The sequence below is a fragment of the Neoarius graeffei genome, chromosome 21 (assembly GCF_027579695.1).
Source record: "Neoarius graeffei isolate fNeoGra1 chromosome 21, fNeoGra1.pri, whole genome shotgun sequence".
NCBI lineage: Eukaryota > Metazoa > Chordata > Actinopteri > Siluriformes > Ariidae > Neoarius > Neoarius graeffei.
Genome location: NC_083589.1, coordinates 27,978,323 through 28,050,411, shown reverse-complemented (window position 1 = coordinate 28,050,411; position 72,089 = coordinate 27,978,323). Strand labels below are relative to the sequence as shown.

Here is a 72,089-nt window from a genome sequence, read left to right as displayed (position 1 = left end):
CAAACAACCATTCACACTCACACCTACGGTCAATTTAGAGCCACCAATTAGCCTAACCTGCATGTCTTTGGACTGTAGGGGAAAACAGAGCACCCAGAGGAAACCCATGCAGAGAACATGCAAACTCCACACAGAAAGGTCCCTGTCAGCCACTGGGCTCGAACCCAGAACCTCCTTGCTATGAGGTAAGAGTCCTAACCACTACACCACTGTGTCACCCCTAGTGTAATATGATACACATATTTATTACTTGCACATTTACTGCACTGATTTTTTTTTTTTTACTTCCAATTTTAAAGCAGCATTCCTGCATGAAACTTGGATTTAATATTTTATTTGTCATTGGATGTGTTATGCTGTTCCATGGTATTGTATCGCTTAAAGTCAGGGCTCTAATAGAATTCATGATTTTCAATGATTCCCTGTTTTCACACATTGATGTAGTGAAACTATGATACCCAGCATGCCTTGTACAAACAGGGAATTCGTCCATCAGTAATCCTTTCTTGATCAATCAATCCAGACCTCTGAGTGAGGCATGTCATTCTGACATGTTTAGAAAACAGGAAGAACCTGCCTCACTTGCAAAAACAAGGACACCTTTCCAAGCCAGGAAAAGTTGAACACATCCCTGTTAACGTCAGGTTGCTAAGCTAATCATGTTTTTTTCCCTTTGTTTACAAACACTAAAGCAGTCTATACACAACCAAAAATGATGGATAATTATGAGTATATAGCCATCAGCACTTCAAACTACGGTAGAGGACTCTAAAAGACACTTTAAAGAGAAACCCAGAGTTGCTGGGTTTTCCAGTGAAAAAGATACTAAAAGGTGATTCTGAGTGTACTGAGTAAAAACAAGAGGATCAGAGAAGTTCAATGCCTGAAACACAAGCAGGCGAAATGAGGTATGAGAACTACTTACTACAACCCCAATTCCAAAAAAAGTTGGGACACTGTGTAAAACTTAAATAAAAACAAAATGCAATGATTTGCAAATCCTTTTAGACCTTTATTTAATTGAATACAATAAAAAGACAACATATTTAATGTTCAAACTGATAACCTTTATTGTTTGTTAGTAAATATACACTCATTCTGAATTTGATGCCTACAACACGTTCCAAAAAAAGTTGGGACAGAGGCATGTTTACCACTGTTTTACATCACCTTTTCTTTTAACAATATTCAGTAAGAATTTGGGAACTGAGGACACTAAGTATTGAAGTTTTGAACGTGAAAATTTTTCCCATGCTTGTTTGATAAATGACTTCAGTTATTCAAATGTCTGGGATCTCCACTGTAATATTTTGTGCTTCATAATGCGCCACACATTTTCAATTGGAGGCAGGCAGGCCAGTTTAACACCTGCACTCTTTTATAACAAAACCACCGTGTTGTAACATGCAGAATGTGGCTTGTCATTGTCTTGCTGGAATAAGCAGGGACGTCCCTGAAAAAGACATTGTGTGGATGGCAACATGTTGCTCCAAAACCTGTATGTACCTTTCAGCATTAATGATGCCTTCACAAGAGTGTAAGTTCCCCATGCCATGAGCACTAATACACCTCCATACCATCACAGATGCTGGCTTTTGAACTTTGTGCTGGTAACAATCTGGATGGTCATTTTCCTTTGTAGCCTTGAGGACACAGGGTCCATGATTTCCAGAAATAATTAGAAATGTGGACTTGTCAGGGCACAGTACACTTTTTCACTTTGCATCAGTCCATCTCAGGGACCCAGAGAATTCAGCGGCATTTCTGGATGTTGTTGATATATGGCTTTTACTTTGCATGATATCAGTTTGAACTTTAAATATGTTGTCTTTTTATTGTATTCAATTAAATAAAGGTCTAAAAGGATTTGCAAATCATTGCATTTTGTTTTTATTTAAGTTTTACACAGTGTCCCAACTTTTTTTAAATCAATGAACTGTGTTTCCCAAAAACGGATTTCCGAAGTGTTCCTGAGCCTATATAGAGTAGCAATGTCCTTTATCCAATCTTGTTGGTTTATAATACATTTAATGCATTGGGATCAAAGATAATGGGGCTTTCAATGTTGGTTGACTGGCGTTGCCCCTGACATGCAAAGATTTCACTGGAGTCTCAGAATTTTTTTATATTATTGATTGTCAATGGTGAAATCCTGAAATTCCTTGCAATTGTATGTTGAGCAACATTGTTCATAAACTTTTGGACCATTTGCCCATGCAGTTTTTCATAAAGTAGTGAACCTTGCCCCATCCTTGCTTGTGAATGACTGAGCCTTTCCAATTACCAGCTAACCTGTTTACCTGTAGAACCTTCCAAACAGGTGTTTTTTACGCATTCCACAACTTTCCCAGACTTTTGTTCAGGCATTATATTCAGAATGAGGGTACAGTGGTGCTTGAAAGTTTGTGAACCCTTTAGAAATTTCTATATTTCGGCATAAATATGACCTAAAACAACATCAGATTTTCATGCAAGTCGTACAAGGAGATAAAGAGAACCCAGTTAAACAAATGAGATAAAAATATTATACTTGGTCGTGCATTTATTGAGGAAAATGATCCAATATTACATATCTGTGAGTGGCAAAAGTATGTGAACCTTTGCTTTCATCTGTATCTGGTGTGACTCCCTTGTGCAGCAATAACTGCAACTAAACGTTTGCGGTAACTGTTGATCAGTCCTGCACACCGGCTTGGAGGAATTTTAGCCCATTCCTCCGTACAGAACAGCTTCAACTCTGGGATGTTGGTTGGTTTCCTCACATGAACTGCTCACTTCAGGTCCTTCCACAACATTTCAATTGGATTAAGGTCAAGACTTTGACTTGGCCATTCCAAAACATTAACTTTATTCTTCTTTAACCATTCTTTGGTAGAACGACTTGTGTGCTTAGGGTCGTTGTCTTGCTGCATGACCCACCTTCTCTTGAGATTCAGTTCATGGACAGACATCCTGGCATTTTCCTTTAGAATTTGCTGGTATAATTCAGAATTCATTGTTCCATCAATGATGGCAAGCCATCCTGGCCCAGATGCAACAAAACAGGCCCAAACCATGATACTACCACCACCATGTTTCACAGATGGGATAAGGTTCTTATGCTGGAATGCAGTGTTTTCCTTTCTCCAAACATAACGCTTCTCATTTAAACCAAAAAGTTTCTCATCCATCCACAAAACATTTTTCCAATAGCTGTCTGGTTTGTCCATGTGATCTTTAGCAAACTGCAGACGAGCAGCAATGTTCTTTTTGGAGAGCAGTGGCTTTCTCCTTGCAACACTGCCATGCACACCATTGTTGTTCAGTGTTCTCCTGATGGTGGACTCATGAACATTAACATTAGCCAATGTGAGAGAGGCCTTCAGTTGCTTAGAAGTTACTCTGTGGTCCTTTGTGACCTCACCGACTATTACACACCGTGCTCTTGGAGTGATCTTTGTTGGTTGACCACTCCTGGGGAGGGTAACAATGGTCTTGAATTTCCTCCATGTCTGACTGTGGATTGGTGGAGTCCAAACTCTTTAGAGATGGTTTTGTAACCTTTTCCAGCCTGATGAGCATCAGCAACACTTTTTCTGAGGTCCTCAGAAATCTCCTTTGTTCGTGTCATGATACACTTCCACAAACATGTGTTGTGAAGATCAGACTTTGATAGATCCCTGCTCTAAATAAAACAGGGTGCCCACTCACACCTGATTGTCATCCCATTGATTGAAAACACCTGACTCTAATTTCACCTTCAAATTAACTGCTAATCCTAGAGGTTCACATACTTTTGCCACTCACAGATATGTAATATTGGATCATTTTCCTCAATAAATAAATTACCAAGTATAATATTTTTGTCTCATGTGTTTAACTGGGTTCTCTTTTTCTCTACTGTTAGGACTTGTGTGAAAATCTGATGATGTTATTTATGCAGAAATATAGAAAATTCTAAAGGTTTCACAAACTTTCAAGCACCACTGTATATTTACAAAAAAACAAAAAAGTTTATCACTTTGAACATTAAATATCTTGTCTTTACACAGTGTTCCAACATGCTCTCACATGTGGACCACCAAGATACCATGTGTAATTTTATCTCACTTCTTGCTGTGCTCTCACTTGTATCCCAAATGGAGTGCTAGTTCAAATCCCTATGGTGTTTGTAAAAAAAATAAATAAATAAATTATGCAACTTGGTTGCAGAAAGATCTGAGTTGCTACAATCTAGTTCCCTTAGCCATGGTTGGAGTAAAGGGCCAAGAACCAAGGTGCCTAGTGGAAAACCTTCCCAGAAGAATGGAGGTCATTTTAACAGCAAAGAGGAACTAAATCTTGAAATGCATTGTTCAACAAGCACATATGGGTGTGATGGTTAAACTTTTAGCCATGTACATGATTTTACATCATTTTAGCCAGAATACGTACATGATCCTCTGATGAAACATTTCTTCTCATGCTAATGGGAGTGGTCTCTTCCACGATGACTCCGCCCTATCCACAGGTCATGAGAATTCATGGAATGAGTATTAACTATGATGTAAGTCATTAGACCTTCACAGTGACCAGATTTCAGCCCAACTGAATAAATATGGATGATTTTGGACTGATATGCTAGACAGTGTTCGCCACCATCATCATAACACCAGTTGAGGGAATATCTCATCAGGATGGTGTTCATCCATTCAGTACAGTTCCAGAGATTTGTAGAATTGATGCCAATGTGCATTGAAACTGTGCTGGTGGGTTGGAGAGGCTCACAGCTTTATTAAGTCAATTTAATGATATATACACATTTCAGAGCATATGCTGCCATCCAGATAAAATCTTTTTCAGGGAAGGTCTTCTTTCTTTCAGCAAGACCACTTTCTGCACATATTAAAACTGCATGGCTCCATAGTAAAAGAGTCCGGGTGCTAAACTGGCCTGCCTGCAGTCCAGACCTGTCTCCTATATTGTGCATTATGAAGCACAAAATAAGGAGACCCCAAACTGTTGAGCAACTGAAATTGTAGATCAGGCAAGAATGGGACAACATTTCTGTTTCAAAGCTACAGCAATTGGTCTCCTCAGTTCCCAAATGTTTACAGAGTGTTGTTAAACGTAGAAGTGATGCAACACAGTGGTAAACATGCCCCTGTCCCAACTTTTTTGAAACATGTTGCTGACATCAAATTCAAAATGAACAGATACTTTTCAAAAAACAATAAAAATGTCTCAGTTTCAACATTTGATATGTTGTCTTTGTACTATTTTCAATTAAATATAGGGTTTTCATGATTTGCAAATTATCACATTCTGTTTTTTTTTTACAGTTTACACAGGCATTCCAACTTTTTTGTCATTGGGGTTGTATCTATGAGTTGAAATAAATAATAAATGACTACACATCTACCCGGTTGTACCAACACTTTTATTTGCTTAAGTGATTCAAATGACTTTATTAAAATACTCACTAATTCGCAATCATATAATAATCGCAAGATTCATCTGATCATGGAGAACCTATACGAAAAGGAACGTGCACACCTGTAACGACTGCATGTAACTCTATTCCCCGTGGAGAAAAGAAATGAAGTGAAAAAAGACTATAAGACAATAAGGATGTATCACTGAACTCACGGAACTCCTTGCCAAATCAAGAACTTTGCCAAAAAATCTCTTTCGCTTATTTATTTATTTTTTTTAATGCCTGCACACACTAGACTAATGGATCTGAGAACTCCGCTGTGTTTTTTTTTTATTCCTATCTTTACCCAATGAAAACATAATCACAACAGGAATGTTAACTTTTTTTTTTTCCAGAGGAAGAGACAGACCGCTGACAGAAGAATGAGAGGAAGTGGAGAAGAAATATTTGGAGTGGGTAGGGCAGTGGGGAGAGGAGGGCAACTCTTATACTACTTATCCGGTCTCCCCATCATCTGTCTCAGCTAATAAAGGAGTGTTATTAACCTCAAACAGAAGACCTGACTAATGCTATGTAACATGCAGATCAGTACTGATCATATATTATGTCTCCAGGTGTTTTCATGCATTGAGGTAATCTTACATAATCAGTTAATCTTTTCTATTGTAGCTATAATTTGGCTGACTGAATATGCAAACAGGGTAATGTTGAGTGAGGCACAGATGGCCTGAAGATATATATATATATATATATATATATATATATATATATATATATATATATATATATATAATATAGTGCCCTCCACAATTACTGACACCCACCCCGTAAAGATGAGTAAAAAGGGTTAGAAAATAAAAAATCCACCTTTCGGTGAAGTTGCTTCATCTCACACTGAAAAAATTAGAAAAATTCAACCTTTAATTGAAATAAATTTATTCAGAGAAAAACAAATCCCTCATCAATCGACAATGATTTTTTAATAAAAACACATGTGGCACAGTTAATGGCACCCCTGGAAATTATAGTGAACACAATGTAACTGAAGCATGTTCCCCATTTAAATTGTACATGTTTGAGTTGATTGGAGTGTGTAGGAACTTTCAAGCAGTAATCCATGACTTCCTGATTAACCAGGGTACAAATATGAGGTGACACAGAGGTCAAACTCCCTTAGTCATCCATCAACATTGGAAAGATAAGAGACACACAAACCAAATGAGGGAGAAATGTGTTGACCTTCATCTCATCTCATCTCATCTCCTCTAGCCGCTTTATCCTTCTACAGGGTTGCAGGCAAGCTGGAGCCTATCCCAGCTGACTACGGGCGAAAGGCGGGGTACACCCTGGACAAGTCGCCAGGTCATCACAGGGCTGACACATAGACACAGACAACCATTCACACTCACACCTACGGTCAATTTAGAGTCACCAGTTAACCTAACCTGCATGTCTTTGGACTGTGGGGGAAACCGGAGCACCCGGAGGAAACCCACGCGGACACGGGGAGAACATGCAAACTCCACACAGAAAGGCCCTCGCCGGCCATGGGGCTCGAACCCAAGACCTTCTTGCTGTGAGGTGACAGCGCTAACCACTACACCACCACGCCGCCCGTGTTGACCTTCATAAGTCAGGGAATGGTTATTTTAAAAAAAAGGCTAACCATTTACCTAACATTCTAGCTAGTAAGGCTTTCTGGCATTTGTTAACAGCTTACCTCTGACAAAGTTAGATCCTTTATGGGAATTTAATTCCACTCATCACTTCACTTCATGCATGGGAGTGTGAAAGATGGCTGTGATTGTCGTCTCTGAAAGTGTCTGCTTTTCCATGGGAATTCTGGATGCTTCATTTACCTCAAGGTTAATTAGACAAAAAAAAACAGTTGACAAAATGTAATATTTAGGGTTCTGATACGACGGTGTTTTAAGGCCAATTGTAGTTTATAAAAATACAGAGCTGAAGGGGGGTATTATTCCATGAAAAAAACTTGGAAATTTACGAGAAAACGCTGAGATATTCTCCAAGATTAAAATGTCATAAATTTGTGAGAAAAAAAAACTCAGAATTTCTGAGATTAAAAAGGCACAATTTTATGAAAAAACTCGGAAATTCCAAGATTAAGATGTTATAAATGTACGAGAGAGAAAAAAAACTCAGAAATTCTGAGATTAAAATGTCACAAATTTCTGAGCAAAAAAAAAAAAAACCTCAGAAATTCCAAGATTTAAAAAGTTGCAAATTTATCAGAAAACAACTTGGAAAAATAGTGTTTTTTATCAAGAAACACTTTGCAAGGTGGGATCAATAACATCACACCACAGATTACACGGATGAGCCTTACAGAAAATGCAGTCTTTCCTACTCGATTGTGCAATATAAAAGAATTAAGAGATTTTCTCCTACATTTTCCAGAATGCACTGCAGCCAGGAAGCGTGAGAATTTTTTTTTCCACACATTTATGACTTTATAATCTCAGAGAATTTCTGAGTTTTTTCTTGGAATATTATCCCCTCCTCCAGCTTCATTTCTTTTTACCTACAATGGCTCTAATATTTCATCATATCCTGACACTTCCGATTCAACTAATTTCAGATATGTTTTTAAAACAAATAAAAACGTGGCAAAATGTAAATTTATTATATACACCACTGATCAAAATTAATGTATTTACTGTGATGTGTATCTAATCCAAATATACAAAATTCATACTCAAATACTGAAGCTCTATACTCCAGGTGGGAAACAGTGATGGGTTTGTATTTTATTTGCCTACAGTTGTTCAGTTTGGGTGGATCACAGAGCAGCTCATGCCACAAGCACTTCTGTACAAAAGAGAGAAAAACAGCAAGAGACTGAATAAATCCTTCTCACCGTCTCAATCCATGTGAGGTTAGTGAGGTCACTGGGGAAAAATAGGCTGTGACATCAGTCGACTGACTGGAAGTCATGTCACTTCTTTTGTCTAGACTCCTTTTCTGTTTGTCTTTTCTCTCTGTGGCTTTGTAGTGATTGTTGCTCGGGGGCCACACATTCCTGCAGGGCTTTCACGCTTCATTCCGGAGATGTTCAGCAGTGCACAGCCAATAACATTCACATTGATTGGTGTGTGTGTGTGTGTGTGTGTGTGTGTGTGTGTACCTGTAGACTAAGAACAGGACAGCAATGACTCCTAACTTTACTTGCTTTCTCTCTCTCTCTCTCTCTCTCTCTCTCTGTCACACACACACACACACACACACACACACACACACACACACACACACACACACACACACATTTGCCCACATGCCCACACACTGCACTTTTTTCTGGTTAGGTTGTCCTGTTTGTTTTTCTGGTCTCATAAAGAATCAGCTCTGTCATCACTCCTTCACCCAACCAGTCCTATAAACTGAAAGTGTGTTACTTGCATCTCTCCTCATTAAAACCCATAAAATCCCAGATGTCTGCATGTGCACTTTCAGCTCCTCTATATTATATATTCAGCTAATTAAAGTACCTGTGTCTCTCTCTCTCTCTCTCTCTCTCTCTCTCTCTCTCTCTTCTCTCTCATTTCACCTTGTTCATGATTCTTTTTGTCACTCCTTAGTCTGGTTCAAATCGTGTGGGTTTGGCGGCCTGGAAAACCCCTTCACGTGGTGACATAGTAGTTCTGAAAACGACAACCTTTCCATGAACTGAAATAAGTTTCCCTTTTGCACATATTTTTCAACCAGAATAATGTCATTTTAATCATTATGTTTGTCTAAAGGCAACTATTTACAGTGGATATAAAAAGTCTACACATCCTTGCTAAAATGGTAGGTTTTTTGTGATAAAAAAGTGAGACCAAGATAAATCCAATCAGAACGTAATCCATTGTAGAATTATATTGGGTGGGTGGAGCACAGAAGCACGGCAGGCCAGAACTGAGTTCTCAATAACTCTTTTTATTTTAGCTTTTCAGCTTTTATATTCACTCATATAGATACACACACACGTGTTCTGGTCGGGAGAGCTCCCTTCCTCTGCGCTCCCTCTCCTCTTATAGGGCGCGGTCACTGGGGAAGACACACAAACACAGGTTAATTCCCATTAGGTGCAGTGATTCTGCCACTTACAGTACCTTCCCTGACTCCGCCCTCCCTTCACAGACCGACACTTGACCACGCCCCTGCTGCCACATCCATGTTTATTACAAAATTACAATCTATACAAAGAAGGTGAAAACAAATCAAACTGTTTAGCGAAAAAAGTAAATCATACAAAAAAAAACTGGTTGCATTAGTGTGCATACCTCTAAACTACTACTTCATTGGGAAGTCATGGCCTAATGGTTAGAGAAGCAGCTTTAGGACCAAAAAGTTACTGGTTCAGTTCCCTAGACCAGCAGGAATGGCTGAAGTGCCCTTGAGCAAGGCACCTAACCCACAACTGCTCCCCAGGCTGCTCTGGGTATGTTGAATGTTGCTCTGGATAAGAACATCTATGTAATGTTTAGTTGAAGCACCTTTTGACTTGATTACAGCACTTAGTCTTATTGGGTATGAGTCTATCAGTTTGGCACATCTGGACTTGGCATTTTTTTCCCACTCCTGCTTGCAAAGATTTACCAGATATGTCAAATTGTGAGGACATCTCCTGTTCACAGCTTTCTTCAGGTCACCCCACACATTTTAAATTGGATAAAGCTCTGGGCTCTGGCTGTGCCATTCCAGAACACTGATCCTCTTTTGGTGAAGCCACCACTTTGTTGATTTGGATGTATGCTTTGGGTTTGTGTCACGCTGAAAGGTGGAATTCCTCATTATCTTCAGCTTCCTAGCAGATGCTTGAAGGTCATGTGCTAAAATAGACTGATATTTGGAGCTATTCATGATTCCATCCACCTTGACAAAATCTCCAGTTACAGCTGAAGAAAATCAGCTCCATAGCATGATGCTGCCTCCACCACGCTTCACTGTGGGTTGTTGGCATCCAACTCTCCAGGGCGCTACAAGCCTGGGTGGGGACTATGGAGAATTTGAGCTGCCTAAACATCAAGATCCCCCTCTCGGAGTTGCTGGTAGGATCCAAAGGAAAGGGTGAACCAATACAGTTTGGTACCAGCGCAGCTGCAGGAGTTGATGGAAGGTTACACGATATGCCACCCAGCCATCTTCAGGACTCCACTCTGGATTTCTGTAGGGTTTACTCCCTTAGTCTTCATTTCTCCTGAAGATAACCACAAGGCAGTCATGCTATTTAATCCATATCTGGGCCATAGTTGATCAGTCCCCAGGGTGTATCCACACAACAGTTGGCCTGCAGGATTAGGTCTTCAGGGAGCTACAGTCTTCCCCCACCAGAGCCTTGTTAGCACCAGTTAAGCAACTGGTGGTTCCAGGGTGTGCCACGAGGAGGTGAGGATGGCTTGGTGCAGAGCAGGTCAGGGTACTTCTATTTCCCTTTTCGGCTCTATGGGTGTAGAACCTAGACCAGGTACAGCAATCTGCATTGTGAATGAGGGGTGAGAACCGAAACCACAGCTACCACTACAGTCACAACAAGCTGTATAGAAAGCAACTACAGATACAGGCCACACATGACACAACACAAACATGTACAGGTATTCCGCCATACAATACCTACACCCCATCACTGTGGGTATGGTGTTCTTTTCATGATGTATTGTTATTTTTGCACCAAACATATGTTTTGGAATTATGGCCAAATAGTTCAACCTTGGTTTCATCAGACCATAACACATTTTTCCAAATGGTTGTGGGACACTGGATATACTTTCTTGCAAAGTTTAGCCAGGCTTGGATGTTTTTCTTTGTGAATAAAGGCTTTCGTCTTGCTACCCTACCCAACAACAAATATTGTCACATGTAGGAAATAACCAGTACTTTCCAGGAAATCATTTAGCTCCTTTAATGTTGCTGAAGGCCGCTTGGTGGCCTCCCTGAGCAGTTTTCTCCTTGTCTTCTCATCGATCTTGGAGGAACATCCTGATCTTGGAAGAGTCACTGTTGAACCATATTTTCTCCACTTGTTGATGACTGTCTTCACTGTGCTCCATTGGATGCTTAATGCTTTGGATACTTTTTTGTACCCCTACCCTGATTGATACCTTTCAATGGTGAGATCCCATTCATGGTTTGAAAGCTCTTTGCAGACCATAGCTTTTGGAGTATGATGCAACCAAGAGGATATCAGAATAGTTCCACAGGAAGAGCCAAACTTGATCTAAGGTCAATCAGAGCCACTTGAATTGATGTCAGGTGTATACTAACTACTATTTAAGATGAGACCGAATGTGATCGGTTGATTCTGAACACAGCCACATCCTTGATAATTGAAGGGTGTGCACAATTATGCAGCCAGGTTTTTATATGGTTTTATTTTCATTTTTTACCCTAAACAGTTTCTGATTTGTTTTCATGTTCTTTGTATAGACTGCAGTTTTGCAATGAAGGTGGATTAAGCTCTGACAGGATTTATCTTGGTTTCATTTTTTTATCACAAAAAAAACTGCCATGTTAGCAGGGGTGTGTACACTTTTTATATCCACTGCACTGATTTAATTTAAGACAGAACAAATATGATAATGTACATACATTTTAATGAAAAATAAGTCCATGAAAAGTATATTGAGCTTCATAGCACTTTTTTTTTAGAACATTGCCTGGCACATCTTTTCAGCAATCACATAGAGTTGTGGTCAGAAGTTTACATAGAGTGACATGAATGGCATCTTGGATATGAATGTCATGGTAATATTTGGGCTTTCAGTAATTTCTTTGAACTGTTCTTTTTCTGTGGTAGAATGTACACCATACATCTTTAATTTAAAAAAAAACACTAGAATTTGGTGCACAAGTTTTAATTTTCTTTGGGGTTTTTTAAATTAACACAGGGTCAAAATTATACATACCTGGTCAAAAATATACATACAGCACACCTAATATTTGGGTAAAATGTCTCTTCACAAGATTCACCTTGACCAAACATTTTTGTTTATTATGAACAAGCTTCTGGCAGAATTCTGGTTGGATATTTCATGACTCTTCATGGTAGAATTGGTAGAGTTCAATTAAATTTGTTTTTGTTTTTTTGGCATGGACTGGACTTATAAGCATGGTCCATATATTTTCAATAGGGTTGAAGTCAGGACTTGTTTTAAGCTTAATGTTAGCCTGCTTTATCCTCCACAACCAGTTCTGATGCATGTTTGGGTTCATTGTCCTGTTGTAACTCTCAAGTCGCAAGTCGTGTTCAAGTTTCTGCGGGTTTATGCTGAAGAATTCTGAAATAGTCCTCCTTTTTCATTATTCCATCCACTTTGTGCAGTGAACCAGTTCCACTGCCAGCAAAACAGCCCCAGAGCATGATGATCCTACCACCACCACCAGCTGGTACAGTGTCCCTCTGTACATGGTGGTCATTGTGGCCAAACAACTCAATCTTTGTCTCATTTGACCATACTGCTATCCTCCAGGAGGCTTTTTCTTTGTCCATGTGGTCAGCTTCAAACTTTAGTTAAGCTTGAAGGGCTCAATTTTGGAGCAGGGGGTTATTTCTTGGATAGCAGCCTCTTAGTCCATGGTGATCTGAATTGTAGACAGTGATCCATCAGCTTCCAGTTCATGGCAGGGCTGTGCCATGGTGGTTCCCAGGTTGTTCCTGACCATCCAAACCAATTTCCTTTCAGCTGAGGGTGACAGTTTGGGTTTTCTTGAAGCAAAGTGACTACACCTCACAATAACTTGGATACAATTATTTGAACTGATCTTGGAATTTGCAGTTGTTTAGAAATGGCTCCAAGAGACATTCTGGAGTTGTGTATATCTGTGATCCTCTTTCTCAGATCTGCACTGAGCTCCTTGGACTTTCCCATTTTACTGTGTGTTGGTCAATCCAATGAGTGCTGTAAACAAACCCTTCTTATGAAGGCACAGAGAAGCTACCAGCTGTAGTCAATCATGATCACGAGCAGGAAGTTAATAGACCTCGGCCTTGGCAAGATAAGAGACATTTTGGAAGTTTCAGCACCTCTGAATTAATAATCTAAGTGAGCATATGTAAATTTTTGACCAGGTATGTATAATTTTGACCCTGTGTTGACTTCAGAAAACCCAAAGAAAATTAAAACTTGGGCACCAAATTCTAGTGTTTTTTTCATTTTAAATTAAAGATGTATTCTGTACAATCTGCCACAGAAAAAGAACAGTTCAAAGAAATTACTGAAAGCCCAAATATTGCCATGACATTCATGTCCAAGATGACATTCATGTCACTGTATGTAAACTTCTGACTAAATATAAAAAAAACTATGTAAAAAGTGTATAGATTGAATAGATTAAACATTCATAGATTGTTAGAAATTATGTTTCCACAATTAGTCCTTTATAGATTTGTCATTGTTTCTGAATAATCTTGAATGAACACATCTTTGTTTTATCACTTGATGGGAAAAAAACACAGCATTTGAACTGATCACTGTTCACTCTGAGAGACTGGAGGGGAAATAACCACTGATTAATTCAGTCAGTTCTGTTCTGTTCACAAAACGTGATGTCATTTTAATAGGGCAATTAAACATTTTTAAAACATTGTCCATTGTCATCTTAAGTGTGTAAGTGCTCTTCTCTGTTTTGATGATGATTAGACTAGCAAAATATTAGACATCTCTATTCAACTTGTTCAACTACTGTAGCTTTTACCTGATAATACCTTTGCAGGCAGGGGTTAAAATGTAAGGCTACGGTCACACTACAGCTTGCGATGCTTTGCGATGGGTTATTGATGAAAATGAGGCATTTGATAGCGATGCTTCCCCAAGCTTCAGGAAGTATTCCCAAACCCATCTGTGAGTATTTGCCGCTTAATTTGCCAATGAAAACATCACCACTAAATTTCAACGCATGCATGGAAAATTTTTTGTGACATTGTTGGCCACTCATGAGGTGGAGACACACCAAAAAAACAACTTGCGACACTTGGAGAACATTCATGGCACGATTGGTGGTGATGCTACCCATATTTAATCACCAAGTATTCGCAAACCCATTGCAAGCTGTAGTGTGACCAGGGCCTAACCTAAATAAAATAAATTTTTTGTAAAATATGCTCATGTTTTCTTAAAATAGAGGTGTCAGATTACATTACTGATATAAAAACCCAATTTTGGTCAAAACATGATTTCTCATCTGGCTGTTTTCCAAACTTCAGCCCCAGCCACACCCGATGGGTTTTCCCCACATATCTCTATTACATATATGCATCTCAAGGAAAACTGAAGAATATCACATCCAAGAGCTGAGAGAACATCACTGCATGGGGAAAGCCATGACCTAATGGTTAGAGAAGCAGCTTTGGGACCAAAAGGTTGATGGTTCAATTTCCTAGACCAGCAGGAATTGCTGAAATGCCCTTGAGCAAGGCACCTAACCCCCAACTGCTCTCTAGGCTGCTCTGGGTATGTTGTATGTTGCTCTGGATAAGAGCATCTGCTAAATGCCTGTAACGTAATGCTGGGTGACAGATCTATTTACATCGGATCATGTTTTATGCAGGCTGTAGTATTACTGAAAACAAACAACCACAGAGACAATTGCAGCAATGTCTGACATGTACACTGCATACACACACACACACACACATCACAAAACCCATTCTACTCCATAGAACTTTATTAGAAGTAGCCAAAGTGTCATGGATCAAGCATAGACCTTATTGTTTTAATACACCATTTATTTCCACAGAGAGTGTTTGTCACAGATGCCTAACCAAACTACTTCTGTTTAATACTGTAAATTGAAGCATATTCAAAATGGGGATAATTATTATAATGACGATCTTCTGGCCAATGAAGGCACACAACAAGACATTTCTTAGGTCAAAATTAACAAATACATTTTGAGAAAAAAAAAAACAATAGCCATGGGAATAATGTACAATTATATAATACATGAAAGATTAAATAACGGTACATTTAAATACATATAAATACACAATATCCAGTTAATTACTGCAAAATGACCCTAAGTGATAAATAGGTGCGAACATTTTTTTTCCAGTTTGGCAATTATAGAAGCATAGCATCATTGTTTTTGTTGAGGTTTTTTTCCCCATTTCTTGGTTTATATATAGCCAGATCATGCACTTCTTTCTGCAGCCTGTTACATATAAAGCACATTTGTCTTAAAGTGTGGCTAGTCATTAAAATTCCACTCCCTTGAAATTAAGCCAACATACACACACTCACTCATTTGCATAATCAAACCTGAAAGCAAAATGTATCAATGTAAAAACAAAGCAAAAAAAAAATAAAATACTAACATAGTATAACGTTTAGCACTGTAGATCCAGTTAAAGGTAGTATTCCACTGTCTGATAAACAGAAAAACACTGCACTTTCACAATACTCAATACTCAACAATTGCATCTATTGTTTAGTTACGTAGATCTAACTGTACAGTCTTGAACCTGACTTTTTTTAAAAGTCATTTGTTGTATATTTTGTAACAGTTTGTTTTCATGACCTGTCACGTTTGGAACGAACAGCATTTATATGAACGGCTGATATTAAACAGGAATAGTCAAGCCTATTCCTCTTTTTTTCAATAGCGGCTCTTGTTGAAATACAGGGTGTTCCTGCACTGGATTTACTCCGCAGGTTACACCCAGTACCACCACCGTGTCACGCCACTCGCTTAAATGGTTCAGACTCCAAATGGCAGTGTGTATGTGAGAGTCACTGACATATTCATCTAGTGCTGATTTGACCTCTGAGCCCAAGTGCTTTCTGTTATGTCACTAATACAGCATTGGCAATCTACTGTTCGACTTTGCAGTTCAGTATATAAACATAATGACTTTTTGTAGCCATGCAGATTCATATGCCCAAAATGTTTCTTAATAAATAATTCTAATATTCTCAACTGTGTACTTTTTTTCAGTAGTAAGCAGTCAGGTTTGAAATGTTTCGTGGAGGGCAATGTATCAGTAAGGTGCTTGCCTCATTCTTCCTGGGTCACTGAATTGAAAAGGGAGAACCATCGACATGATGACATGTCCAGCTCCATAAGCTTCAGATTTCCCTTCTTGTAACATGTAAACATAATGTAGTTCAAGGTCAATGATCGAATGCATGATTGATTATTCCTGACTGATCCAGCCACTTTGCCATAGTCATTCAATGCTCCCTTTCTAACTGAGACGGTTGCTGATGTTCAGGGCCTGCTGATACACTTGAGTCACATCATCCAGATCCCCTAGTAGGGAGAAGCTACCATTGTCCCCAGGAGATCCTGGTGGACTGCGAGTGTTTTTTGAGCCATGGATTGCGGATGCTGTTTGCAGTCCCCTGAATCCTGCCATCTGCAGTAGATCCTCGGCTGACAGGCTGCCCCTGATGTTGGGTTTAGGAGAAGCAGGTGGCCAATCCACTGCCATACTCGAGATGCCGATCTCTTCCCTCACGACTGAGGTTCGAATCTGACTCTGTGGTAAGTTTGAGTCCAGTGTGGCTGCCACACTGTGAGATGAATATTTCCCGTTCCTCTTCAATATGCCCTTCCTTCCAGGCACCCTTTTAGGTGGTGAGCCATTGGGAGGCGGAGCCACAGTGTTGCATCCTAGCAACTCGGAGGACTCGCTACGCTCCGGAGAGGAATAATAGCCAGACTCACGCTGATGGTTGTTTTTCAGGATGCCTTTCACGGGAAGAGAAGGCATCGTTTTGGCTGGTGAGCCACGTGCTGCTTCCTCTCTCTCAGGACTCGAGGTGGGTTCAACATCCCTGTAGCAGATGGAGCGCCGCAACTCAGCCTCGCACAAGCTTTGGGACCTCTGATCTCCGGTGCTTGCTCGCGTTTTTAGGATACTTTTGGGTCTTTTCACAGCTGGCTTCTCCTCTAGAATGGTCCGAATGCCACCCTCGTTTTCCTTTGAGGACCTCCTGAGTCGACGGGTTGAAATGGTCCCACTGGTGTTGGCGCCTGAATCAGGGCAAGCCAGTTTGCTTGGCTGAGTCTCCGTGCGACTCTGCCAGTCAATAAAGCGAGCAAGCATGGGTGAGCTGTTCTCTCGTTGAGTCTGGCAGTCACACACACTAGTCTTCCAGCCCCAGTTCACCCACCAGTGGTTGGCGATGTCCTCTACAGTAGCCCGGCGATCTGGGTTTACCATCAGCATCCAGCGAATCAGGCCACGAGCATCTAGACAGAAGTCAAGGTCATTGATAAAAGGACTTTGATATGTACCACAAGTAAATGCTTATAATCAAGAGATCACACACACACACACACACACACACACACACACACACACACACACACACACACACACACACATACCTGATGACTGGGGAGGTTCCCTGTACTCCCCTTTGCTGATTTGGCGTATGAGTCTTTTGTGATCTCCTCCGTCGAAAGGCATAGTGCCATACACCAGAGTGTACAGCAACACACCAAGAGCCCAGCTGTCAACCTGCCAACATAGAGGAAAATCAGTGAAAACCCAAACATTGTATCATCACAAGTGGTTTAAGAGTGTGTTTAAACTAACAAGCTAGTTCTCACTAGCAAGCAAAGCAATGAAGCAACCATTCGTTTTCTACGTACAGGAACAACACAGCTGTGATTCAGAGATGTGGAAATATGACAAGTGACAATTTGACCTGAGATTTTCTCAAGTCTATGCAAAGTAGGTATGATGCAGTAAAGTGACAAATCCAAACAATTGTCTTGAGTTATTCCTCAGACCCACCCAGTGGCATGCATAGTCCAACATTTCTTCAGTTCCCCAGTCACAACTTTAACTCTGCAATGAGTTCACATTTACTGTTTGACTTCCAAAAGTGGAAGAAAACCTCATAACCATGGTTTCATGGTTTCACCTTATCTATGACCTCCAACCTCTACAACCACTTATCTACGATCTCTCATTTGGCAGATGTCTTTATCCAGACTGCCTTACATTTATCTCACATATACAACTGAGCAGTTGAGGGTTAAGGACCTTGCTCAAGGACCCAGCAGTGGCACCTTGGCTGTGTGAGTCCAATGTCCAGTATCAGAGATGCCAACATTGACAAATGAAAAAGAGTAGCATCTCCGAGTGCAGTGAGGTGATGCAGTGAGGCTTCCTATTAGGCTGGGGGTCTGGGGGCTGATAAGGCCCCCAGAAACCAAATTTCAGGGAAGCTCAGAGATACAATCTGGGCCTTTTTGAGGAAAATAAATGCAGGGTTTACTATACAGTATAAGCTCAATTATCCAAACTCTCTGGGGAAAAAGTTTGGCTAACTAAGAGGATGTTCAGATAAAAGGGGTTCAGATAACGGAGCTTGTACTGTAATACAGTGTTTCAGGAGTTTCATCATGATCAACAACAAAAGCCAGTGTAAAAGACAAAAGATTTATGTCTAGGTCTTTCAATAACAACAAAATTAATACTGTAGTTACTTCCTGAACTGTGCACCAGTCTAATACTGGACTTAATAAAGCCAATATTGAAAGATGCCCATCCATACAACATTTAATGAAACTGACTATGCTGAAGTTACTTAGATATTGAAAGTTTCAGTTCTGGAACACGACCAATGAAAGTTTACTTCCAGGAAGACAACTACGCATCACTACTGCACATTTCTTAGCACTGCATTTAACACACACTGTGGTTGGCCGAGAGCATGAATCAGGTCACCACTCGGCCAATCGCAGCGCAGCTAACATAAGGATACGGAAATTCCTGGAATTATCCGAATCAGTGTAAACAATGACATGTGAACAGTCTGAACGCTGAAAATATGTTTGATGATTTGACTGATACACAGGCAAAACCAGCTGAAAAACGTACTATTTTCAGGTCTATGCGTCGCACCATAATTGTGCTTCAAATCCATAGCTGCTACGCACAAATCGTCTATGTTGGCATCTCTGCAGTACCATTGATGCCTCTTTTGAGTGTGCATAGCTAGTACAGTTAGTGTGTTTTGCTAATCTGCTAATGAAGCTAGCATGAAGATTAGCACCTAACATGTAAATCAAACTTGTTCTGTTGTGTACAGGTTGTATACTGTGCTCTAGGCTATACATTTTCTCATCAGAATGAATAAAATGCTGGACATCCACAAGTCACAACATCAACCAGAATCTGTGGTTTGGTGTGCAAGTCTGGAACCTAGAACCGAACCAGTACATACTACATACAGGTCACTTTTTCAATGGAATAAAAACATGTATTCTATTCATTTCTAGCAGGTTTCATTCATTTGGTTTCATAGCATGCAATATTGCTAGCATATCGCTTATCCTACATGTATTACGTCACTCTACCCAATGGAGAATGAGTGCTGAATAAAGGCCAATTTATGCTGACAACCCAGTCCTCGCAGACGGTGTCGCAGACAGTGTCTGCGTAGCCCCCCCACCTTCGCAGACGCTCTGCGCGCACCTCCCAAAAATTGTGACCACCGCAGAAGCCTCGCAGACAGCGCCGCAGACAAGAGGGCTCTGATTGGTCCACTCTACATCCGCTGTACACGCACTTCCACTTTCCCGGTTTTTGTTTTCACGACCGGCATTTTTAAAAACACGAGCGAAGATGGAGCAGCATGAAGAGCGGTTGATTGAGGAAGTGAGGAAGTACGTACATCTATACGACTCCAGTTCTAGTCATTATAAAAAAAAAAAGTTCTAGTCATTATAAGTAACCAGAGGATAAACACTCCACTAACCACACCCACCAACTACTCCTAGCGACTTCGCCCCCCCCCCGCGTTGTGCCGGTGAATAACATCGCGCACGCCTATTCCCCCGCTCAACAATAAATTACAACTGTCTGCGAAAAGCTATCTGCGAAAGCCTTGTCGCAAGAGCATGCAGAGGCCTTAAGGTTTACAATATTGCATGGTTGTCAAGACGACGTGACATCAGAGGTTGTAGACGTAAACGTCCATGCTAACGAATGACTGTGACAATTTGTAAACAAACATGGCCTCCAGGTTTGCTTCGTTAAATACGGAAGATTTTGAGAGAATTGTGAAAGAGAAAGATGCGTTGAACACTTGAAAGGAATGTGTATGTATAATAATAATTACATTGGCTGGCTTTGTTTCATGGTATATCAGATATATTCCATTCAGCTAGCATGACACATGTTAGCTGAATGGAATATATCGGATATACCACTCAACGCCAGCCAATATTATTTAATTATCTATGTACTTTTCCCTTATATCTCACCTCATTAACACCACTTCTCTTTATAAACCTTAAATAAAAACATTGTGCTTTGAAGCTGCACAGAAACAATCAGCACATAAATCAGGCTGATTATATACGCTGGCTCTGATTGGACGGAAGAACAATCAGTCCGTGTTAATGTGTACAATAGCTGATTAGAGCACAGGAAAGTCCACTCCCATGATTGCTGACCTGTCTAACCCACAGGAGATGAGAGGACTTCTGTGATTGCTGGCACAGAAGAGAAGTGCGGAGCCTTTCCCATAGAGCAGGAAGACTGTTATGAAAGAATCACTACGGGCCCAGTGGAGGAATGTGGTGTGTGTGTGTGTGAGAGAGAGAGAGAGAGAGAGAGAAATAAGAAAGAGCAGTGCTTTGCATGTAATGCATGTTTTCTGTATCTATATCTACTGTATGCATATATCTGAGTGTCAATAAGTGTGTTTATGCATCAGAAATAAATGGATACGTTCTTGTTCCTTTTAGAGAGCAGACTTTTCTTTTTAGTTGCTTGCTGACAGAACAGAGAGATAGTGTTTGGGTGCCACATTACTGCTGAATTCTGTAAATAGTTAGGAGATTAGTCCTCATTCCAGCTGGCAAACACTCTGATTGTCTAAAGTATGATAAACCAAATGGCTGACTGGGGCCTGAGATGAACCTTCATCCTCAGCATGCAGCAAATTCTGTGTGTGTGTGTGTGTGTGTGCGCGTGCGCGTGCGTACATGTGTACACACCTGGTTCCTCTGGAATCCATCAAGAAAAAAAACATTGTTGTCGTCGTTGTTGTTTGGGGTTTTTTCAGCGTCTTATCTTTAGTGTTAATGAAAAGTAAAGTATGTCTAATTAGGCGTTGATGTGCCTACAAGGCTTTATTGTCCCTTTTTTGCTTGTTTCCATTACATGTTCTTGCTGGAAATGTACAGCTTATGGTTTGGTTAAGTTAAAATATATGTGGCTACTAGAGCACGTATATTATTGTGACTTCAATTCATGACTTCAAATTCAAGTCCTGTGGCGATGGGCAAGCAGCGAAGTAGCAGGCGCGGAAACACTGGAAGCTGTAGTCACGAACCTACGCACAGGCGGCCCGGGGCATTGACTACTTTCACGTTACCTGTAATGCTTTGCGCCTGGAGGGGTAACCACAATATAAACAAACTACAACACGGCATTGCATACTAACAGTAATCTTTCAAATTTAAATCTCCCTAAACCTTTCAAAGAAGTGTCAAAGCTAACTAAACCAAAGCTTAAAGAAATCTGCAAAGCCTTTTCTGTGGATTTCGAGAAATCAATCGGTAAAAAAGTGCTTGTAAATATGGTATCGGACACTTTGAACACCTCTACTTCAGGTGACAGTCAGCAGCCTTCTCAGTCTGTCAGCACAGGTGTTCCAACAGTTACTGACCTACGGAAGTTAAAAGACTGGCAGAAGAGCTGAGAAAGTTTAATACTGATCATAGAAGAATCCACAGTGAAATGGTTCTTGCTGGCTGCTGGTTGCGATGAGGAAGCCATAAGAAAATATAAACTGCTTCGTGCACGGGAACACAAGCAAGGAATTCACTTGGTCAAGTACTGTAAACACAGCAGAACTGTCAAATTTATTTTTGAAGTTGATTTTGATTTCCTTCACTCTGATTTTCCTCGAGCTCATATGCTACCAGAGTACAACAATCTTTGGGCTGTTAGAGGAAGCTGTTAGGACTACAGGGTCAAATGCTACATTCGAGTCCCCTACAGAAACACTAAAAGAGGAAGCACATGTAAGCTTACTGACGCTGCGTCGTCTGCGCTTTGTTTTGGGAGATGATCCTTCGATAAAGTCGTCCTTTTCAGTTCTCTGACTTTTCCTTGTTTTTCAGTTTTCGCACTTTTTATGACTAAACACAAAGACAGAGGGGTTGTAGTCTTCGTGACTTGGATCATCAGCCTTTACTCCACCACTGAAGTGTGTAGAACACAATTTTCAAGTTATACCACAGATTCTCAACTGGATTGAGGTCTGAGCTTTGATTAGGCCATTCCAAGACATTTAAATGTTTCCCTTTAAACCACTTCAGTGTAGCTTTAGCAGTATGTTTAGGGTCATTGTCCTGCTGGAACGTGAACCTTCATCCCAGTCTCAAACCTCTGGCCGACTCAAACAGGTTTTCCTCCAGAATTGCCCTGGATTTAGTGCCATCCATCTTTCCTTCAGTCCTGACCAGCTTTCCTGTCCCTGCAGATGAAAAATTTCCCCACAGCATGATGCTGCCACCACCATGCTTCACTGTAGGAATGATGTTCTCAGAGTGATGGGTTTGCGCCACACATGGCATGTCCTATGATGGCCAAAAAGATAAATTGTAGTCTCATTTGACCAGAGAACCTTTTTCCATGTGTTTGGAGAATCTGACACATGCTGTTGGGCAAACTCCAAACGTGTTTTCTCAAGCAATGACTTTTTTCTGCCCCCTCTTCCATAAAGCCCCACTCTGTGGAGTGTACAGCTTAAAGTGGTCCTATGGACAGATACTCCCATCTCCACTGTGGCTCTTTGCAGTTCCTTCAGTGTTATCTTTGGTGTCTTTGTTGCATCTCTGATTAATGCCCTCCTTGCCCAGTCTGTGAGTTTTGGTGGGCGGCCTTCTCTTGTCAGGTTTGTAGTGGTGCCATATTCTTTCCATTGTGCTATAATGGATTTAATGGAGCTCCCTGGGATATTCAAAGTTTGGGATATTTTTTATAACCCAACCCTGATCTATACTTCTTCCAAACTTTGTCTCTGACCTGTTTGGAAGCTCCTTGGTTTTCATGTTGCTTGCTTAGTAGTGTTGCAGAATCAGGGTCCTTCCAGAACAGGTTGATTTATACAGACATCATGTGACACATCATGTGACACTTTGATTGCACACAGGTGGATCTTAATCAACTAATTATGTGACTTAGGAAGTGAATTGGTTGAACCAGCTCTTATTTAGGGGTTTCATATGAAAGGGGGTGAATACCTATGCACACTCCAGATTTCTTTTTTTTCCCATCTTAGTTATTGTTTGCATCACAAAAAAACAAGTTGCACCTTTAAAATGGTAGACATATTGTGTAAATCAAATGGTGTTAACCCCCCAAAAGTGCATTTTAATTCCATCTTGTAATGCGACAAAACAGGACAAACACCAAAGGGGATGAATACTTTTGCAAGACACTGTAAATAAGATAGTGAAGGTACTCAATCTTGGCACGTGGAACAAGCGCACTCTACTGGGGGCTGGACTTCCCAGCATTAACACTCTTGAGCAGAAACCACGTGCAGCAGAGATGAAATGCATCACCGAGGACCAGAAGAAACAAGCTGCATGAAGGGCTCGAACTATTGCCACCCCCACAACCAGAGCATTTTTTTAAGGATTTTCCACTAGGAGACCAACTGGTCTGGGCAATACAATCACAGGCCCCAGAGTCCATGCGGCTGCACCGCTGCGGCATATTCTGTGATGCAAAATGGTTCACCAATCACCATACAGACAAACACACTACAGTGACTACACAGCTATCAAGAGCAATTACCAAGCACAAATGTTATGTCAAAGACACTCAAAGTTACACAGTAATGACATCAGATTCTGACATCAGCCATCTCAGTAACCAAATTTTAGTTTTGTTTTTCTTAACCAACATGATCTTGTGTGTATATCTTATAAAATAGATCTTCGTTTTCCTTGTTAAATGTATACTTACATGGTACTTGGTTAATTAATTGCAACTGATTGAACCAAATGATAAGACATGACTTGGTTTAAAATTTGGTCTCCCAGTGAAGCTGGTTTGGCATTGACTAGGAGACCAAGGCCAAGTTTACATTAGACCGTATCTGTCTCGTTTTCTTCACGGATACACTGTCCGTTTACATTAAACCGCCTGGAAACGCCGGGAAACGGGAATCCGCCAGGGTCCACGTATTCAATCCAGATCGTGTCAGCTCCGGTGCTGTGTAAACATTGAGAATACGCGGATACGCTGTGCTGAGCTCTAGCTGGCGTTGTCATTGGACAACGTCACTGTGACATCCACCTTCCTGATTCGCTGGCGTTGGTCATGTGACGCGACTGCTGAAAAACAGTGCGGACTTCCCCCTTGTATCACCTTTCATTAAAGAGTATAAAAGTATGAAAATACTGCAAATACTGATGCAAATACTGCCCATTGTGTAGTTATGATTGTCTTTAGGCTTGCCATCCTTCCACTTGCAAGTGGTAAGTGATATGCACTGGGATCACACGCACAGCGGCTCAGTCCCGAATCATTGCTTGTGCACTACACTCGCGCGCTCTGTGAGCTGCGCAGGGCCGGAGTGCACACCCTCCAGAGGGCACTCGCTGTTCAGGGCGGAGTGATTTGGAGCGCAGGATGCCTGCGGAGCCGAATGTATCCGTGTATTGGTGTTGCTGTGTGCACGCAAATCGTGTATTGGTGTTGCTGTGTGCACACTAATCGTTTTAAAAACGTTAATCTGATGATCCGCTGATATGGTCTAATGTAAACATGGGCCAAATCTGGCCACTGGGAGACCATTTGGTCTCCCAGTAACTATGTTAAAAAATGCTCTGAAGAATTTTGAGGTAGTCCTCCTTCTTCATTATTCCATCCACTGTGTACAATGAACCAGTTCCACTGGCAGTAAAACAGCCCCAGAGCATGATGATCCTACCACCACCACCAGCTGGTACAGTGTCCCTCTGTAGGGACACGACAGCGCCTACCTACGTGTGCCTGACATGTGGACATACCTTCAAAGCCTGGATTGGCCTCATCAGTCACCTCCAGAACCACAACTGCCACCCACCAAATTAAAGTCATGGTCAGCTTTGACCCCAAAGGATGAACATCATATTATTGTACTAGTACCCTAGCAGTTAAGTGAACTTTCCCAGCTGTCTGAAAAACAAAGTCACTCACTCTCTGATTTGGTGTCTTCAAATGAACTCTGCAAATCTATAGTTGTGGTTGAAAATGTTTATATAAAGTGACATGAATGTCATCTTGGATATGAATGTCATGGCAATATTTGGGTTTTCAGTAATTTCTTTGAACTGTTCTTTTTCTGTGGCAGAATGTACAGCATACATCTTTAATTAAAAAAAACTCTAGAATTTGGTGCCCAAGTTTTAATTTTCTTTGGGTTTTCTGAAATCAACACAGGGTCAAAATTACACATACGCTCACTTAGATTATTAATTCAGAGGTGCTGAAACTTCCAAAATGCCTCTTATCTTGCCAAGGCCGAGGTCTCTTAACTTCCTGCTTGTGATCATGATCGACTACAGCTGGTAGCTTCTCTGTGCCTTCATGAAAAGGGTTTGTTTACAGCACTCATTGGATTGACCAACACACAGTAAAATGGGAAAGTCCAAGGAGTTCAGTGCAGATCTGAGAAAGAGGATCGCAGATATACACAACTCCGGAATGTCTCTTGGAGCCATTTCTAAACAACTGCAAATTCCAAGATCAGTTCAAACAATTGTATCCAAGTTACTGTGAGGTGTAGTCACTTTGCCAAGCCACTTTGCTTCAAGAAAACCCAAACTGTCACCCTCAGCTGAAAGGAAATTGGTTTGGATGGTCAGGAACAACCTGGGAATCACCATGGCACAGCCCTGCCATGAACTGGAAGCTGATGGATCACTGTCTACAGTTCAGATCACCATGGATTAAAAGGCTGCTATCCAAGAAATAACCCCCTGCTCCAAAACTGCCACCTTCAAGCTTAACTAAAGTTTGAAGCTGACCACATGGACAAAGAAAAAGCCTTCTGGAGGATAGCTGTATGGTCAGATAAGATAAAGATTGAGTTGTTTGGCCACAATGGCCACCATGTACAGAGGGACACTGTACCAGCTGGTGGTGGTGGTAGGATCATCATGCTCTGGGGCTGTTTTACTGCCAGTGGAACTGGTTCATTGCACACAGTGGATGGAATAATGAAGAAGGAGGACTACCTCAGAATTCTTCAGCATAAACCATCAGAATTTTGAACACGACTTGCAACTTGAGAGTTACAATAAGACCATGAACCTATGTAAACATGCATCAGAGCTGGTTGTGGAGGATAAAGCAGGCTAACATTAAGCTTAAAACAAGTCCTGACTTCAACCCTATTGAAAATATATGGACCATGCTTATAAGTCCAGTCCATCCCAAGAAAAAAAAAATAACTGAACTCTACCAAGTCTACCATGACAAGTCATGAAATATCCAACCAGAATTCTGCCAGAAGCTTGTTCATGGTAAACAAAAATGTTTGGTCAAGGTGAATCTTGTGAAGAGACATTTTACCCAAATATTAGGTGTGCTGTATGTATATTTTTGACCCTGTATGTTTAATTTTGACCCTGTGTTGATTTCAGAAAACCCAAAGAAAATTAAAACTTGGGCACCAACTTCTAGTGTTTCTTTTTTTTTAATTAAAGCTGTATGCTGTACATTCTGCCACAGAAAAATAACAGTTCAAAGAAATTACCGAAAGGCCAAATATTGCCATGACATTCATATCCAAGATGACATTCATGTCACTGTATGTAAACTTCTGACCACAACTGTACATCTTCTTCACCAAGGACTTAAACAAGCTTTGAAACAAGGTTCTTTTGTTGATATGGAACAGAATGTGTTATTGAACTTGCTGCTACACTTCTCTACATATTATGTTTTCTACCTAATTGCATGACAGGATTATGACAGCATATAAGCAGTTAAAAAAAAAATCGGAGAAAGGGCAGGAGGTAATATTCTACCAATTCATCCTACCAGAGTTGTAGCTTGATAGTATTCCTGATTTATTTGTACTAACATGGTGATGTTTTTGATGCAGACTAAAAAGCACTACTATATGCCGCTCTGGATAAGGGCATGAGCCAAATGCTGTGAATGTAAATTGTATTGCTCACCTCTGGGCCTCGATATGGCCTTCCATTTACAATTTCAGGTGAAGCGTAGAGAGGACTGCCGCAGAATGTCTGCAGAAGCTTGTCTTTGTGGTAAAGGTTGGACAAGCCAAAATCTGCAATCTGGGGAAAACAGAACGTGATATATAAGAGATGTACTATCCGATCTCTCTCTCTCTCTCTCACACACACGTGTATGTGTGTGTGTGTGTGTGTGTGTGTGTATATATATATATATATATATATATATATATATATATATATATATATAAATATATATATATATATATAATACACACACACACACACGTGTATGTGTGTGTGTGTATGGGTCCGTCTCAGAAACTGGTCTTTCATTTGGGACATTATGGTCAAAAAATAAATTTTCTAATTTAACTATTTTTTTTGCATTTACCGAACACTCAATGTTTCTTTTGTCATGTTTAATAAGAATAAAGATAGCATCTTGCTTTATCTGGCCTCCACTGTGGAAATTTTTTTGATTAAAATCCAAATGCTTTTGTAAAATTGATTTTCATATAAAATAACTACATCATGAAGAATTAAAGCCCCTCCTTCACAGATGAGTGAAAATATTGAATAAATGTCCTCTTTTTGATTGCTTGGGTTAAAAATGCCAAGTTATGATGACTGAATTGATTATTCACTTAAATATGAATAATATGATACATTTTGGGTATTTGATATGACGAAATAGGACACAACGGAAAAATCAAGAACACACCGGAAAGATGAGAATAACGGCGGTGGTAAAAGAACAGCGACTGTACCGGCTGAAGGTCACGCGGGTCTCTGCTGCGGCACGCGAGCAATGGGGCATCACTACCGCACCGGATGGAGCGCGAGGTGGGGGCGGGGCAAAATGACTGGTCGTAGATTCTATCAAAAGTTCGATCTAAATTGACCATGGTCGCAAAATATTGGCCAAAAATATGCAAACACTACGAAATATGAAAGTAAGATGAAAAAGAAACATTCTATTGCCTTATACTGCAAAACTAAAACAAAATAAAACCGTCAAAACTCACCTTTTCAGTGATAACGTCCGAACAGATCACCCGCGTAACAGAAAGACCGCAAATGGAAGCACGATCAACTTCTAACTGTTGGAGTGGAAAATTCCATTCTACACAATGTGTGTCCTTCCCCGCACACAAATAACACGCTACGGTAAAAAATAGACCACAACTCATTTTATAGCTCAGAAATTCATACAAGACCAGCTACCATCCTAACATATTCTGTAAGAAACATATTCTATACCTAACTTTCAGCTTTCGTTTTAAAAACCAAAATCGCAGATTTATAACAAAATTTTTATATGGCGTAGTGATTTTAAGTTACTACTTTTGGTGAGGTAGTGACCTTGACCCTGAGGCTTTCCGTTTAGATCAAAACACACAATCGTATTGGTTTTGGGTATGCGGAAAATGGAGTTACAACGGTGATCAAATATTTTGCATGATGTTTTATTACGGTTATGATTATTCTGTGAGCGCACCAATCCTTACGTGTATAAAGTTACAACTTAAAATACAATCAGTGATAATTGTAGACTTTTCAGTGGATAACAACCTTTTTAAGGGAATGCGATGTAGTCAACCGTTCATCATGTCCCAGATCAAGCCGCCATTTTTCCACAAATTTGCAGAATTTTTGCCAAATTCTGAATAGAGTATTCACATCAAAGATTTAGTTTTATCTGTATTATTTCTTTCATCATTTTATTTCAAATTAAAACCAACATCACCATTCAAAACCGTATAGTTTATTGACTGTGAGTATATTTAGTGGGGGACCCCCACAGTACCCAGTTTCTGAGACAGACCCATATATATATATATATATATATATATATATATATATATATATATATATATATATATACACACAGACACACACACACACACGCATGCACAATTTTTAAGTGTTTACATGGACAGAACTGGTCTAAGTTTTACCTTTATATTGTAATTGTCATCTAGCAGCACATTTTCCAGTTTTAGATCGCGGTGCACCACTCCTTTCTGAAACACATTAACAGCATCATGAGATCTCTATACAATCCTGAAAAATAATAATCTAACCATGACCCGGCTCATGTTTACATACTCTATATCTCATATCTGTGTATCATCTGCACATCATGCACGTGTCATTGATTGTGAACAAATCTGAAATACGCTCCATACGCTCAGGATTTTATTTCACAATCTGTGGTGTAGACATGTGTGTCGCAAGTGTCCCAGGCAGCATGTGCACCTTTAATTTGGCTGTGTAGAATCTTTTTTTCTTGTGTGCTCACTTCACATCAGTTCACTATGAACACAAGCTGTGATTCTTAGACACACCCGCTGCTTTTTCCACACGTACACACATACTAGAGGAAGTGCGTTCTACCCTGCACTTCCCTGCATCCTGTATAAGGACTGCTGTGTCCTGACCTCTCCTCTGTCATGTTGGTCTGCCCTGATATACTGCTGTGGTCAGCAGGGCGGCAGCTGGAATCCCCCAGCTGAGCAGAGAATGACATCAGCAGCCAGATGTACAAGCCCACCTCTAACCTGCCTCGACCAGATGATAGACTTTCTGACCAAATCCAAACAGTTACCTCTGTGATCTGATGTTCATATTAGTTTAGTGATATACAGTAAACAATATTTATGGAAACATGAACATAAACCCTACATGTTTGAAGAGTCTCTTGAGAGCAGCTATGTACAATACAGTGTAAATAAGTACATACAGTGGGATAAAGTCTAAGTGCTTTAAAAACCTGAACAATATTATCGCAATACTACAAATCTGCTTAAACTTTTGAACAATTCCTACATAAATTAAGGTGACCAGACATCCCCGTTTTCCAGGGACAGTCCCTGTTTTTGATGGCCTGTCCCTGGCTGGAGCTGTCCCTGGAAATGTCCTTGTTTTTAACCATGACCGACAGACCTGAAAAAAAAAAAAAACAACAGACCGAAACATCTCCCAGATTTCAGCAGATCCATCACGTATTATTTTGTGGATCACTTTAAGACGGGCTCAGGCCAACAGCGTAGATGTTCTAGAACACCTCTGGCGAGAGCCTTTCCAGTATTTTGATTGGTGGAGCTGAGGAACAACTTTTTAGCGGTGCGCTAGAACCTTTGCCTAAACTAAAGTCACTCAGTCAGCTTTGACAGATCGCTTCATCCGCTCCTGGACAGGTGAACCATGGTCTTTTCTTGTAGGCTGAACTGACATTGTTTGTCATCTGTTATTTAGCATTTAAATGTGTAAGCTACATTTTGCGATGTTGTATATAACATAACATTGCTTGTCACAATATATTGAGATGTAGCGGTTGACTTAACAAACCGTAGCCTACTGCGGCTAAAACTAGCAGGAGAAAGGTCAGTGCAGCGCCAATCAATCAGCTGAAGTTGTTGCTAGACGTAGCGTTGCTGTAACAGAAATCTAGTTGAGGTAAAATTGTAACAGTTCAATGGCACAAGCTAACTTACACACATTTGGTGTGTTATCCCACAGAGTAGCTGGCTGTGTAAAGCTGTAGGCTTATGGTCATGTTACTGAAGTGTCAGTAATTTGTATAATTTGTTGTGATGTGTAGCGGACGACACATTTTGATTAAGGCTACTCATTTAGGTGAGGTCGTCAATTCAGCTATGGCTACAATTTAGGCTATGGGAGATCAGGAATCATTTGTATCAATAATAATAATAATAATAATAATAATAATAATGTTACCATACCTTGAAATTGCTTGGATTGAGGTAAACTGTTTCAAAATCCCATATTTTATTCAGAATAGAACATAGATGACATATCAGATGTTTAAACTGAGAAAATGTATCATTTAAAGAGAAAAATTAGGTGATTTTAAATTTCATGACAACAACACATCTCAAAAAAGTTGGGACAAGGCCATGTTTACCACTGTGAGACATCCCCTTTTCTCTTTACAACAGTCTGTAAACGTCTGGGGACTGAGGAGACAAGTTGCTCAAGTTTAGGGATAGGAACGTTAACCCATTCTTGTCTAATGTAGGATTCTAGTTGCTCAACTGTCTTAGGTCTTTTTTGTCGTATCTTCCGTTTTATGATGCGCCAAATGTTTTCTATGGGTGAAAGATCTGGACTGCAGGCTGGCCAGTTCAGTACCCGGACCCTTCTTCTACGCAGCCATGATGCTGTAATTGATGCAGTATGTGGTTTGGCATTGTCATGTTGGAAAATGCAAGGTCTTCCCTGAAAGAGACATTGTCTGGATGGGAGCATATGTTGCTCTAGAACCTGGATATACCTTTCAGCATTGATGGTGTCTTTCCAGATGTGTAAGCTGCCCATGCCACATGCACTAATGCAACCCCATACCATCAGAGATGCAGGCTTCTGAACTGAGCGCCGATAACAACTTGGGTCGTCCTTCTCCTCTTTAGTCCGAATGACACGGTGTCCCTGATTTCCATAAAGAACTTCAAATTTTGATGCGTCTGACCACAGAACAGTTTTCCACTTTGCCACAGTCCATTTTAAATGAGCCTTGGCCCAGAGAAGACGTCTGCGCTTCTGGATCATGTTTAGATACGGCTTCTTCTTTGAACTATAGAGTTTTAGCTGGCAACGGCGGATGGCACGGTGAATTGTGTTCACAGATAATGTTCTCTGGAAATATTCCTGAGCCCATTTTGTGATTTCCAATACAGAAGCATGCCTGTATGTGATGCAGTGCCATCTAAGGGCCCGAAGATCACGGGCACCCAGTATGGTTTTCCGGCCTTGACCCTTACGCACAGAGATTCTTCCAGATTCTCTGAATCTTTTGATGATATTATGCACTGTAGATGATGATATGTTCAAACTCTTTGCAATTTTACACTGTCGAACTCCTGATATTGCTCCAAGATTTGTCGCCGCAGAATTAGGGGGATTGGTGATCCTGTTCCCATCTTTACTTCTGAGAGCCGCTGCCACTCCAAGATGCTCTTTTTATACCCAGTCATGTTAATGACCTATTGCCAATTGACCTAATGAGTTGTAATTTGGTCCTCCAACTGTTCCTTTTTTGTACCTTTAACTTTTTCAGACTCTTATTGCCCCTGTCCCAACTTTTTTGAGATGTGTTGCTGTCATGAAATTTCAAATGAGCCAATATTTGGCATGAAATTTCAAAATGTCTCACTTTCGACATTTGATATGTTGTCTATGTTCTATTGTGAATACAATATCAGTTTTTGAAATTTGTAAATTATTGCATTCCATTTTTATTTACAATTTGTACTTTGTCCCAACTTTTTTGGAATCAGGGTTGTAATTAATTTAATATATTTACTTTCATGGGCCTAAAACATCTATTTCAGCTCGCCTTTTTTTTTAAGAGTCTAAAAATATAAACTATGTACCCATACCAGAGATTTTCACTTTGTCTTTAATTAATGTTAACCTAAAGCAGTTGCAGAATCGGCCTACAGTGCACTCAGCGAGGAAAATCCTACTTTTTATGCAATGCATGATCAAAATACATGAAAAACAGAAATGTTCCCCTTTTTTATTACAAAGATGAAAACATTAGTCGTTTTAATGATATTTTCATCACCGAACCGAAAATGTCCCTGGTTTTCTCAGAAATTTGGTCACCTCAATATAAATGAAAAAAATAATAATAATTCCGTGAATGAAGAGTAGGAAGGACGGTGAGCAATACACGGATTTATCCAGATTATTTTAAAGTATGTACGAAACAATATCGATTCAGGATTATTTTATAGCTTTGGGGTTATCATTGGGAAGAGTGTTGTCATGCTAATTGCTAGCTGAAATAATATGAGATAAATGCTCTGTGCAATGCAAGCCAGTCATGATTTTATTATTTTATAATGTTTGCTCATCTTGAATTGATCTTTAGAGAGTAAAAGCAAACTCTTTTATTGTCTTAACAAACTTCACTTCACTTCGCTGCAGTCTGCTGTGCTAGGTAATGCTAAGCAGCTAGCTACATTTCTGAGACAATTTATGAGCAATAAAATATACACATAAAAATAAGTACAATAAAAAATAAAAAATAAATCAATAACTAACAACCCGGTCACTGATTTAAAGCTTGCACCAGGTGATTCTGATGTGTGGCTCATATCTGCTGTTGTTATATTTTCATGTAGCAGTAAGCTACTTAGCTCAGTCGCTAATGTAATTTGTCAGCACATAATGACCAAATGTTTGGTTTCGTTAGAAGAATGAAACATGCTGCGAAAGTAAATTCCTATGAGTTTCCACTACAGTAGAAATGTGAGGAATGTGAGCATTTTAGTTTAAAAAGTTTTGAAAAGATTTTCACTAAACCTTGAATAAATTATATCTGTCATGTCAAACAGCATGTCCCGTCTCCAAAGTGTATCATTCTTATTATATGACAGAAATGTGTCCATGATTTAGATTTAAAATGTATCATGAATGACACACTACTTTTTATGTGTTTATAGTTACATTTAATGATGTAGGCGGCATGGTGGTGTAGTGGTTAGCGCTGTCGCCTCACAGCAAGAAGGTCCGGGTTCGAGCCCCGTGGCCGGCGAGGGCCTTTCTGTGCGGAGTTTGCATGTTCTCCCCGTGTCCGCGTGGGTTTCCTCCGGGTGCTCCGGTTTCCCCCACAGTCCAAAGACATGCAGGTTAGGTTAACTGGTGACTCTAAATTGACCGTAGGTGTGAATGTGAGTGTGAATGGTTGTCTGTGTCTATGTGTCAGCCCTGTGATGACCTGGCGACTTGTCCAGGGTGTACCCCGCCTTTCGCCCGTAGTCAGCTGGGATAGGCTCCAGCTTGCCTGTGACCCTGTAGAACAGGATAAAGCGGCTACAGATAATGAGATGAGATTTAATGATGTGGAATATCGGGGCGGCATGGTGGTATAGTGGTTAGCACTGTCGCCTTACAGCAAGAAGGTTCTGGGTTCAAGCCCAGCAGCCGGCAAGGGCCTTTCTGTGTGGAGTTTGCATGTTCTCCCCGTGCCTGCGTGGGTTTCCTCCGGGTGCTCCGGTTTCCCCCACAGTCCAAAGACATGCAGGTTAGGTTAACTGGTGACTCTAAATTGGCCTGAGGTGTGAATGTGAGTGTGAATGGTTGTTTGTCTCTGTGTCAGGCCTGTGATAACCTGGCGACTTGTCCAGGGTGTACCCCGCCTCTTGCCCATAGTCAGCTGGGATAGGCTCCAGCTTGCCTGCGACCCTGTAGGACAGGATAAGCGGCTATAGATAATGGATGGATGTGGAATATCGACATCCTGATATATAACATTCCTGATACTGCTTACATTATAGTTAAAGGGTTTTTTGTTTGTTTGTTTTTTTATGTAATTGTGGTTACATGGCAGGCAGCATGGTGGGGTAGTGGTTAGCACTGTCGCCTCATAGTAAGAAGGTTCTGGGTTCAAACCTCACGGCTGACGGGGGCCTTTCTGTGTGGAGTTTGCATGTTGTCTGTGTGGGTTTCCTCAGGGTGCTCTGGTTTCCTCCCACAGTTCAAAGACGTGCAGATTAGGTAAAATACCCAGCCACTGAGGTTGTCCAAGCCAACGCATACTTCGTGCCAGTCCCATGCCCGGATAGATTGGGGAGGGTTGCGTCAGGAAGGGCATTCGGTGTAAAACCTATGCCAAATCAAATATGTGGATCATGATGATTCACTGTGGTGACCCCTAAAAGGTGTGTGCCTGACTCCTCTGGAATCCGTCTGAAGAAAAAAAACTACTCATTGCTGTCGTTGCTGTTTGGGTTTTTTCAGTGTCTTATCTTTAGTGTTAATGAACAGTAAAATACGTCTGATTAGGCGTTGATGTGCCTACAAGGTCTTGGTTTCCCTTTTTTGTTTGTTTCCATTACATGTTCTTGCTGGAAATGTTCAGCTTATGGTTTGGTTGAGTTAAAATATCTGTGGTTACTGAAGCATCTATATTATTGTACTAGTACCCTAGTGGTTAAGTGAACTTCCCCAGCTGTCTGAAAAATCGAGTCACTCACTTTCTGATTCAGTGTCTTCAAACGAATTCTGCAAATCTGCATCTTCTTTACCAAGGACTTAAACAAGCTTCATATTTAAAACGTATAATGAATAACACACCTTATTTTTTTTTTGTTTATAGTTACATTTAATGATGCGAAACATCCACATTCGGATATATAACATTCCTGATACTGCTTACGTTATAGTTAAGATTTAAAAAAAAAAAAAATTATTTATGTAATTGTGGTTATGTTGCGGGTGGCACAGTGGTGTAGTGGTTATTGCTGTTGCCTCACAGCAAGAAGGTTTTGGGTTTGAACCTCATGGCCAACGGGGGCCATTCTGTGTGTAGTTTATATGTTCTCCCTGTGTCTGGGTTTCCTCAGGGTGCTCTGGTTTCCTCCCACAGTTCAAAGACATGAAGATTAGGTAAAATATCCAGCCACTGGATTTGTACAAGCCAGTGCATACTTAGTGCCAGTCCCAAGCCCGGATAGATTGCGGAGGGTTGCGTCAAGAAGGGTATCTGGTGTAAAACCTATGCCAAATCAAATATACAGATCATGAAGATCCACTGTGGCAGCCGCTAATGGGATCAGCCAAAAGAAGGACAAGAATTGTGGTTATGTGGTGCATCTGGCATAGAAGTCCCTGTGTATTTTTTTTTAACTGTATAAATGATAAACTTGACCCCAGGAATGACTGTCTTGTGAGCTGTAATGTTATAGATATTAATTAATCCTTCTGACCAATCAGAATGGAGAATTCGAGAGCACTGTGGTATTAGTGTCAGTGTGTCAATAACGCCAGTGTCGGTTCATTGTGAAATGAAATTTGAAACATTTTGCTGATGTGTGAAATTTAAAATTAGTGCTTTAGATGAACGGGTTCACTGATCTTTGCCCTTTTTTCAGTGCACACATGCATACGTAGATGTGGAGCGACAGTGCAACAGTTCTTGTCCGGCTCTGGCCTCTCACCTTGTGACAGTGATGTACAGCTGAGACAATCTGCCTGAAGAAGTGTCTCGTCTCTCTCTCGCTGAGCTTACGCCGCTCGCTGATGTAGTCGTACAGCTCCCCTTTGCTGGCATACTCCATCACTATGACAATCTTGTCCTTATTCTCAAACACTGTGCAAACAGAGATGGAGGACACAGACAGACTGTCATTATGCTGCTTATATTCTTTATGGTTGATTTATCATGGTAATGCTTTTTAAAGCAGTTAAGCCGGGCTGAATACCAGACGTGGAGAGTCAGGCTAGGAAATATGATTAAATGTGCCAGTTTGAGTCATTTTCATCTATAAACGATTATGTCTAATTTCAGCTTTCTCTAATGGATTTAGTGCTGCATTTTAGCTGGTTTAGTTCTGCTTCCTGCCGTGGCACAGTGCCATGCTGCTGAGGTGCCAGAGGACAGGATGGCAAAGCTCCAGCCACTCTGGAATCAGTCATGGACACCCTGTTTAGGAGCTGCCAGAGCTAACAGGTGTGAGGTGCATAGTGTGTGTGTGTGTGTGTGTGTGTGTGGGCTTGCATGTGAGTGAGAGAGTGAAAGACGAGTGAAAGTGGCTGTAGAGTGATGGGGTCTTGTCCTGGGACATTATAATTGTACAGTGTCTCATATCAAGGAGTGTAACACCACATCCATCACGTCTGGTCATATCACGCATGCCTTCGCCTTCACAAACACACACACGCCTTTCCAAGACATTTTGATTACAGTGTTTATAATCATCATGATCTTATGTAAAATCAGAATGGATATGTTGTTAGCTAGGGATTATAATTATGCTTGTAATACTTCACTTAGATAAAGGGGTTTTTTTTTGTTATTGTTTTTTTTTTTTTTGACCGGGGCCTTTCTGTGTGGAGTTTGCATGTTCTTCTCGTGGCTGTGTGGGTTCTCCAGTTTCCTCCCACAGTCCAAAGACATGCAGATTAGGTCAACTCTCAACTCCAAATTGCCCATAAGTGTGAATATGAGGGGCGGCACGGTGGTGTAGTGGTTAGCACTGTCACCTCACAGCAAGAAGGTCCTGGGTTCGAGCCCAGCGGCTGACGAGGGCCTTTCTGTGTGGAGTTTGCATGTTTTCCTCGTGCCTGTGTGGGTTTCCTCTGGGTTCCCCCACAGTCCATGCAGGTTAGGCTAATTGGTGGCTCTAAATTGACTGTAGGTGTGAATGTGAGTCTCCATGTGTTCGCCCTGTGATGACCTGGCGACTTGTCCAGGGTGTACCCCGCCTCTCGCCCATAGTCGGCTGGGATAGGCTCCAGCTTGCCTGCGACCCTGTACAGGACAAGCGGCTACAGATAATGGATGGATGTGAATAGGAGTGTGAATTGTTGGGCTTCTTTGTGTTAGCCCTGTGATAGACTGGTGACCTGTCCAGGGTGTGAACCCCATCTCTCGCCTGACATCAGCTGTGATTGGCTCCAGCTTCCCACACGACCCTGATGTACTGTATAAGTGGCATAGATAATGGATGGATGGATTATCGGATGCTCACCAGTGTACATAAACAACAAACATTCCCAATCATGAGCTTCCTTTGCACTTCTGATCAGTGTGCAAAGAAGCAGGAAACATAATTATATTCATCATACTGCCTTGAGCCAAACTCACATACAAGCCTAACCACCGCAATGAATCCAGGCTGAGATAAGAATAGTTTGTTCATCTTCAGGATGTCCTTTCAGGATGACCCTGAGCCAGAGTCATGGCAAATCCCGGGAACACACCCTGGAAAACACCTTAGACAGGATGCAAGTACGTCACCACACACTCACACTTAAGGACAATTTAGTGCACTGCACCACTGTGCTGCCATCTTCACAAAATGTCCATCAGAGAAGGTAGATAGATCCCTTTAGTGAGCACCGATGACCTCAGTCAAGCTAATCTTTGGTTTGGACTCTGTCTTTTCAAGTGGTTCAGACTGACATCCCCAAACTGTTGGCATGAGAAGTCTTCTTGGCTAACAAAGTCAGCGGGCAAACACTGACCAATTGGTTAAAGTCTGCCATTTAAGGCATGGCATCTTCAGACATTCAATCAAATCTAAAATGACCTAAATGAAGCAGAAGAAAATCACAGCAGGTTCCATTGGCCTCTTATTCTTCGAGTGGTCTGCTTTTCATAAGTAGTCTGTCAAGCCTCGGTCTGATCATTTGATTTTAAATATGGGCTGACTGAGGTCAAGTTTATCCACCTTCCTCTATTTTCCCACATGAAAAAATCTACACCACCGATTCAGTTATGTCTGTTATGTCTCCGAATCTGCGCATTACGGAGACATAACCAAACTGCAACAATGTAAAACAACCAACATGAAGACACACCATGTGGAAATGTGTAAACATAGGCATAGTATGCAAGTCTGGAGCTATCTAATTAGATAAATTAGTACCATCAATTAGCCGGAATGTAGTAACAGAATATCCTATGGACAACGTGTATTCTACGTTTGAAAAAGTACCTCTTTTGTAACCAGCTGTGCAGTGGATATATGTATTTTTTTTTTAAATGTCTCTCTCCATACAATGTACTGTAACTAGGGCTGCGTACCTAAACGTAACATCAGGTACAGGTACAAGTACCGGTACAGAGGTTTAGGTACAGGTCCGGACCTGTACCTGAACAATTTGACAGATTAACATGTGTTCTTCTGAACTTCTTCAATAATGACAGAAACATTAATAAACTATTGACAACTTGTCAGTATCTTTATTCAAAGAAAACCGAACATAACTAGGTTTCCTACCTCACTTCTCAGTCACCCTCTCAGTCTCACACTATAGTTAACTTGGGACAAAAAGTCATAAGTTGTCTCACAGCGAGAAGTGACTACACTAGAGTACTATAGACTACGCGCAGTCCGCGGCCTTGAACTTACGCGGCAAAATTACACAAAGCAACAAAGGCCGCCAATGCCAGCAAAGGAAAAATGGCTGACCTGCTTTTGAGTCTTTTTGACCAGTCAGAACGCTGGATCAGCCAAGCTCTCGCAATGTCTCGTGAGACTGTGGCGAGAGGATCTCAAATCAAAGATGGCTCTGATTTCAAGTTTCAGTGCGGCATTTTACGTCTTTTACAGTGCTAAATTTTCGTCTTTGTGGTAGGATTTACGCATCTTCAGTCACAAAATAAGCATATTTGGTGTAAATTTATATCGGTACAGTACCGGTACTTCATGATCCGGTATTTTGGACCTGTACCGAATCGATTTTCACGGTACAATACCGGTACACAGTACCGGTACGCAGCCCTAGCTGTAACTATCACTAGAATGGGAAAGAAAGTACAGTATGCGTACTCAGTCACCTTCATAAATAGATATAATGTGTGGATGTCGTAGGGAAGACATGATTTCAATCTCTCTGCGTATGTGAACCATGTCCTGTTCATCTTTGATCTTCTCCTTACGGATGGACTTGATTGCAACCTAAAAGACAAAAAAGCAGATACAAATTAAAGGTGTATTCATTCAATCATTTTGGTAGACGGTAGCTAAAGTTAGCTTGTTTTGAAATTCCAATAAATGCATCCCGTCTAAAGCCATGCCACGTTGTTTTGACTGATCGGATATAATTGGTTCACATCTTTTGTTTCTTTCCCCCTTTTATAGGGCCTTGGACACCACAGAGGCAAGAGCTGGAATTGGAGAAGAACTGTATCAAATAATATTGAACATGTTCTGACCTAAACACTCCATTTCTAAAATGGGTGTATTGTATATACACTCACCAGCCACTTTATTAGGGGTCACCCGTCCACCTGCTGTTCTGTTTGATGCAGTTCTCTAATCAGCCAATCATGAGGCGGCAGAACAATGCATCAAATCATGTAGATCCAAATCAAGAGCTTCAGTTAATGTTCATTTCAAACATCAGAATGGGAAAAATTGTGATCTCAAAGTGTGACTTTCTCTCACTGTGGCATGGGTGTTGGTTTGAACCAGATGGACTGGTTTGAGTATTTCAGAAACTGCTGATCTCCTGGGGTTTTCACACACAACAGTCTCTAGAGTTTACACAGAATGGTGCGAAAAACAAAAAACATTGAGTGAGCAATGGCAGTTCTGTGGGTGGAAACAAACGCCTTGTTGAAGAGAGGTCAGAGGAAAATGGCCAGATTGATTTGAGCTGCCAGGAAGGCTATAGTAACTCATAGCAACTCTTTACAACCTTGGTGAGCAGAAAAGCATCTCAGCATGCAACAGAAGAAGACCACACCGGGCTCCACTCCTGCAGCCAAGAACAAGAATCTTAGACTCAAAAACAAGTTCCTATTGAAGTGGCTGGTGAGTGTATGTGTGAATATGTGTGCGAGTGTGAGAGAGAACAAGCACAAACAGTCACTAACTTTATAAACGACTGGCAGTAATATGTTGATTAATAGTGAACAAAAACCTTTGATTTCTCAAGTAACCATGTCCAACTAACTGATTATTAACTTGTTTTTGCATTTTAAGTTGGAGTTTTATTGCCTCCGCCAAGGAGGTTAGGTTTTTGGTGAGGTTTCTTTGTCTGCAAGCACGATTGTGGAAAACCTATCGACGCGATTTCCATAAAACTTGGTGGAAGCATGTAGCATGAATCCATTAAATTTTCAAGTGAATCCAAGTCACACTGCAGAGCCATGAACTCAGTTTCACCTTTGCAAACATTGCAAGGTTTGACATTTGGCCTTGGCGGAAGCCTACGCTCTCCAAGTGCCTTTCTAGTTAATCACATGAACCCCTGAATACTTAAAAATAGCTCAGTGTGTATGTTAAATTAGTAGTGTAAACAATTATAACAGTCTCAGCGTAAGGGATATTTATCAACAAGTCCCCCGATTGTGTTTATAATCTGAGATTATTTGGAAAATGCTTTGGGTTACAGCATATGTCAGTAAATGTTGTGTGTTGTTTTGGTCATTGTACAATGAGTTCAATGTACTGTATTTTTGCCTGGTCTGTAGCATCGATTTGGCCTCTGACATTCCTGAAGCATCTTTGTATCGATTGCAACAACCAACAGATATCCAGGTATTGATTTGTCCTAAAGGAAGCCGATTGTGAAGATGTGAAGTATACAACAGTGTTGATTACACCATACAAGGCTAATGGGTCAAGAAGGAAAGTCTCAACCCCCAACAGGGTTACAGACAGAACAGACGCAGGAAGTGTGAAAGAGTGTGAGGGAAGAGCTTCCTGTCTCCAAACTCCCAATGCCATGACTCATAAGCTTGCATCAGTTCAGTCATTACCGTGCCACAGTAACAGCTACCGGTAGACCACATGACAGCGATGTCATGAACGGTAAAAGGTTTACGTTGGCATAAATAGTTCAGAATATTTGAATATTTAACTAAGATACTTTTGCTCGATTGTAGGGATCCGATGGCTATACAGAGACTGCAGCAGGAAAAGTTGTGAAGTTGCACTGAGTGCTTCTAACCTTGAGTGAAAGTAGGTTCCTGAAAGGACGAACAGACATCTCAGAAGGCTGCGCGCCACAGTAGTTATTATTAGCCTATTCCCCTTCCATTCTCTCCAAATGGACATCGCAGATCTGCAGCCAGCCAGAATCCAGTGCATCACCCAAGGCAAAACTTCATTCATTCATTCATTCATTCATTCATTCCTCTTGGGGATACGACAGAAACACGTTCTCTCTTTTATACACAGAACTTTATTATGTAATGATAAGGGAGTGTAAGGGAATTTGGGCTTTTGAGGTTCAAGCTATTGAGGTTGGATATTTATCGAGTCAGAGAAATGAAAACTATGGATTATATCTACAGGAAGTCTGCTCACATGTTCCTGTTCTGAGTCATAAAATAGACTAGGGGAAATGGTGCTGAGAGCCCAACTTCCTGTCCAACCTGTGTCATTCACAACTGGCCTTTTACGGGCAAAATTAGTACACCTGACCAACGTGCCAAAAATATGATTCTTTGGAAAAACAAATCAACACCCAAGAGGATATTACGATCTCCAAACCAATGAAGAGTGCAACTGTTGGACCTTTATGTTTTATTCTGAATGGGGGAAAAAAATGAGGGTGTGTTTGGTTCATGTGTGGTTTCGAAGCACACTCGGGGCTCAGTATGTCAGAATAATCTCACTATAATTAGGGTCAAGTTCCTTTTAGACTTGACCTTAATTATAGTGAAAGCATAAACTCATTAAAATCATATGACGAGGGAAGCACGCACACACACACACACACACACACACACACACACACACACACACACAGAGACACGCCTGGGCAGGGCTCGGAGCCTGGGCACCGGCTACGGATCATTAAGCAGGCGTGTGTTTGATGCATATGCCAGCTGGCTTGAGGCTTCTTCCCAATGTGAGCTTCGGCTAAAGATACCTTACCTCTCTCACATACAGAGCAGTGTATTGTTCAAGCAAGACAGACAACAGGTGTGCTGTTTTCCCCGAGTGGCTGTTTGGAAGAAAGCCTATACAGTGATGCATTGGTGCATGAAGGAGCTTGAGGAAGCAAGTTACACAAAATTACACACAAAACATCCCACTGAAGAGAATGGTCCTTATCACTCTCTTTGTATGTCTCAGTTAGTAAACAATAGCTTCAATATTCCAGTGAATCCCTGGCTTCGAGGCATGAGGGTGAGTGTGAGAATGAATCAGGCATTCTTTACACTCCACTTAGTCTGAGAATGCACAGTAGTCATAATCTCAATGACGTGAACCTCGCTTATGCATCTTTGCACACACGTGGAAAGAAGCATGCTAGCGTTTTTGGTTCTTGAGAATCTCACCATCGTGAGCGAGCGGGACTTTACAGCATTTCGCAGTGAATTCTGTACTGTCCCGTACTGTACTTTATCTCCTTTCACCTAGATAAGCCACAGATGTGTCTACAAGGACACTTTGTTACAGACATAAAGTGTTTGTGTTTCCATCAGCATCTTTTTTTCCCCTCATTCCACCAAAGATGCGCATTCACTCTCTCATAGGACTGGATCGCACTGACCTGCTCTGACCACAGGATATTGCTTCAGTTGTTTGTGTAGGTACAGTGGTGCTTGAAAGTTTGTGAACCCTTTAGAATTTTCTATATTTCTGCATAAATATTACCTAAAACATCATCAGATTTTCACACAGGTCTTGAAAGTAGATAAAGAGAACCCAGTTAAACAAATGAGACAAAAATATTATACTTGGTCATTTATTTATTGAGGAAAATGATCCAATATTACATATCTGGGGCGGCACGGTGGTGTAGTGGTTAGCGCTGTTGCCTCACAGCAAGAAGGTCCGGGTTCGAGCCCCGGGGCCGGCGAGGGCCTTTCTGTGTGGAGTTTGCATGTTCTCCCCGTGTCCGCGTGGGTTTCCTCCGGGTGCTCCGGTTTCCCCCACAGTCCAAAGACATGCAGGTTAGGTTAACTGGTGACTCTAAATTGACCGTAGGTGTGAATGTGAGTGTGAATGGTTGTCTGTGTCTATGTGTCAGCCCTGTGATGACCTGGCGACTTGTCCAGGGTGTACCCCGCCTTTCGCCCGTAGTCAGCTGGGATAGGCTCCAGCTTGCCTGCGACCCTGTAGAACAGGATAAAGCGGCTAGAGATAATGAGATGAGATGAGATTACATATCTGTGAGTGGCAAAAGTATGTGAACCTTTGCTTTCAGTATCTGGTGTGACCCCCTTGTGCAGCAATAACTGCAACTAAACATTTGTGGTAACTGTTGATCAGTCCTGCACACCGGCTTGGAGGAATTTTAGCCCATTCCTCCGTACAGAACAGCTTCAACTCTGGGATGTTGGTGGGTTTCCTCACATGAACTGCTCGCTTCAGGTCCTTCCACAACATTTCGATTGGATTAAGGTCAGGACTTTGACTTGGCCATTCCAAAACATTAACTTTATTCTTCTTTAACCATTCTTTGGTAGAACGACTTGTGTGCTTAGGGTCATTGTTTTGCTGCATGACCCACCTTCTCTTGAGATTCAGTTCATGGACAGATGTCCTGACATTTTCCTTTAGAATTTGCTGGTATAATTCAGAATTCATTGTTCCATCAATGATGGCAAGCCGTCCTGGCCCAGATGCAGCAAAACAGGCCCAAACCATGATGCTACCGCCACCATGTTTCACAGATGGGATAAGGTTCTTATGCTGGAATGCAGTGTTTTCTTTTCTCCAAACATAACGCTTCTCATTTAAACCAAAAAGTTCTATTTTGGTCTCATCCATCCACAAAACATTTTTCCAACAGCCTTCTGGGTTGTCCACGTCATCTTTAGCAAACTGCAGAAGAGCAGCAATGTTCTTTTTTGCTCGCTTTTAGGACTTGTGTGAAAATCTGATGGTGTTTTAGGTCATATTTATGCAGAAATATTGACAATTCTAAAGGGTTCACAAACTTTCAAGCACCACTGTATGCTGGAGCTAAGAAAGTGCTCATACAGTGTCATCATCTGTCTTGTGTCTCCTTATTAAAGCGTTGAGCTGGTGCTAAGAGTGTCAGGATCCTGCTAGGTTTGAAAGTAATGTCACTTTGAAGTGTTGCCTAAAGTGAGCCCATCAACAAGATTTACAGATAAAAGGGAAATGTTTGCACTCAGCTCTCGCAGCTTCACATGCACTAACGTACTCTCACGAACACTGAAGCAGGTTATCCCAGTTTTCCACCTAGCCCTTAGTCTTGTTTTGTGTGTGTGTGTGTGTGTGTGTGTGTGTATGAATCCCAACTATGAAAACATCATCACATGAAGCAAGAGGTTAAAACAGCTCAGACTGGACACACATGTGTCTGAGATTAACATATCTTGCATTAAATGCTTGCATATACCTTTCCCTTCCACCTTTTCTGTAAAACCCATATCGTTAATATCTAACCCCTTCTGAATGGACGTATATTTTTTCTGTATAACTGTATGTGCAATTATATTTAATTATATATTGATGGTGGGTTTGTTTGCTTTTTTAAACCTAAAGATTTCAGTTTTAAATAAAATACAGACACAAATGTTTGGAGTCACCTGGGTTGCCAGATTGGCCTGTATTTTCTCATCACATGACAATTAAAATGGATAGAGCACAAAAATTAAGGTACTCAACCATACTTTTCCTTATCGCTAGGACACAGAGGCTTGACAAGTAAGGTGGAAACATTTTACAGCCATTCCAAACACTTAATCATGAGCTGTTAACGTACACACACACACTGTATAATGCAGCTGATCATATACACGTCAGATAATATCTCATCTCATCTCATTATCTCTAGCCGCTTTATCCTGTTCTACAGGGTCGCAGGCAAGCTGGAGCCTATCCCAGCTGACTACGGGCGAAAGGCAGGGTACACCCTGGACAAGTCACCAGGTCATCACAGGGCTGACACATAGACACAGACAACCATTCACACTCACATTCACACCTACGGTCAATTTAGAGTCACCAGTTAACCTAACCTGCATGTCTTTGGACTGTGGGGGAAACCGGAGCACCCGGAGGAAACCCACGCGGACACGGGGAGAACATGCAAACTCCACACAGAAAGGCCCTCGCCGGCCCCGGGGTTCGAACCCAGGACCTTCTTGCTGTGAGGCGACAGTGCTAACCACTACACCACCGTGCCACCCTACGTCAGATAATATATTCTACACAATGACTACTAGATAACATCAAAAGAACAGTTATTTTAGTTTAATCATATTTTATATATGCCAGGTTTTATAAGGTAAGACATAATTTCTGTATTACTAGCATGTTATTTTAATCATTTTCACTGAATCATTCATCAAGGTATTTTATTTCCTACAATTGTTAATATTGTTATTATTATAGTAAGAATGTTTGATGGTAAATCGTGTTTCTTCTGCTGTCTGGCATCCACAGAATATGCATGAGAGCGTCACACTGTTCACGCTTAAAACTGTAACGAACACGTGATGGTTTTATTTCGCATGTTTGATCATTCCCCTGAAACTACACTGGTGCTGGGGTGCACCTTTAATATACATCTTTCACCTAGAAAAGTGCGCACAGTGTTGCTTTAATTTGCTTTTAGAGTAACACTTTTAAAAGGTGCATCATTATGTACCATAAATGACACTATTTGAGCAAAAGTATGTGGACACCCGATCGTAACACTCATACATCCTTGTTGAACATCCCATTCTAGATTTAGTCCTCTCTTTGCTGTTGTAATAAACTCCACTCCACTTGTCTCTTCTGTTCTCTTCTGAGAAGGCTTTCCACTAGATTTTGGGGCGTGGCTGTGAGAACTGTATGATCATTCAGCTACAAGAGTAGATCAGGTACTGATGTCAGCTGAGGAGGGCTGGGGTACAGTCAGTGTTCCAGTTCATCCCAAAGGTGTTCAGTGGGATTGAGGTCAGGGATCCATACAGGACACTTGAGTTCTTTTACCCCATCTTTAACAAACCATATCTTCATGGAGGGGCGGCATGGTGGTGTAGTGGTTAGCGCTGTTGCCTCACAGCAAGAAGGTCCTGGGTTCGAGTCCCGTGGCCGGCAAGGGCCTTTCTGTGCGGAGTTTGCATGTTCTCCCCGTGTCCGCGTGGGTTTCCTCCGGGTGCTCCAGTTTCCCCCACAGTCCAAAGACATGCAGGTTAGGTTAATTGGTGACTCTAAATTGACCGTGAGTGTGAGTGTGAATGGTTGTCTGTGTCTATGTGTCAGCCCTGTGGTGACCTGGCGACTTGTCCAGGGTGTACCCCGCCTTTCGCCCGTAGTCAGCTGGGATAGGCTCCAGCTTGCCTGCGACCCTGTAGAACAGGATAAAGCGGCTAGAGATAATGAGATGAGATGAGATCTTCATGGAGCTCATGTTGTGCACAGGGGTATTGTCATGCTGGAACAGGTTTGAGTCTCGAATGCAGAGATCAGACTACAGGAATTCAGCCCGACCTTGACATGATTTTGTCGCACCAGCCTTGTAATGTGACATACAGTAATCTAAGAACAGCAGTGTGGCGTCTGAGAAGCGCCACAACACCCAGATGTCCAAGTTTTTTGCATTTTTTGTATTTTCTCGCCCAGTCTTGCCACTTCCTACAACATGTTCCTTGATAGCCGTGATCGACAGTTTCTTGACCCTCTTCACCAGAGGCATGAAAGGACATGTACAATGATTGGTCAGGGTCAAACTTGTAGTGTTGTGAGTCTTCTGACCAAGACTCAGCATAAATTTCTGGCACTATGATGGTCTGATCTGACATGGTGAGCATCACGGAAGGCAAGACAGTGATATTGTGGCGTGGAGTCTGATCCTGGGATTAGTTCAAGGAATGGGAAATTGTAACGCAAAGTCAGTCTATACAAAATTGCATGCTAAACACACACACACACACATATGTGGCATGCGAAAGTTTGGGCACCCTTACTGAAAATGTCTGTTACTGTGAATAGTTAAGTGAGCAGAAGATGAACTGATCACCAAAAGGCATAAAGGTAAAGATTATACATTTCTTTTCAGCGTTTTCTGCAAGATTTGTGTATTATTTTTGTTTTGTACAATTGGAGAGTGAAAAAAGAAAAGGAACACCATGCGAAAGTTTGGGCACCCCAATACATTTGAGTTCTCAGGTAACTTTTACCAAGGTTCCAGACCTTAATTAGTTTATTGAGCTGTGGCTTGTTCAAATTCTTCATTAGGAAAGGTCAGATGATGCAGATTTCAAAGCTGTATAAATTCTCTGACTCCTCAAACTTGTCCCTAAAATCAACAGCCACGGGCTCCTCTAAGCAACTCCCTTGCATTCTGAATAATAAAATAATTGATGCTCACAAAGCAGGAGAAGGCTACAAGAACGTAGCAAAGTGTTTTCAGGTAACTGTTTCCTCAGATTGTAATGTTATTAAGAAATGGCAGTTAACAGAAACAGTGGAGATCAAGGTGAGGTCTGGAAGATGAAGAAAACCTTCTGAAAGAACTGCTCGTTGGATTGCTAGAAAGGCAAATAAAAACCCGTTTGACTGCAAAAGACCTTCAGAAAGATTTAGCAGACCCTGGAATGGTGGTGCACTGTTCTACTATGCAGCGACACCTGAACAAATATGACCTTCATGGAAGAGTCATCAGAAGAAAACCGTTCCTGCGTCCGAGCCACAAAATTCAGCATCTGAAGTTTGCAAATGAACATCTAAATAAGCCTGATGCATTTTGGAAACAAGTCCTGTGGACTGATGAAATCAAAATAGAACTTTTAGCCACAATGTGCAAAGGTATGTTTGGAGAAAAAAGGATGCCAAATTCTAGGAAAAGAACACCTCTCCAACTCTGAAGCATGGGTGTGGATCGATCATGCTTTGGGGTTGTGTTGCAGCCAGTGGCACAGGGCACATTTCATTGGTCGAGGGAAGCATGGATTCAAATAAATACCAGCAAATTCTGGAAGCAAACATCACACCATCTGTAAAAAAGTTGAAGTTAAAAAGAGGATGGGTCCTACAATAAGATGATGATCCAAAACACACCTCAAAATCTACAATGGAATACCTCAAGAGGCCCAAGCTGAAGGTTTTGCCCGCGCCCTCACAGTCCCCTGACCTAAACATCATTGAAAATCTGTGGATAGATCTCAAAAGAGCAGTGCATGCAAGACAGCCCAAAAAACTTGTAGAACTGGAAGCCTTTTGCAAGGACGAATGTGTGAAAATCCCCCAAGTAAGAACTGAAAGATTATTAGCTGGCTACAAAAAGTGTTTAGAAGCTGTGATACTTGCCAAAGGGGGTGTTACTAGGTACTAACCATGCAGGGTGCCCAAACTTTTGCTTTAGGCCCTTTTCCTTTTTTGTAATTTTGAAAATGTAAAAGATGAAAATTTAAAAAAAAAAAGTTTTTGGTTAAAATATAAAGGGAATGAGTCATCTTTAACTTTATGCCTTTTGGAGATCATTTCATCTTCAACTTGCTTTTGTTCACAGTAACAGCAATTTTGACCAGGGGTGCCCAAACTTTTGCATACCACTGTATATGGGTCTGTCTAAGAAACTGGGTACTGTGGGGGTACCCCACTAAATATACTCAGTCAATAAACTATACGGTTTTGAATGGTGATGTTGGTTTTAATTTGAAATAAAATGATAAAAGAAATAATACAGATAAAACTAAATCTTTGATGTGAATACTCTATTCAGAATTTGGCAAAAATTCTGCAAATTTGTGGAAAAATGGCGGCTTGATCTAGGACATGATAAATGGTTGACTACATCGCATTCCCTTAAAAAGGTTGTAGTCCACTGAAAAGTCTACAGTTATCACTGATTGTATTTTAAGTTGTAACTTTATACACTTAAGGATTGGTGCGCTCACAGAATAATCATAACTGTAATAAAACATCATGCAAAATAGTTGATCACCGTTGTAACTCCATTTTCCGCAGACCCAAAACCAATACGATCGTTGTTTTGATCTAAACGGAAAACCTCAGGGTCAAGGTCACTACCTCACCAAAAGTAGTAACTTAAAATCACTACGCCATATAAAAATTTAGTTATAAATCTGCGATTTTGGTTTTTAAAACGAAAGCTGAAAGTTAGGTATAGAATATGTTTCTTACAGAATATGTTACGATGGTAGCTGGGCTTGTATGAATTTCTGAGCTATAAAATGAGTTGTGGTCTATTTTTTACCGTAGCGTGTTATTTGTGTGCGGGGAAGGACACACATTAACAATTTGCATGTGTAGAATGGAATTTTCCACTCCAACAGTTAGAAGTTGATCGTGCTTCCATTTGCGGCCTTTCTATTACGCGGGTGATCTGTTCGGACGTTATCACTGAAAAGGTGAGTTTTGACAGTTTTATTTTGTTTTAGTCTTGCAGTATAAGGCAATAGAATGTTTCTTTTTCATCTTACTTTCATATTTCATAGTGTTTGCGTATTTTTGGCCAATATTTTGCAACCATGGTCAATTTAGATCGAACTTTTGATAGAATCTACGGCCAGTCATTTTGCCCCGCCCCCGCCTCGCGCTCCATCCGGTGCGGTAGTGATGTCCCGTTGCTCGTGCGCCGCAGCAGAGACCCGCGTGACCTTCAGCTGGTACAGTCGCTGTTCTTTTACCACCGCCGTTATTCTCATCTTTCCGGTGTGTTCTTGATTTTTCCATTGTGTCCTGTTTCTTCATATCAAATACCCAAAATGTATCATATTATTCATATTTAAGTGAATAATCAATTCAGTCATCATAACTTGGCATTTTTAACCCAAGCAATCAAAAAGAGGAAATTTATTCAATATTTTCACTCATCTGTGAAGGAGGGGCTTTAATTCTTCATGATGTAGTTATTTTATATGTAAATCAATTTTACAAAACCATTTGAATTGTAATAAAAAAATTCCACAGTGGAAGCCAGATAAAGCAAGATGCTATCTTTATTCTTATTAAACATGACAAAAGAAACATTGAGTGTTCAGTAAATGCAAAAAAAATAGTAAAATTAGAAAATTAATTTTTTGACCATAATGAGAGACCAGTTTCTGAGACAGACCCATATATGAGAATAACAGTCAGGTGTCTACAACCTTTTCCTTTGGCCATATACTGTACACTCTCAGAAAATAAAGTGGGTACGATGCCTTGTCACTGGTGCAGTACCCTCTAAGGTACTTACAGTATATGTACCCTTTAAATACTGCTAAAAAGGTACCCTGAAGTCCAGTAATGAGTCTTAGGGGGGTACATTAGTGTAAATTTTACCATAGGGTACAGAAATGGACTCCTACCGGTACTGTACCCCTATATCTGACAGCGTAGTATGTTTTTAAAGGTTATATTAAAGATACTGGGGCAGCACGGTGGTGTAGTGGTTAGCGCTGTCGCCTCGCAGCAAGAAGGTCCGGGTTCGAGCCCCGTGACCGGCGAGGGCCTTTCTGTGTGGAGTTTGCATGTTCTCCCCGTGTCCGCGTGGGTTTCCTCCGGGTGCTCCGGTTTCCCCCACAGTCCAAAGACATGCAGGTTAGGTTAACTGGTGACTCTAAATTGAGCGTAGGTGTGGATGTGAGTGTGAATGGTTGTCTGTGTCTATGTGTCAGCCCTGTGATGACCTGGCGACTTGTCCAGGGTGTACCCCGCCTTTCGCCCGTAGTCAGCTGGGATAGGCTCCAGCTTGCCTGCGACCCTGTAGAACAGGATAAAGCGGCTAGAGATAATGAGATGAGATGAGACTAAAGATACTGCTCTTGACCCCAGTGACACGGAAAAGTACAGTTTGATCCCTTTATTTCTAACACTGTAAGGTACTGATCAGTGGTGGGTTTCCCAAAAGCCTCTTTACGCTAAGAGCATCTTAACTAGGAGAGAGAGAGAGAGAGAGAGAGTTCATTGTGCTGCTCGCGCTACCATTTAATGATGATCTTTGTGCTACGATGCTTGTGGGAAACTTGGCACAGATCAGAACTCATATCACACAAAACATTACAGACACTCTGATCCAGAGCAGCAGCTGGGTGCCTTGCAAAGGGCAGTTCTGTTAGTACAGGGAATCGAACCAGCAACCTTTCGGTCCTAGAACTGCTGCTCTAACCATCAATCTGGCAACTCATCCTGGACTCCCTGTCACTCATCACAGACTCATCACAGACTCACCACGCGCCCGGTGTGTCTCTCCACAGCCTTCTTCACTTTGCCGTAGGTGCCCCTGCCCAGGGTCTCGAGCAGCTCGTAGCGGTGTTTCAGGTTGTGTTTGTGTTGGTGCTTCCTCACGCTCGCGCTTCCCCACGGACCCACTGAGTCCACGGGCGCAAAGTCCACCGGGACAGGAGGCTCTCCGACTGCACCGTGCTCCTCTGTCCCTGTCCTGGACAGTGTCTCCATGACTGAAATGTCCCTTTATTGTGCACGTAAGGAAAAAAAAAAGTGGTTTTGGCTTGATGTGCAGAAATCCACGGAGGAATTGTTCTCGCGCTTCCCCGCGTTCAGATCGTTCTATAGTGGTGACACTTGGGTAAAGCGCAGGCGCGCGCGCACGTGTGTGTGTGTGTGTGTGTGTGTGTGTGATCGGTGGTGTTCACACTCTGGAGGCTTGGACAGTGTGCGAGATAGTGCCATGTTCACCACCCGCCCCACAGCCGGCCTACTTTTCTCCTCCTCCTCCTCCTCCATCTCTCCAGTGTGAGGATGAGGAATGCAGGCTGATAGGCAGGCTTCACTGTCCTCACTTAGTGTGTGTGCTTTTTCATCTTTCAGAATATGTTACAGTTTTGACCAGGGGCTGGTGCCCATGAGGAAAACTTTTATTTAAAAAAAAAAATCCATCCATCCACTATCTATACCGCTTAGTGGTTAGCGCTGTTGCCTCACAGCAAGAAGGTTCTGGGCTCGAACCCAGCGGCCGGCAAGGGCCTTTCTTTGCAGATTTTGCATGTTCTCCCCATGTCTGCGTGGGTTTCCTCCGGGTTCTCTGGTTTTCAGGCACTGTTAGCATGGCTGCCCACTGCTGTGGGTATGTGTGTGTGTTCACTGCTTCATCTCATCTCATCTCATCTCATCATCTCTAGCCGCTTTATCCTGTTTATCCCAGCTGACTACGGGTGAAAGGCGGGGTACACCCTGGACAAGTCGCCAGGTCATCACAGGGCTGACACATAGACACAGACAACCATTCACACTCACATTCACACCTACGCTCAATTTAGAGTCACCAGTTAACCTAACCTGCATGTCTTTGGACTGTGGGGGAAACCGGAGCACCCGGAGGAAACCCACAGGGAGAACATGCAAACTCCACACAGAAAGGCCCTCGCCAGCCACGAGGCTCGAACCCAGGACCTTCTTGCTGTGAGGCGACAGTGCTAACCACTACACCACCGTGCCGCCCCTTCACTGCTTCACATGGGATAAATGCAGAGAGGAAATTTCACAAGTGTGTGATGAGTGAATTTGTGCTTTCTTTCTTATCCATTACAGATCGTGGGCGAGCTGGATCCAATCCCAGCTGACTTCGGGTGCGAGGCAGGGTACACCCTGGACAGGTCGCTAATATATCGCAGGAAAATGAACAACCATTCACACCTATGAGTGACTGAGTTGACTTGACCTAATCCACATGTCTTTGGACTGTTGGAGGAAACCAGAGCACCCAGAGGAAACCCACACAGACACGAGGAGAACGAGCGGCACGTTCGAACCCGGAACCTTCTTGCTACAGAGTGACAGTGCTAACCACTGCACCACCCCGACCAAGTCAAATTAACCAGTTTATAAAGCATATACAAATCAGCAAGATATGAGATCATGATTAGAAGATTTTGTCACATGTACACAAGCACAGTGAAATTCCTCCTCTGCGGTTAACCCGTCTGAAGCAGTGAACACACACACACGAGTAATTTAGAGTCAAGTAGCCAGTTGACCTAATCCACATGTCTTTGGACTATTGGAGGAAACCAGAGCATGCGGAGGAAACCCACACAGGCACGAGGAGAACGTGCAAACTCTACGCACAAAGGCTCTAGTCGACTGGCACGTTCGAACCCAGAGCCTTTTTGCTGTAGAACGACAGTGCTAACCACTGCACTTAGATAATGGATGGATGGATGGATGGATGGAAGGTCTTTACAAATAACTTGTGTGTGTGTGTGTGTGTAGTGCCTTGCATTAATATTCACTCCTTTGTACGTTTCATCTCATCTCATCTCATTATCTGTAGCCGCTTTATCCTGTTCTACAGGGTCGCAGGCAAGCTGGAGCCTATCCCAGCTGACTACGGGCGAAAGGCGGGGTACACCCTGGACAAGTCGCCAGGTCATCACAGGGCTGACACATAGACACAGACAACCATTCACACTCACATTCACACCTACGGTCAATTTAGAGTCACCAGTTAACCTAACCTGCATGTCTTTGGACTGTGGGGGAAACCGGAGCACCCGGAGGAAACCCACACGGACACGGGGAGAACATGCAAACTCCGCACAGAAAGGCTCCCGCCAGCCACGGGGCTCGAACCCGGACCTTCTTGCTGTGAGGCGACAGCGCTAACCACTACACCACCATGCCACCCTTGTACGTTTCAATATGTTGAATTTTCTTTCACTGGGATTACACATCATGCACACTCGACATAATCTAAATGTACTTGTGTGTTTATTTATGTGAAGACTGCAGTGACAAACCTGCACATGGAATTAATATACAAGAGCGTAGCCCTTGGCGTCACAGTGGTGCAGTGGTTAGCACTGTCGCTTCACGAACCTCATGGCCGAACGAGGCCTTTCTGTGTGGAGTTTGCGTGTTCTCCTCAAGCCTGTGTGGGTTTCCTCTGGGTGCTCTGGTTTCCTCCAACAGTCCAAAGACATACAGATTAGGGTGGCACGGTGGTGTAGTGGTTAGCACTGTCACCTCACAGCAAGAAGGTCCGGGTTCGAGCCCCATGGCCGGCGAGGGCCTTTCTGTGTGGAGTTTGCATGTTGTCCGCGTGGGTTTCCTCCGGGTGCTCCGGTTTCCCCCACAGTCCAAAGACATGCAGGTTAGGTTAACGTAGGGCGGCCTTGGGCTGAAGTGCCCTTGAGCAAGGTACCTGCCCCCTGACTGCTCCCCGGGTGCTGTAGTGTGGCTGCCCACTGCTCTGGGTGTGTGCGTGCGCGCGTGTTCACTGCTTCAGATGGGTTAAATGCAGAGGATGAATTTCACTGTGCTTGAAGTGTGCATGTGACAAATAAAGGTTTCTTCTTCTAACTGGCTAACTCCATATTATATGCCCATAGGTGTGATTGTGAATGGTTGTTCATATCTGTGTTAGTCCTACGATAGATTAGTGACCTGTCCAGGTCTCGCTCAAAGTTAGCTGGGATTGGCTCCACCTTCTTCTGCGACCCTGACGGATAGCGCCATCGATAACAGATAGAATGCAACCCTATATTGTTGACAAAAAAATGGAACGATACTGCCATCTTGTGGCTACATTTTTGCAATGCTTTATGATAGGCTCAATAATGTACCCTCTTCTTGTTTCAGTATACCATGCTGTCATAGTCATAATAATGTCCTCAAAAACATCTGTCCTTGAGAAGTGAAATCTATTCTCTATGTTACCACTGTGAATACTTCACAAATTGGCTTAGTTAGCTTAATTAACTCATATTTTACACGTAATGTATGATTAATGTAGTTTGGCCCAATTTGTCAAAACACTGTGAGGTACCAAATCCCAGGAAACCATGACGGTGAAGTTTCTTAATCTTGTGTATTTAAAGAACTTCTCCAAATTTTATGGTGTTACAACCTGAAACTAAAATGAACTTAATTAGATTTAAAAAGTATGTCATGGAGGGCGGCACGGTGGTGTAGTGGTTAGCGCTGTCGCCTCACAGCAAGAAGGTCCTGGGTTCGAGCCCCGGGGCCGGCGAGGGCCTTTCTGTGTGGAGTTTGCATGTTCTCCGCGTGTCCGCGTGGGTTTCCTCCGGGTGCTCCGGTTTCCCCCACAGTCCAAAGACATGCAGGTTAGGTTAACTGGTGACTCTAAATTGACCGTAGGTGTGAATGTGAGTGTGAATGGTTGTCTGTGTCTATGTGTCAGCCCTGTGATGACCTGGCGACTTGTCCAGGATGTACCCCGCCTTTCGCCCATAGTCAGCTGGGATAGGCTCCAGCTTGCCTGCGACCCTGTAGAACAGGATAAAGCGGCTAGAGATGATGAGATGAGATGAGATGAGATGAGAAGTATGTCATGGACCGACACAAAATCAATCAAAGTCATTTTCAGATCCATATTATAACACTACATACAGTGCACGCGGAACAGATCAAGGGGGTGAATACTTATGAAGCATTGTACTTTGCACCAGTCATTTTGAAAAGCAGCCTTTTGTGTTGGTTGACATGACACTGCTATAGTATCAGGTCCAGAATAATCATCATCGCATTCGTGAAGAATTAGTCAGGAGACCAGCTGTGTATCCTCTAGGTATACACTCACCGGCCACTTTAATAGGAACTTGTTCTTGATTCTAAGGCTCCTGTTCTTGGTTGCAGGAGTGGAACCCAACATGGTCTTCTGCTGTTGCATGCGGAGATGCTTTTCTGCTCACCACAGTTATAAAAAGTTGCTATATCCTTCCTGGCAGCCCAAACCAATCTGGCCATGTTCCGCTGACCTCTTTTATCAACAAGGCGTTTGTTTCCACCCACAGAACTGTCGTTGCGCACTTGGTGTTTTTTGTTTTTCGCACCATTCTGTTTGTGTAAACTCTAGAGACTGCTGTGTGTGAAAACCCCAGGAGATCAGCAGTTTCTGAAACACTCAAACCAGTCCATCTGGCTCAAACCAACACCCATGCCACAGTGAAAGAAAGTCACACTTTGAGATCACAAATTTTTCCCATTCTGATGTTTGAACATTCTGAACATTAACCGAAGCTCTTGATTTGTATCTGCATGATTTGATGCATCGTGCTGCTGTCAAGAGATCGGCTGATTAGAGAACTGCATCAAACAGCAGGTGGATGGGTGTTCTTAATAAAGTGACTGGTGAGTGTTGATCTTTAGCTTATGGGTGGAAAAAGAAAACCACACCTGACAACCAGTGTAATGCAATAAAACATACTTTTATACAAATAATTTCAACTTTTTACATACAAGAGTGATAAAATAAATTATTTTCGTGTTAAAGACCACAAAAAGTCACAAATACTATTAGAAACTGATCTGAGAATGTAAGAGAATACAGTATTGACAGTCCTGTAATGCTAGCTCAGTGTATTGATGTGTTCAAATATATCAATTTATACAAGCGGAAAGTAGCAATTTACGTATTTATGCATTTTCTGAAATTGTAAACAAGTTGCAGTTGTAAGACATTGTTAAAGAAATCTGTAATACATTCATATACATTCACTAAAAAAAAAGGGAACAAATGCACACACACACATCCAGAGCACACAGAGTTGTAAATCGTGTCCTGTGTGATCTGTTTCCCTGGTAGGAATGTGATTAGCTACTTCTCCTAGTGCAGAGATTTTACTGCAGAGTGGACATGCTAAAGACACACCACCAGCATGGGTACTTTCAAGTATCATGGAACTGATCATGACCCTGACGTGTTCAGCTTGATAAATAGTATCGCAAAACACATCTCACGCCAAATACACCATTCTGTGTCATCAATCTCATGTGCAGCTAAATCTTAGCACATTTGCAACTGAAATGATGTCCAATCAGTTTATGGTCCTTGTCTGACAGCTGCTTCAAGATCCAGTGTACAGAAACAAGCAGCATCTTCAGTGAGTCAGGAGTTCAGTAGCGAGCTGCTGGTTTGGTTGTGATTTTTTTTGTTTGTTTTTACATAAAAAGAGAAAAAGTAAGAGTTGCTGCTACTGTAACAGCAAAACATAGAGGTTTCAGTTTTCGGTGCTGTTTTATGGCTCTTACAGAGTTTTACGCCTTTTACAACTTTTTTTTGTGCATGCTATCCAAGCATTATCGCGTAAAAAAATAAAAAATAAAATAAAATGCCTGATATGAATTTTTTCCACAATTATATGTAGTATAAACAGGTAAATTGGCTGCATTTAATTATTTTAAAAGTATTTGTAACACTGGCTGTAAATAACACAATAAAACTGTACAGAAAACATCTCAATGTCTAGTAGCCATTGTAACTGTAGCCATTTGTTGATGTATGTTGGTTAGATGGTTGGCTGGTTAGTTGTTTGGTTGGTTGGTTGGTTGGTTGATTGTTTGGATATTTGGTTGGTTGAGTGTTTGCTTGCTTGCTTGGTTAGGTGTTTGTTTGTTTGTTTGTTTGTTTGTTTGCTTGTTTGCTTGCTTGCTTGGATGTTTGTTTGGTCAGTTGGTCGGTTGGTTGGTTGGATGTTTGGTTGTTTTGTTGGGTGTTTGGTTGGTTGGTTGCTTGGGTGTTTATTTGATTGCTTGTTTGGTTATTTGTTTGGTTATTTGTTTGGTTGGTTGGTTGGTTGGTTGGTTGGTTGGGTATTTGGGTGTTTGGTTGGTTGGGTATTTGTTTGTTTCTTTGTTTGTTTGTTTGGTTTTTGCAACTTGTTTGCAAAAAGATCCAAGTAGCCTAGCAGCCTGATGATACTTGGTCATAATCAGACTGAATCGCTCAACAATGTTGTTTAGGAATCGGACTGATGTTCGCAAAAATGTATTCCGCTTATTATTATGGATTAGCACTAAAGGACTGAGCACTATTTGTCTAAACTGACACTTTCAAATGGTGTAACTCAAGAAGATCCTTTTGACTCGGTGTCATATTGGTGGCTAAATTGTAATAACCAGATATGTAAACATGTTGCAGAGCATGTATACTAGATAGAGGTTGAGAAATGCTGCCCAAACAGGCTTCATAGACTCATTTGTAAGCTGAACAAAGTTAGCTAGCTGAACGTCAGTTATGCACAACTCAGTAAGAACATGATAAGGATTTCTAACTTGAGATAGCTAGTTTTAATGATGTAGAATTTAGCCGAGCTATGTAGGCTTCTTCCAGCCCTCCACTATCACCCTAGCTACAGTGGTGCTTGAAAGTTTGCGAACCCTTTAGAATTTTCTATATTTCTGCATAAATATGACCTAAAGCATCATCAGATTTTCACACAAGTCCTAAAAGTAGATAAAGAGAACCCAGTTAAACAAATGAGACAAAAATATTATACTTGGTCATTTATTTATTGAGGAAAATGATCCAATATTACATATCTATGAGTGGCAAAAGTATGTGAACCTTTGCTTTCAGTATCTGGTGTGACCCCCTTGTGCAGCAATAACTGCAACTAAATGTTTCCGGTAACTGTTGATCAGTCCTGCACACCGGCTTGGAGGAACTTTAGCCCGTTCCTCCATACAGAACAGCTTCAACTCTGGGATGTTGGTGGGTTTCCTCATATGAACTGCTCGCTTCAGGTCCTTCCACAACATTTCGATTGGATTAAGGTCAGGACTTTGACTTGGCCATTCCAAAACATTAAGTTTATTCTTCTTTAACCATTCTTTGGTAGAACGACTTGTGTGCTTAGGGTCGTTGTCTTGCTGCATGACCCACCTTCTCTTGAGATTCAGTTCATGGACAGATGTCCTGACATTTTCCGTTAGAATTCGCTGGTATAATTCAGAATTCATTGTTCCACCAATGATGCCAAGACTTCCTGGCCCAGATGCAGCAAAACAGGCCCAAACCATGATACTACCACCACCATGTTCCACAGATGGGATAAGGTTCTTATGCTGGAATGCAGTATTGCACTTTCTCCAAACATAACGCTTCTCATTTAAACCAAAATGTTCTATTTTGGTCTCATCCGTCCACAAAACATTTTTCCAATAGCCTTCTGGCTTGTCCATGTGATCTTTAGCAAACTGCAGACAAGCAGCAATGTTCTTTTTGAAGAGCAGTCTCTTTCTCCTTGCAACCCTGCCATGCACACCATTGTTGTTCAGTGTTCTCTGGATGGTGGACTCATGAACATTCACATTAGCCAGTGTGAGACAGGCCTTCAGTTGCTTAGAAGTTAGCCTGGGGTCCTTTGTGACCTCGTCGACTATTACACGCCTTGCTCTTGGAGTGATCTTTGTTGGTCGACCACTCCTGGGGAGGGTAACAATGGTCTTGAATTTCCTCCATTTGTACACAATCAGTCTGACTGTGGATTGGTGGAGTCCAAACTCTTTAGAGATGGTTTTGTAACCTTTTCCAGCCTGATGAGCAACAACAACACTTTTTCTGAGGTCCTCAGGAATCTCCTTTGTTCGTGCCATGATACACTTCCACAAACGTGTTGTGAAGATCAGACTTTGATAGAGCCCTGTTCTTTAAATAAAACAGGTTGCCCATTCACACCTGATTGTCATCCCATTGATTGAAAACACCTGACTCTAATTTCACCTTCAAATTAATTGCTAATCCTAGAGGTTCACATACTTTTGCCACTCACAGATATGTAATATTGGATCATTTTCCTCAATCAGTAAATGACCATGTATAATATTTTTGTCTCATTTGTTTAACTGGGTTCTCTTTTTCTACTTTTAATACTTGTGTGAAAATCTGATGATGTTTTAGATCATATTTATGCAGAAATATAGAAAATTCTAAAGGGTTCACAAACTTTCAAGCACCACTGTATATAATAGACGAGAGTCCAGGGCTATAGAAAAGGAGATTGGCACCACCCAATGCACTTCAAAAGCTGGTCAGTACTGGGACGGGAGACTGCCTGGGAAGCCCAGGACCTGGCGTGGGAAGGACTTTGACTTAATGTCGGCTTGTTCCAGACATAAAATTAGCCATGTTAGCTAACTAGCAAGCTAAATGTATTTAATTCCTCATCAGTCCATGAAGTTCACTGATATATTAGTTAGCTACTTTGCTGAGATGAAATGGCTGCTGCAGAGACGGAGCTCCCTGGACTAATTATTGCTCCTACTTACCTGTAACTACAAGTTTCTTCTGTTGGCTTGGAAAGGTGTCTGATTCAGTTGTATGCACTAAAAACGAAGGAGTTTATGCTGTACACTTTTTTTATTCTGATACCCAACAGCACAAAGTGACGTTTTAGTGAAAACATATAGACTCCTGCTATATTTTTGCAACCAGGAGTTGTGGCTCCCAAAGTCAGACAGCAACATTAACATATTAGTAATGCTAATGCTTGGTGATACTTGATGGCTGGAGTACCTGAAAGGGTCTGTATGTTACAGCCCGGACTGTCGACAGGTCTGATCATAATAACGAGAGTGCAGAGAGAATATACAGAGTCTAAACACATGGATATTAAAGACCACAGTGTCACCTCGGAGCAGAGGATAGCAGAGATGGCATTTGCTAATAGAGAACACCCACACCATCCAATTATACACTCAGTTCCTGATTTATCACCTTATCTCGCTTTCTCTTACACTCTTTACCCGCTTCTTTCTCTCACCGGCACATATACCTGGTCAAGAGGTTCACAAGAGACTCGAAGTGGACTGGATGACCTGAAGTTGAAGTGAGTCAGCAGTGTCCTACTTACTGTACAGAGAAGGCTGAAGAAAGTTGTAACTTCCAAAATGTCTCACGTGTGGCTTTTCAGACCTGCTTAAAATCCTGAGATGGGGTTCCTATGCTTGAGACCAGTGTATTTGTACACATGTATTTGATTGGATTTGTATCGTCTTAGGTCTTGGGTCACGGTGAAAAGGTCGTTTGTTCCCAATCAGCCTCCTCCCACACTGCATCTAAGTGTGACCTTTGACCTCACCTGGCCTGATCCCATTTTGGTCCACTGAGTCGAGGAGGGGGCTGGATCTGGATGCCTCATGGATTCTACCCTGTTCAGTCAGCTAGAAGAGATTGGTGATATCACGGTGCGTCGCTTGTCATAATCAGACTGTCCTGTATGCGTGTTTACAGAAGAAATAGTACATTTTGTTATAAATGTTGATTGTGCTATAATAATAAGAATAAGAACAAGAATAATTTCATTACTTAATGAATGAATTGACTAATGCTACATATAAACTAACCTGCACTTGTGCCAGTGATGACATCATCATCAATCTGTTGTAGAAAAAGGACTAAAAATGTTCATCGTTACACAGAGATAAATATCAAATAAACAATCAATTAATGCACGTACATGGTTGTCACGCGATCATTGTATGGACCTTCCAGTGACATAATCTAATGAATGTAATGCCTACTCTGAAATCTAACCCTTACCCTAACCTCAACCTCAGGAACCCAAAATAGATCTTTAGACTATATGAAATGTCCCTACAAAGTCACAATGCTCAGATATTACTATCCTAATTCAAAACATATAAAAAGATAAGCTCCAGACTGGTTAAATGCAAAGGCGTGAACTCATATCGAGGGATCAGCTTTCACCAGACGTGTTCAAATGATGTCATGGAAATCAGACCTTTGTGAGTGGACGGGGTCGGGGCTGGATTCACATTGCTCAGGTCAGCAGGTAAGCCAACGTACACTCCTCCATAGTTCTTCCTCTTCTCATCTTCCAGAGAGGCGTCCTCAGTCCTAATGGTACACACAAAGTGAACGCAGGACAAGAAAGGTGTGGACAAAACATGATGCATTTGTCCATTCTAGAAAGCATGTTCAGTTATATAGGACACTGTACACTGGGGCACAGTCGCTACATGCCCCAGTACACAATCCTCCTCGGTCTTCTTTTCCTACAAGTTATGACACAGAAAAATTCCCAAAGCTGTAATTCATGAACGATCCACTCCACATACAATCTGTCAGTCTCTGTTTGATCACAAAACAATAAAGGTTTCCCGAATCGACATTTCAGCAACTTCAAATCAATATTAGTGTCTCCTGCTGCCAATTTTCTGAATCGAGCCGAAAAGTTCATCTACTCCGTCGGCGTTGCCATGATTGAAAATCACATGATTGCATTCCTGCGTGCTGATTGGCCAAAGCTCAAACGATGTTCATGAACCTTACACGCCTTGTTGTTTTACCTATCAGTATCCCTCAATCAACGCGCCCAAATAAACTTGAGAATAATTATCTGAAGCCGGATAGCGTATCATAAATTTAGACTTTGTGTACTACTTGTTTAATTTCCAACCCTTCCATACCATGACACGGTGTGCTGTGAGCCTTTCGTCCCGTTTTTGTTACTCATTTTGAGGTTCACATTTAAAACACTGGTGTGTGGTTTCTTGCAGACGAATTCAACGTCACTCACCTTTCAACCAATCAGCGTGCAGTCGTGCATCATGTGATTTCCAAAATGGCAGCGTCGGTGGAGTAGACTGGAAGTTTTCTGCTTAGTTGAAAAAAAATCAACTGTTTGGATCAAGATTATCGACTTGAATTGAATAACATGTTGGGCCGAGTAACCTTTATTGATTCGTGATTAAAATAAGGTTGATAGACCGGCTGTGGATCTAGGAGTTTACGAAATACATGAGTTCTAACATGCATACATGTCAACCTTTGGTCAATCAAACCTGTATAACCAACCTCCAAAATCCATATTTCCCTTATAAAATCCGTATAAGATGCAAATTAAAATAATTTACCTAAAATTTGAATGATAATTAACAATGATATATCCCAGTTACTTTTTATTCAATATTAATAACAATAAACCTTCAGAATGAATACAAAGCTCCAATGTTTGACAAAAACACAAAGTGTTATCAGCGTCGTTACGAAGGAAATACTTCGTTGTTTGGAGACAGGTTTCACCGAGCGGCTATTATGCACGAGACTTCATATTAGCCACAAAGTCAGGAAAATCTGTTCGTAAAATTATGTTATAATGACCAAATACAATGAAAAGTATTTTTCCAGTCTCACCTGTGAAAGGTAATCCCATGTGATCTCGTTTGGACGGTAAACCTGTTGGTACAGTTAAACGCAGCACATGAATGAGGCATCTTTATTCTCGGCTACTGTCTAGACGCTATACCAGAGATGGTTGAAGAATCTCCACTTTGCCACATCCAATATGGCGGCGAGGATGACGTATGATTCTACGCAGAAGGTGGCATCTATGTTTATATGTCTATGACTTCACGGTTGGCGGGATTCTCGCAATGCGGTGTGCGCATGATCAAAAGTGGAACGAAGTCTCGCTACCACAAGATAACGTGCGATTTCATAAGACTCTTTACTGGCTGTCTGTGGTGTACAGTACGTTTGTAAATGTTATGCGCTCTTTTATCATCGTGGGAATTGATTATAGCTCTAAATAAATATTGAAGTTTTTTTAAAGAATCCATATAACTTTATTTATACACCCGTATACTACGTTTATTGAATCAAATCCGTATAAAATACGGACATTCCGTATAGGTTGACATGTATGAACATGGGAACCCCCAATTTTGGGATTTTTCTGTGTCATTACTTGGGGGGGGGGAATAAAGAAAATATAGCTTTGTTGTTGAATATTTACTAATGTAACACAGAAGAAGATAATGTAGATGTAGTTGAAGATTTCTAGTGAAACAGGACATTTTAGACAAAAGTCCGACATTAACTGTGACACTATGCTTAAAAAAAAAAAAATACATTTACTATTTATCCCGAAATACACTGCAGCTCCTCCCTGGATTTTTACTTTATGTACAGTCGGGTCCAAAAGGCCGAGTCCACGAGTGACAATGCTTCTGTTTTGCATTATTTCTAAGCTGATTAATACCGCGAGTTGTCTTTTTTTTTTTGCACTGTCTTTGTTGTTTGCATAGTTTATAGTCTGCAATGTTTGCACTCGCTGCACTCATACACTTTATGTTGTTCCATGTAGATTTGTAGCCCTGTGATGTTTAACGTAGCACCATGGTCCTGGAGAAACGTTGTTTTGTTTTAACTGTGTCCTCTACCAAGTGTATATGGTTGAAAGGAAGAAGCACGTGGTCCATGACCTTAAAGCTTTTCACTAAAAATTTGTTTGGAGTGGTGATCAGTTCGCGACACTGATCCACACTGCTTGGCCTGGGAGGATCTTGTTCCATGTGTAGAGGAAAATATACTTTTTAGATTTCTAGAGAGTAGTGATTCTTAGAAGGAAGGAAGGTCAGCTACTGTGTCTCATGTTTATATAAGATGAAGTACATTGTTTTGTGTTACACTGTTCTATCCTACAAGGTTATCTTAAGACTATGTGCAAAGATAGAAGGAGATGCCCCTGACCATGAAAGGAGATAACGGGGGAACATCTGATAGGTCAGTTATGTGAACAGGGTGTATGAATAAAGAGTGCTTCTCTGGGTGAAAATGCTTTGTGAATTTCATTGCGGTGAAGCCAACTCTTCGGAGTATAATAAACTCATTTCTGTCTGCTTTTTCCTAACAGCCTTGAGTTTTATTACATTTTTCCACCACACATGGCAACAAGAGAATGGAGACGATGGGACCCTCCACAGGCTGCATCCCATATGATGGTTTCCCAGGGAGAGGGAAGTGGACTGCCCACTTGCTAGACACTTGCGAGCCAGGACTGTGTGGGATTTATATGACTGCCAGCCACGGTCCCGTCAGGCATTGGCCAGCTCTGTACTGATGCCCAGGTTGTTCCAGCTCCACAGAGTGAAGTCCAGTCGATTCCACGTGGAGGTATACGGTTGAAATGACAATAAAAAAAGCCTTAACTTTGACCTTGAGTTGGCCTGGTAGTTAATGTGTCTGCCTCTCAACTGGGAGATCGTGAGTTCTACTCATATCAAAGACCATCATAAAAATGGTACCGACTACCGTCTAGCAAGGCTGCAATACAGATGCGAGTAGGGAGTCAAACTCTCGCGGTTACCAGAGGACCAGCCCCCCCACTGTAACCCTAGCTACGTAATAAGTGAGAAGCTAAGGGCTGTAGAAATGGAGCTCAGTGCCGCCCAAATGCACCTTAAGTGCCTGGTTAGTACTGGGAGAGGAAACTGTCTGGGAAGACTAGGCCCTTAATTTTGCTTTATATGCACTCGATCTGGCACGAACTCTACAAAGTTCAGTTCAAGTCCCTTCAATGGAAGAGATACAACTCAAGCAAAATCTGACCTTTTGGACAAAGGAGTTATCATGGTCAATAGCACATGGTCAATCGTTGCTTAAATTTAAATAGTGACCTAGAAATTGTGCAGAATCTTGAATATTGCATAAGATATTGAATATTTCCTGTATTTGGTTCACATTCTACTTCTTTAAACATTTGGATTGTTTCCCCAATTTTAAATGAAAAGGGAAACTCTCGGCCTTTTAGTGTGGTCTCAGACAGTTGGGGGTTACGGTACATTACATTACAGGCATTTAAGAAGAAGCCTTTATTTGCCACATGTACACTCAAGCACAGTGAAACTCATCCTCTGCATTTAACCCATCTGAAGCAGTGAACACACACATACAGAGCAGTAGGCAGCCACACTACAGCGCCCAGGGAGCAGTTAGGTACCTTGCTCAAGGGCACGTCAGCCCAAGGCTGCCCCATGTTAACCTAACCACATGTTTTTGAACTGTGGGGGAAACCGGAGCACCTGGAGGAAACCCACACAGACATAGGGAGAACATGAAAACTCCACACAGAAAGGCTCGACCCCAGAACCTTCTTGCTGTGAGGCGACAGTGCTAACCACTACACCACCGTGCCGCTTTGTGGAGTCCATGCCAGATTGAGTGCACATAAAGCAGACGATCTAATCCAGAGTGACGTGCAAAAGGACCTTGACATACCCAGAACAGCCCAGGGAGCAGTTGGGGGTTAGGTGCCTTGCTCAAGGGCACCTCAGCCATTCCTGCTGGTCCAGGGAATTGAACCAGCGACCTTTTGGGCCCAAAGCTGCAGCTTTAACCTTTAGGCCATGGCTTCCTCATTTACAGTAGTTTGTCTTCTTGGTGGTTGTTTTTTTAATGCAACATTTTGTGCACAATACAAACTACACAAACCAACAACCAGGGTGAACTAGACAGCATACTTTGGTGAAAATGAGCAGACTCACTGTGCAAATAGCACATAATTAAAAACCAAAATCAATCCAAATAAATCTTTTGGACAAAATATTGAGTGTTTTAATTCAGCTGATGATTCCAGATATTACAGACGGCAAGCAGCTCTTGATTTGATAGGACTTGTTTTGAAAGTCACTTTCGTTAAAGGTTTCTACCCTCCCACCGAGAAGTGTGATTAGCTGTTGTCTGGTGTAACTGCAAGCGCTGCATGCCATCAACTCTAAGGGCTCTATCAAGCCTGGAGACAAGCAAAGTGATAAGTGTGTGTGTGGGCCTGATTCTTGGAACTGTTTAGAGAATAACAGCCTGGGTTCTATCCCCCTACTGCTTGAAGCTGAAGTGCTGAGTTGATTGACATGCATTTCCAGCTAGCCTCAGGACCAACTGAGCAACACACAAGGGGTTTCTAGTATGTTCTCCCACTTCCTCTGCTTACCTCTTTCAGAATTTTCAATGGAGAGGTTTTGAAGTGTTTACATTTAAATAGACACTGACTACAGCCTACAAGCAGTTCGGAGTTTAGCGTATGTACTCACTCGCCTTTGGCAGCTTCGGGTTGACCTGTGGAGGAAAAAAATTTTTTTTTATTTATTTATTTATTTATACCAGACACAAATACAAAGTCCATATCAAAGCATATAAAAAATAGCAAGTAAAATAGTAAATAAGTTTTTTTAAAAAAAGCAAATATACAACCATCAAAGATATAAGCACTCTCTCCAGTGTCGTCTAAGCTTGGAGGAAAACCTCACAGAGCTCTTAGCAGGATTTACTAGAGATTCAATTATACCATTTTGAGAGCAATCCAATCGACACATAAATTTATACATTACATTTCTCAGGACTGCATCACACCCAGGCACATTGGAATAGGCAAACAGATAGCTGGCACTAGACCATCTAGGTATCTGCATCAGCAATCTCATAGTATCATTATACGCAACTGTGAGCTTCTGGAAGCTGCTTTTCTTATATTTACACCATAAATGGGCAGTATACATGGGTGTACAAAAAGCTTTAAACAAAGAACATTTCACATTAAAAGAACACATACGAAACTTACGAAGTAACATATTAGCCTGGGCGTATAATTTACGTCGTTGACGGTATACAACCCCGATTCCAAAAAAGTTGGGACAAAGTACAAATTGTAAATAAAAATGGAATGCAATAATTTACAAATCTCAAAAACTGATATTGGATTCACAATAGAACATAGACAACATATCAAATGTTGAAAGTGAGACATTTTGAAATTTCATGCCAAATATTGGCTCATTTGAAATTTCATGACAGCAACACATCTCAAAAAAGTTGGGACAGGGGCAATAAGAGGCTGGAAAAGTTAAAGGTACAAAAAAGGAACAGCTGGAGGACCAAATTGCAACTCATTAGGTCAATTGGCAATAGGTCATTAACATGACTGGGTATAAAAAGAGCATCTTGGAGTGGCAGTGGCTCTCAGAAGTAAAGATGGGAAGAGGATCACCAATCCCCCTAATTCTGCGCCGACAAATAGTGGAGCAATATCAGAAAGGAGCTCGACAGTGTAAAATTGCAAAGAGTTTGAACATATCATCTACAGTGCATAATATCATCAAAAGATTCAGAGAATCTGGAAGAATCTCTGTGCGTAAGGGTCAAGGCCGGAAAACCATACTGGGTGCCCGTGATCTTTGGGCCCTTAGACGGCACTGCATCACATACAGGCATGCTTCTGTATTGGAAATCACAAAATGGGCTCAGGAATATTTCCAGAGAACATTATCTGTGAACACAATTCACCGTGCCATCCGCCGTTGCCAGCTAAAACTCTATAGTTCAAAGAAGAAGCCGTATCTAAACATGATCCAGAAGCGCAGACGTCTTCTCTGGGCCAAGGCTCATTTAAAATGGACTGTGGCAAAGTGGAAAACTGTTCTGTGGTCAGACGCATCAAAATTTGAAGTTCTTTATGGAAATCAGGGACGCCGTGTCATTCGGACTAAAGAGGAGAAGGACGACCCAAGTTGTTATCGGCGCTCAGTTCAGAAGCCTGCATCTCTGATGGTATGGGGTTGCATTAGTGCGTGTGGCATGGGCAGCTTACACATCTGGAAAGACACCATCAATGCTGAAAGGTATATCCAGGTTCTAGAGCAACATATGCTCCCATCCAGACAATGTCTCTTTCAGGGAAGACCTTGCATTTTCCAACATGACAATGCCAAACCACATACTGCATCAATTACAGCATCATGGCTGCGTAGAAGAAGGGTCCGGGTACTGAACTGGCCAGCCTGCAGTCCAGATCTTTCACCCATAGAAAACATTTGGCGCATCATAAAACGGAAGATATGACAAAAAAGACCTAAGACAGTTGAGCAACTAGAATCCTACATTAGACAAGAATGGGTTAACATTCCTATCCCTAAACTTGAGCAACTTGTCTCCTCAGTCCCCAGACGTTTACAGACTGTTGTAAAGAGAAAAGGGGATGTCTCACAGTGGTAAACATGGCCTTGTCCCAACTTTTTTGAGATGTGTTGTCATGAAATTTAAAATCACCTAATTTTTCTCTTTAAATGATACATTTTCTCAGTTTAAACATTTGATATGTCATCTATGTTCTATTCTGAATAAAATATGGACTTTTGAAACTTCCACATCATTGCATTCTGTTTTTATTTACAATTTGTACTTTGTCCCAACTTTTTTGGAATCGGGGTTGTATATCACTATCATCACAAAGATCATCAGAAATTATATGACCAAGATACTTAACTTCCTTACACACCACGAGTGGGCTATCACACAGATAGAAAACAGGGAATATCATCTTCCTATCCTCTTTACTCCTCACTATCATAACATTGCTCTTCTTAGCATTAAATTTAATGTCATACTCAAGACCATATTGAGTGCATACCTTAAGCAATTGTTGTAAACCAGCACTACAAGGACTCACAATGGCCAGATCATCTGCATACATTAGATGATTAATCATAGAACTGCCAATTAGACAGCCTGTAGTACACAAACTCAACTGGACTGATAAATCATTCATATATACATTAAACAAAGCAGGAGATAGAAGCCCACCTTGGCGGACACCATTAGATACATGGAATGGGGAGGATATTCCACACCCCCATTTAACACACATTGTCTGGTGACTATACCAATACACTAAAATCATAATAATGACCTTTGGAACCCCTCTCTGTAACAATTTCATAAATAACTTACTATGGTTGATCCTATCAAAAGCCTTAGAGGCATCTAAAAAACACATAAAAACAGTAGAGTTCTGATTCACATATTTGGCAACCATTTCCTTTAAAGCAAATATGCACATATCGGTGCCATGTTTCTTTTTAAAACCAAACTGATTATCTGATGCTAATAAGAAAGCATCAAGCCTTGTAATAAGGACCCATTTTAGAACCTTAGAGGGAATACTAGACAATGCAACCGTCAATTTTTAGACCAAAACAACATTACGGAGCAATAACGTTTGAAGGGGTGTCATATGAAAGAGTGAACAGACTAATGTATCCTCTAGACTTTACAGAAACGTTATAAAAGCGTTTTGAGGAAAAGCTGAAGGCAGATATTCACTGTATCCACTGGTAGACAGTGTAATGTGGTGTACTGTAAATACTGGATGGCATCATGATGGGGACCGCGAGCTGGCTCAGTGGTTAGCGTGTCCGCCTCTTGATTGGGAGATCGTGAGTTTTACTTGCAGTCGGGTCATACCAAAGATCATCATAAAAATGGTACCTACTGCCATCTGACATGGCATGCTGCAATACAGATGTGAGTAGGGAGTCAAACTCTTGCAGTTACCAGAGGACCAGCCCCCCCCCCCCCCCCCACTGTAACCCTAGCTGTATAGGTGAAAGTCCAAGGGCTACAGAAGCAGAGATCGGCGCCATCCAATGTTCCTTAAGGGCCTGGGACAGGAGACTGCCTGGGAAGACCAGATCCTGGCACGAGAAGGACTTTGGCTTTTTGATCACGATGGCGAGTGTCATCAGGCAGCAGAGGTGGACAGTAACAAAGTACATTTACTTGAGTACTGCACTTAAGTACACTTTTTGAGTATCTGTACTTTACTTGAGTATTGTTTTTTTTGGAAACTTATGACTTTAACTTCACTACATTTGAAAGACAAATATCGTACTTTTCTCTCCACTACATTTCTGTCAAGGTCCTCGTTACTATGAAGCAGCTTTAAAAGTGGATCTTTTTTTTCTTTTCTAAAACATGATTGTTTTTTTTCGCAGGTGACACTGAGACAGCCTGTCAGTAATCACTAGGGTCACGCCACATCCATAGACTGGATAAAATCAAGTTCAATGATTTCTCAGCAACATTATTTTAACACGATCAGTTGATGGTAGAATGGAAGGAGGCGGTTCTTCTGGGGAACACACGCACCTATGGCCCATGAACCCATGTTTCAGTTTTCTGAAAGGATTAAAGATTTGTTTTAGGTGTTTGCTTTGTTTGCCGAAAACGAACCACATCACGGCCTACAAAAACTTGCCGTCCAGCGATAACGTTGCAATAGCTATGCAGTCTGGCTAGTCAAATGACTTTCTATGGATTTGCCTGCCAAGGTGCCATAGCCTTGTCCACGGCTAACGTTTACACATATCTAGTTAACTTGGACACTGCATGTACAAACAGAGTTACACTAAGATGAATAACATTAACTTATCTGAAGTCCTTTCAGAAATATGTTTTAGTATAATCTTGCCAAATCAAATCAAAGTCCTTCCCATGCCCAGTACCTGGTATTCCTAGGCAGTCTCCCACTCAAGTACTAACCAGGCCCAACTCTGATATGGCGCATAGGGCGGCGCCGATCTCCGTTTCCCTCGGCCTCTCGCCTATTACATAGCTAGGGTTACAGTGGGGGGCTAGTCCTCTGGTAACCACGAGAGTTTGACTCCTCACTCGCATCTGTATTGCAGCGTGCCTTGCCAGATGGCAGTAGGTACCATTTTTATGATGGTCTTTGGTATGACCCAACCGTGAATAGAACTCACGATCTCCCAATCGAGAGGCGGACACGCTACCACTAGGCCACTAGCCGGTACTCTTGCCAAATAGCTACCTA

General features: G+C 41.5%; 1 protein-coding gene across 1 annotated transcript; it reads right to left on the bottom strand.

Moving 5' to 3' along the window:
- Nucleotides 1–15,040: 15,040 nt before the first annotated feature.
- Nucleotides 15,041–52,570, bottom strand: nuak1a (NUAK family, SNF1-like kinase, 1a). The gene is made up of 7 exons (XM_060902928.1): nucleotides 52,150–52,570; nucleotides 39,885–40,005; nucleotides 36,538–36,689; nucleotides 29,527–29,592; nucleotides 27,548–27,667; nucleotides 17,726–17,858; nucleotides 15,041–17,587 (listed from the first exon to the last, which is right to left on the bottom strand). The coding sequence occupies exons 1-7, from the start codon at nucleotides 52,375–52,377 to the stop codon at nucleotides 16,578–16,580; spliced, it is 1,830 nt and encodes a 609-aa protein (XP_060758911.1). The 5' UTR covers nucleotides 52,378–52,570; the 3' UTR covers nucleotides 15,041–16,577.
- Between the last annotated feature and the right edge of the window lie 19,519 nt (nucleotides 52,571–72,089).

What these genes read in the sequence shown, in the direction of transcription:
- nuak1a (XM_060902928.1), bottom strand. Translation starts at nt 52,377, where the DNA reads ATGGAGACACTGTCCAGGACAGGGACAGAGGAGCACGGTGCAGTCGGA. An exon ending in CTGTACATCACTGTCACAAG is followed by an intron (nt 29,593 to 36,537) that starts GTGAGAGGCCAG and finishes AATGTGTTTCAG; the next exon opens with AAAGGAGTGGTGCACCGCGA. An exon ending in GGCCATATCGAGGCCCAGAG is followed by an intron (nt 17,859 to 27,547) that starts GTGAGCAATACA and finishes CTATGTTGGCAG; the next exon opens with GTTGACAGCTGGGCTCTTGG.